At 32.8% G+C, this 62,657-nt stretch overlaps 2 protein-coding genes and 1 long non-coding RNA gene across 5 annotated transcripts; 2 read left to right on the top strand and 1 right to left on the bottom strand.

The window, feature by feature from the left end:
- Window positions 1-9,131: 9,131 nt before the first annotated feature.
- On the bottom strand, window positions 9,132-14,163 carry LOC148602760 (uncharacterized). 3 transcript variants are annotated; one of them, XM_088552854.1, is made up of 6 exons: window positions 14,061-14,163; window positions 12,938-13,411; window positions 12,198-12,341; window positions 11,675-11,773; window positions 11,166-11,240; window positions 9,132-9,625 (listed from the first exon to the last, which is right to left on the bottom strand). In XM_088552854.1, the coding sequence occupies exons 1-6, from the start codon at window positions 14,107-14,109 to the stop codon at window positions 9,432-9,434; spliced, it is 1,035 nt and encodes a 344-aa protein (XP_088408980.1). In that variant the 5' UTR covers window positions 14,110-14,163; the 3' UTR covers window positions 9,132-9,431. The 3 variants fall into 3 exon arrangements, 2 of the variants coding, with proteins under 2 accessions (XP_088408980.1, XP_088408981.1); XM_088552855.1 differs by lacking the exon at window positions 12,198-12,341; XR_015916614.1 differs by lacking the exons at window positions 11,166-11,240; window positions 11,675-11,773; window positions 12,198-12,341; window positions 12,938-13,411; window positions 14,061-14,163 and adding an exon at window positions 10,963-11,087 and having other exon boundaries at window positions 9,404-9,625.
- Window positions 14,164-16,878: 2,715 nt separating this feature from the next.
- Window positions 16,879-18,290, top strand: LOC148602761 (uncharacterized). Its single transcript, XR_015916772.1, has 2 exons — window positions 16,879-16,943; window positions 17,944-18,290. It is a non-coding gene; the product is annotated as an uncharacterized LOC148602761 (long non-coding RNA).
- An 8,052-nt stretch (window positions 18,291-26,342) lies between these two features.
- On the top strand, window positions 26,343-51,594 carry LOC148602762 (uncharacterized). The gene is made up of 5 exons (XM_088552449.1): window positions 26,343-26,669; window positions 41,911-41,978; window positions 43,524-43,621; window positions 46,065-46,190; window positions 48,709-51,594. Exons 1-5 carry the CDS (start codon window positions 26,622-26,624, stop codon window positions 49,059-49,061), a joined length of 693 nt encoding a protein of 230 aa, XP_088408575.1. The 5' UTR covers window positions 26,343-26,621; the 3' UTR covers window positions 49,062-51,594.
- The last annotated feature ends 11,063 nt before the right edge of the window (window positions 51,595-62,657 follow it).

Genomic DNA, 62,657 nt, shown 5'->3' on the forward strand with positions numbered 1-62,657 from the left:
GGTAAAACTATGTAGCACACATTAGTTTCTCTAATATACATGAAACCGGAGCGTATATCGCACCAACTTGGATACATTAAGTAACTTATCAAATTTGAATCAGCCGGCGGAAAAGCAGTATACAATGTACACTGTCCAGCATCGAATGAAACGGAGTTGCACATATCTGAAGAGGAACAATCCAAACAGCACTGCATTATCCTTGGGGATATTTTTGAATCCAACGTTACACTTGATATAAAAGAAGGACTCTGCACGTTTTGAGGTGAAACGAAACGAAATTTTTCTTGAACAAAACCTAAAGTCATAGTTGTAAAGCAAAGCGTTAAAAGAAAATGATAATTGTATGTCTCCATATTTGTTATTCAAATCGTTTAATTTGTTATGGTTCAAGATATTGTCAAGTCTTATTACTAAATATTAAATCTACTGGTATATAATCTGTATATATATATCGTATACAAACCTACTTTCTTTTAATTAGAAGTATTTTGTTCACAATCACGTGTTTGAAGTTGCCAAAACATTCCAATGTTATTTCAATTACATCGGTTTCATGACAATATAGATGGTACAGTGTATAAAGATTTATTCAACATTAAATTGTTTGGAATAGGACAAAAATAGTAAATGATCGATATTACTTTCAAGTACAGGTGCCAAAAGGTGCTCTATAAGATGGCCTGGAAACGCGTCAATTTCATACAAAGGCAAACAAGTTATTAGGATAGAACAAATATGGACAACGGAGCTTACAATAAAAACGGTAGTGGTTTGTTTATTAAGGGATGGAGTCGTCTGATAAATCAATTTTTTATTATCGCATTTACAATGAGGATGTAAAAAAACTAAAATAAGTTATCAAATGTTAAGCTATTAAATTTGAAATCAAAATTCAATAATGTTCTACGAACTAAATCAGATGTTGAGAAATTGAAGCTGTGTCCATTTCGAAAAAGGGGTAATGATTAATTGAAAATTGGCCATTTTTCAGGCAGTATGTAAAATGTGAAATTGGAATAAATCACAAACGTATTAATAGTTCCATTCGTTTAACTTTATTTACAAATTAAAACAATGTCTTGATAAAGCGTGCACTCCACTATGCGTAGTGTCTAAAATGAAGCTGAATGAAACATCATCTTTTTAAAGGAAGGCATACCGCGAACTTTACATTTAATATTCAGTAAAAACAGTAAAAACGTACGAAAAAGAAAACTACAACTTAAGTAGCACTCCAGTTAGGATTGTGCAGAAGGTGATTCAAGGATAAAAAGCCTACATATATTTTTTTATATATATATTTTGTTTGAATAGCCATAGTAAACAGAAATTAATAATCAGTTTTTCATATAACCTGTGTTCTTAGGAGATAATCAAAATACTGAAGTACTGAGTCAATGAAGCCTTCATATTTTGCTCTGTTTATTATTGCACAATCACATTTCTAATAATAAAAAAGGATTGTAATATTTTAAACTAGGGAAAGTAATATTTTTACCATTCTTTCTTTTTAGACGATTTTATTTCAAAGATTGTTTATTAGCAGCCATGGCTTCTTGAGTTGACAAGACGAATGGGGGAAAATGACTCAACATCTTCTTACTTAATTTTCACACACACAGATTTGACGATACACATGCAAAAATATACATGTTAATTCACTCTTCCGTGTTTTTGGTTCTAATTACTTTCAAAATGAATTATGACCATATAATCTGACCAAAGCATCAACATAGTAGTTCATCCAAAACCAAGGTTCTTTCTCCTCTACTAAATAAAATTACTAACAGAGTCATAAAATGGAGCAGTCCTGAAAAACGCAAAAAGGGTATTCAAGACTGTGATAGAAACAATCTGAATTTTCATGCCATTCAAACAACTTGTATCTTTCATTACTAATGGACCCCATATAATGGCTCAATTAGATAACTAGCAAGTCCCATCCCTATTAAATGTAATGCTGTCAAAATATTCTAAATAAACAGAAACTGAAAACTTTTGGTAAATAACATTTTTACTATCTATTTTAAACTTAGACAATAACAAGTACGTTACACAGTTTTCAACATGTGTTGTTAATTGTAAATATGTGTATATGTATTAAGATGACAAACAATGATATGAATACATCAATTGAAACTAGGCTTTTGTACTGCTAACAAGTAACACATTGTAAACAAGTCTTATCTTTAAAAAATATAGCCAACGCAGTAAAATTTGTTCTTTTTTCTTATAATTTTCTACATTTCATTCTGGAAATACATGTATCTGCGTCGGAAAAAGAATATATTTTACAAGTATTTGTTGGTACATACAATGTATGTATAGCATGCAATACCTATACTTTAGCTGTAGTTGCATAATTATAAATTGATTCAAAAAGTTCAAACCTTCTTAAGTTTGGAACATGATTATAATCATACATTTCACACCAAAAAAAGGTTAAATTATCAGGACTATGAGCTCATGATAGATCCATACCTATTTATCATAAACTAAGAAAGTACGAAGAACATTTTACAAATATTGTACATCAATGCTATAAAAAATTAAACAGGATTAATACAGAAGATTTGACATGATGCTCGTCTGTTGAGATGCATGCGGGGTTATGCAAAAGTACTGTACTATCGGGTTGACTGGCAGAGAGAAAAGGCTTCATTTTCCCTTCAATATTAAAACATATAAAACTTTGTCTCTCAAATACTATTTTCAACTATTTCAAGTGTACATCTAAATATTGTCAGGCAAATTAAAGAATATATTTAGATTTGTCATGATGCTCAACTGGAGAAATCCAAGATGGTGATATAACGCGAGGGTACTGGCGGGGCTACAGATACAGAAAAAAATATCCATTCTTTCCCTTAAGATAATCAAAACTTGTTCGCAAATAGTATCTGTAATGAAAGAATGTGTCTACATTAGGGAGTGCTTTCGTGCGGTAACCCACCTTATATAATCAAACTATTTCCCGTTTGGCGTCCCCTTCAGCTTCAGAAATTTTTCTTCTAAGGTCACGTGAGATATTCATACGCATGAGATGGCCGGTGATAACTTTTTTCTGGTTGGCACAAGCTTACATACAGTACTTCTAAGATTTAATGTCTCCATAAATATCTAAGTTAATAATTTCCTGTTACTTAGTCTCTTCAACTGGTAAATCAACCAACTGGTTTTTCAAAAGATTTGGGATGTTAAAATTGTCCAAAATTACGCCTGGCATGGAGTAAAACCAGCTGGTTAAGAAAATTACGCCTGCTTAGTATGCACGGATTACTGGTCATGAACAAGCAAAATTACGTGTCCTGCTACATTACGCCTGGTAGGGACACGTAAATTGCGTTTATGTCTCAAAACCAGCTGGTTTACGCCTTACAATTTCATACGGGGTTGACGGTCGTCTGCCTCCTTAAACGTTTGTGTAGTTCGACAGATGAAAAGTCTATAGTCGTTCGGAATCACGCTGTTTTAGCACGGGGTAGTTTTAATTTGTTATTATATTACCCTACATTTACATAATCTAATAATAAGATACGTAACGGGTGTTATATAAAATGATCGAACAGAAATGCATTAAGTGTAAAATGTATTTTTGAAGTACATTTTTGTACATGTAGGCATATGCGACACAATTAAGTAAAAAAAATACTCATAATTATTCCTCTAGGAGGAATAAACACCTTTACAATATAAATACATGTATATGTCTCATATTTTTTATTGTTTTTTTTTCAAGAAATAAAAAAAAGTTCTCCTATATCGCTACCTAAACAAAATTTGATTTACGTGTGGTGAACGTTAATGCCAAACAAGGGAATGTAGGCATAGAGGACATTCTTAAAAGAAGTTGTCTAGACCATAGAATTAAGTCGTTATAATACATTGTAGAAAATTGCTATTCGAAATCTGTAATCCAAGCTGTCATGGTCCACATGCCAGAATACTCCCAACGGAGGTTTTAATGGTTTTTTTTTTTTTTTTGTTTTTTTTTTTTTGGTTCAACCGTCAACCATTCTAGTTTTTTTTAACAAGGGCGCGGATGGTGCAAGGAAATCTGTATCAAGGATTAGTCGAGTCGTGCAGCCCTTTTTTGCAGTTTAAAAATGCGGCTCAGATTCTCCAGACTACGGTTACCCCAAAAAAACTATACAATAAACAATAAGAGGTAAAATATAGCCTGAATAAAAAAGCTTCCTTGAATCAAGATTTACAAATTTCTTTATCTTATATAGCAGATAAATACGACTGGATATTTTAGACATTCGTCTTCTATCTGCTTTGACTAGGATAATTGAGGATCTATCATAACACCTAGTAACTTCTCAAAATTGGAGTTTTGAATAATATTAGAGTTTATTGTAAATGATGGAGCATCACTTTGTGACAAGATTTTCTGTCTAGTTCCAAATTAACATACATTTTGTTTTAGCAGTTTATGAAAATCTTATTACTTTCGCACCATTTTTCTATTTCCACCAGGTCTTCTTGTATTTTAGGTTTTATCTTGATTATATCTTCCAGATAAATAAATTCTTGAGTCGTCTGCGTAAAGATCAGTATTACATATGAAGTGAAAGGTCATTTATATATAAAATAAACAAAAGAGGACCAAGAACTGGATGAAGTACATTATGTATTACAACTAATTACAAAATGTATATTGTATCACGCCCAAAGATTAAAAGATTTCTGGAATAGGTCATGGAATGACCAATCGTATTTATAGTTGAATTTACTCATACTTAGACACACAACCGGTTATGTTATTGAAGGAAATAGAAAAGACAGAAATTGTACCCGATAGGTAACGCATCAGTAGTAAAGTACAGAAGCCTGATAGTGACATAAAAATAAATTAATAATCGTATGCGCACAATTAAAAGAAGTTATTTCGCATGTGCTCATCGATCAGTGAAATTTTCTTTTGTATGTCCCTATCCGGACTCCGTGGTAAACTTTGTCAATACGGTAACAAAATTGAAATAAAGTATAAGGGTCTTTTAATATTAAGTGTTTAGCCGTATGTAGAAAGACATATGCAGTGTTAATGACTAAGCACATCGGAAAACTTAGTCCCGCAGCATTTTTGCGCCTATCTACAGTCAGGTTATTGTATTGTTTATACTTTCAGTTATTGCTGGGGTATGAAGAGGCAAATATTCACTGTACATGTGTATAATGTTGATCTTGGGTTAGGTACAGCCTTTTATGTGGTGTGAGGGTTTCCTCGTCGTTCAATGAAGATCCATATGCGCTTTGATTTGACATTAACTATCCCGGTGGGGTTGCAGTTTTTTTGGCATACCATATCCGTTCGCCCTTGTATTGAATCCTAGTGACGAAAGCAATAGTCTGTGTTCTTTTAGGCATATCATCCGGGGATGTGTACAAATTATAATAAGAAGGTGCAATTATTAATTGTAAAAGGTTAATATTACACAAAAGGGAAATATTTCTAGCCTAGCTTGGGGCAAGTGCAATATATAGGCCTCCAAATTTAATACATCGTCAATTTTTTTTCGGGTTCTATGTTGTTCGTGTCACTTTGTGGTTAAACTAGGTTCAATCTAACCTGGCAGCTCGGATTATATTTTCGTTCCACAAGTTTCTCACAAATATAACCCAAGGTCACCAGTGACGCCTGTCATTTAATTGGCTGAGCGAATATGACGTTATTTTTTTTACTTTATACATTGTACTCTCTAATATTCAAATTTAAAAGAAATACCATGGGCGTAGCTGATAAATTAACCACGTGCAAGCAGAATACACTCGGCAAGGGGTCTGGGGACCGCTCAAGGTCCCCAGTGGGTCCAGGGCAGCGCCCTGGTAGAGGGTCCATAGGGGTGAAGCCCCCCCAAAAAACACATCACTGACCATAATTTTTAGTTATTTGTATTGATAAATTGTATTTTTAAAATTTTTATTCATAAACATACTACAAAAACATTGATATAAATTTGTGAGCAAAGGCTCACTAGTGATTTCCATGATTTTTTTTGGGGGGGAGGGGTTAAAAAACAACCCTCTAAATCGTCAGGTCTTCAGAGTCTCTGGGGGATATGCCCCCATGGACCCCCTAGCAGGGCACTGCCCTGGACCCGCTGGGGACTTTGAGCGGTCCCTAGACCCCTTGCTAAATGTATTCTGCTTGCACATGGTTTATTTCTCAGCTACGCTCCTGATCACATAGCCAGAGAACAACATGAGTTTAACCAGAAAAGAATACACAGGAAAAATCAAGGCCTCTGCTCAAAATCACACAAACCATACTGTTTAATATGTAATTTTATAAATAAAAAAACTATTTTCTAACAGAAATTCTCCTTTTCTTCCTTTTTACACTGTAGGAATGGTCCGTGTGTTTGTTTCGAGAAAAATGTTTCTGTTCTTTTTCACTTTTCAGTAGCATGTTTTTCTCTTACGTAATAACTTCACTTAATTTTTCATACAAATGTACAGTTTGTACTAATTTTCACGTTTTTCACTTCTATAGTTCTTATATTCCATTGTTTGCTTATGCTGCTTTTGTAAAATGTCTAATTTCTGCACACTTCAGAACCTGGTAAGCTGTACTCCCAACTGGAATATCACAGTGTAACTCAAGGATGGATTCACCTGGACCAAGATTTACATTATGGATGGCTGAGTGTGCCCTTCCAGAATAGTTCTTTTTGTATGTTACATTTGAAGGTAAGAAACGCCTTATGCCACGATTCACACCCTCGACAAAGTTAGTGTTCATATTAAGCCTGGTCTTCTCAAGTGCTTTTGGTCCGAGGCGCTTATTTATTGCGATACCAATAAAATCCATATTTTCACGAGTGTGTATGATTTTGTACGTCTTTGGTAGTAGACTTCTCCTCTTGAGTCACTCACTCTTGCAACATACAATAGAATGTTTCTTGCATTTCCCATGTAGCACCAGATAACTGCATCAACTGTATGAGACATCTTTGATCTAACTCTTTTAAAATTTCCTCCAAATTGCATAGTACATACAGCAAATTCAGAATTGCACCTTTCAGTTAAGTCTATTGAAAAGTTATTCAGTAGTTTTTGGCGTTGCTTTTGTGTCCGTGCCGGCATGATTTTTAGGAGACTTTTGTCTTTTTTCCTACTTTTTCGCATATTTTCCGACAAATGCCTTGTATCAATGAAATGCTGAGGCTCAGTTTTTGATTTTCCCTCCTCATACCAATCAACTGCAGCTCTGTAAGCTGAACTGTTTGGGTCAGTAACTAAATAGTCTACTTCTATGTTGCCTTTTAAAAGGTCTTCAAGGCACTCCCTGGCCCAAGCATATTCATCACCAATGCTCTTTACCACTTCGAATATTAGTACTACATTCATCAGTACTTTCAGGGTGGAATTGGCCTGAGTCAGTATCAACATCTAGTGTAGAATGTTCTGAACATACCTTATTGTCAACCAAATTTACAATATTATGTTTTTTTGTTACGTTTTCAGCTGATGTATAGAAAACCTAATTAGCTAGTTGGAACGGTGTGCGTCCAACATCTGAGTAGGGTCTGCTGTGTACATGCCATCCATTTGAACACTAATACATTGTGGATTTTTCTTTCCTAGGAGGCAGTTTATTTCAACTAATAATTCTTCCCTTCTTTTCATGCCTTTTTTCACAATTTGTACAATGTTTATATATACTTTATTTGCCCTTCTTTGCAGGCTAGAGGCTGCTGGAGTTGAGATATTACCACTTAGAAAGATTTTTCCCAAGCTTGTAGGACCGATTTGAGTCTGACTCAGGCCAACCAGTACACCAGTTGTTAATTTTGAGGGTTTTCTACCCGATCTGCCAGTTTCAAGTTCCTCATACTGTGTATACCCGCACATCTTTGAAAAGTATTTACACGATGCGCAAATAAGTCGATATATTGATGAGGAACCTCTTTTTCTTCTTTGTCCAAATCATATAGTACTTTGCCCAAATCGTATAGTAAAATACCATCACAGTCTGGACTTTTCATCATATGCTCTCTAAATACACAGTTCCACATGTCTTCTGACTTGTAAAGGTACAACACTCTGTTGAAATCAGAATTCAACCTGAAAATTAGAAAAGAAACCAAATTTAATGTCCTACTAACACTATACGGGTGTAGTTACTTCTATATTCAAATACAATTTAGAGTTATCTCCCCCTTAATTTTAATGATTTTTTTTTTTAATGGAGCATCTACGTATATTTTGCTGATATCTAGTTGATTTGTTCATACTTCACAACTTAAATAAAGGTTAATTAATATATAAATTGCAAAAATTTCTGTTCTTCGAAATAAATTTGCAAGTTTTAAGAAAAAACATCCTAAATAGTTTGAAAATTGTACACATATGGTATATATATATATTTTTTAAATCTACATTAATAAACTGTTTAATTGTAAGTTAATTACATTATTTATTATTACATGTCCTTCCTTTTTTTCTTTTTTAGCTCCTAGCAACAGGAACAGATTTAGATCTTGGTCGCAGTAACTTGGCCGCACGACTGGACCGCTCTGCCTTCTCCTCAGGATCAGTGTATGGATCATTAACAACCAGTTAATGAGTTTTTCTTGTAAGTCTAATGTATTTAGGTGTTTCTAAGTCACTTTTCACTGTTGAAAGTTTAGTCCTTGCTTTGTTGTGAGGTAAATTCAGATTTAAATGTGTATTTATTTTCTTTTTTGAATCCTGACATTTTATAAATTTGAAATGTTGACTCTGTTAATTTAGCTTTGATATGTGTTGGTGTGCTCTGATGCAATTTTATTGTATACCCTTGTTTTACAGTACAAGTTGATGTGAAAAAATCAGTCTTAGCACTATTTATAGGATAAACAACAAGCAAATTTAAATTAGTTGCTGTCATTCTGGTACCTCTTATCATCAGCAAGTAAAAATTACATGATAAAGTTAGAAAATGCATCTTCATTTCAGAATTGGCTATGAAAAAAAAAACATAAATTTTCTATGTGCATATTGTTTATTGTGCGAAGTGTACCCTATGGAAAATGCATTACAAATAATTGCGCTTTTGTATCCTTTAGCGATCCTAGGGTTGCTTTTGATATTGACCAGGAAACAGATTATGTTCAATCGTACTTGCGGTATTGGGTGTATGTTTCTTTTCTTTCATTGTTGATACCTTAATTAGATTTTCATCAAAATGAGTATACGCTTAACACAAACAAATGAAGAATCATAAAACATGTTTGTTTGGGTTTTGTTTTTGTTGTTTTGTTTTTTTTCTTTGTTTCTTTGTTTTGTTCTGTACTGATTCATTTCGTTTTTGTTTGTTTGTTATTTAATATACATTGTACAAGTAAGGAAATACTGTATATCAAAACATCTCAACTGTTAACACTGAACATGAAGATCCTCTATAACAAAATTCAAATTTCTACCGAATTTATTTTTATCTAACAAACACAGATCGGGCATCGGTTGGCATCAAATTTGATTCCTTTATTACATGGCGCTATACATCGAACAGGTGAGCATGTGACTGGTGATGAAGTTGTCGTTGTGACGACAGACTGACTAGTTGGAGCTTTGGTAATTGGTGCATTTGTCGTCATTATTTTTGTGGAACTTGGTTGTTGTGTCTGCAATGCTAAAAGCATGATTTGAAATGTGAGTGAAATATAAACTAAAGTTGTGAGGCCGAAGACGCAGAACACTTCACCTGATTGCTATGTACACACATGCCACATATGATAACCATATGTTGTTAAATTCATATGTTTGAAAGTCATGTAATTATCATTTGATTGTGATAATTATACCGTATATAAACAAACTGGATTCTGATTGATTGATTGATAGCTAGTGTATTTTAAACATAGTTTTACAATTTCGGTCATTTTTACGGTTGCCTGGTTATAGGCATACATGTAATACATGACTGTGCTATTTTCCTCCTCAGCCATGATATGTGCTATGACTTAAAGGCATGTTTTCCCCTCGCATGCCCTATCCCACAATAAATTTAGTATTCTGGTATTTTCCGCAAATACATGCACATGTAACCCTCCCTGTCATGAAATATCTGTTCATAATTATATGTATATGATGACCATATGAAAACTGAATCATCTATAAATTAATCATATAACACTCGATTCATATAATAATCATACTTATGTTATACCTGTACTTCACATGATTCTCATAAATGTTTCTTTTGGCCTTGTAGATACATTTAATGGCATTGGAAATAAAAAAAAAATGGTGCAGTTGAAATTGACCTTTGATCCCGATATTGCATAAGTTGATTATGTTATCAGGGGAATGATGCTCACATAAACCAAATTTGATTCACTTCAGTATTGCAAACAATTGTAGAGGTATGCCATTTACCAAGGTACAAAACGCATATGAATGGGGTCAATGTAGAAAATGTGAAGAAATCAAAATAATTGTAGTGCAATGTTTGCAAAAAAAAAAATAGATCTTATCTTGATTATTTACATTGTTTCAGTGCTTACATAATATTTGATCACTGGTATTATACAAGTATTCAAATGGTTATTCGCAAACAGTGCAGTCATTCGCAAATATTTTTTTTTTTCACAAAACATTACATTTGTGTAAATTTGCAGTAAGTTTTGTGTTTTTCACAAACAGGTTCTAGTCATAACTTTTGCCATTTATTATTTCGTACATATATTTTCGTTCATTCGGTTAACATGAAATGTCTGCGTTCATGCATTAAACTTAAAAGAATTCAAACGCAATGGACTCATATTCCCCACTTTGACGTCGTTTTTTAATCTTTAGAAAAGGGAAGTAGCCATCCAACCCGACATACTGCTTTATTACTGTCCGATTGTAGCAATGGACAGCAGTAGACTTCAAATTCAAATATTTGACTTACTGTAGCTGTACATGGTAAGTACTTGGATACTTTTGAATAACTAATTTCAAACCATTTAGCTACAATGTACTTACCGAAGTGTAAATAGCGTAGGTTTCAAATAAAAATGATTACTGTTCTTCATTTCCCAAATGAGACCGCCAACCAGGTCGTCGGGTATTGGTGGGTTACGTCCCTTTGAAAAACTTGCTAAAATGGCTTGTATCCCGTAAATATGAAAAACGACTATCAGATTCCGTAAAGACAAAAACAATTTTGAACAAGTACAATATAGTACCTGTGCATACAGGACAACCATTCTGTATAGCCACGCCGCCCCTGGGACAATTAGTTGGAAAAGCTGGACAGACACCTAAAATGATCGTGAAGTAACATGTCTATTTAAAGGGAATTTGGAAAATATCTCAAATCTCTTTGGATGGGCCTTAGGGGGTACAGAAGATGAAATTTTCTATTTTTTTTATTATAATTATTTTGAGGAAATATACATGTATCTCCTGCTTTTTTCTTCGATGAAAAGCGTCAAAAATATTTTCTAAAAATCAATATTAAAAAAAATAAGGGCTCATTGCCTTTTATCATTTTCCTTATGGCCTTTCCTGTCTTTCTTTTTATTTCAGGAACATTGAGATCTTTCCATTTTATTCTCAAATGAAATCAAGTGATCGTAGAGAACGTAATTAAACGACTTGATTATTCGGGTAACTTTCGCTGAAGTTTAATTTGTGTTGATGTTTTCTATCATGGTGGTGCACATTTGTGTATTTTAAGGCCATAACAACTGACCTGACTGTTTTACTGTAGCAACGGTTGTTGGTCTGTTAGTTTGGGCTGTACTTAGTGATGAGATTTGTACCGCTCCATTACCAATATTGACGCTAGATTCTAATAAAAAAAATATAGGGATATTAGTCAGCATAATAATATGAAAGATGAAAAATGAATTCTCGACTAATTATTATTGAGCGCATTTGTCTTTGTATCCAATGTATGAAAATTGTTTGTAGGATCTTTTTGAATTGTCCTCCAAAGCTATAAATACATTGCAAGAATTACTGTTTAGTTATTGCGTGTTTCATGTTGGACCAATCCTCGTCAAATTTTTCCACACGGATATGTATTAAAAAAAAGTTCTCACTGCATATAAAAAAATGTTTGCTTATACAAAAGGGATGATTAAAGAGATAAAGGGTATTATCACTATATTCTACTTATACGGTGATGACGGGAAAATAATGCTCTATTTAAGTCTTCTAAAGTCGTGTTTACGCCAGTCAAGTACCGGTCCACATATAAGCTTAAAACGTACGACATCCCGACTTGCAGACGATACATCCTGTCACTGAGTCCAAACTTTGACAGGCCATTGGACACTTGTCTGGTTGGGAGTTAACACACGTTCCTGGTAACTGATTCTGTGCATTGATGGCCGAAAGACCACTTCCGCCTAGAACTGACGACAATAAAATAATGGAATCTTGTACATGTTTTAGTCCTTGTTACTTATTTAGGTGTTATATACTACGTGTATATATGTCAGGGAATGGTATTGGTCTACACTTGCCTGAATTGACCTTTAGACTATTATACTTCATCACCTGAAGAAATACCTTAGGTAGTTAACTGGACTTCTACGTATAACTAGGAAATTTTACATTTTTAAATCATTTTATTAGTATTTTGTGAAAGTTTGAATCACTGCGTCAGTTATCGAGTGCAGTAAACAACCGTAGGAGGTTCAACTGTAATCCCTGAAGTTAAATTAACTATTTAACTCGCCATAAAACCATGAATAAATCAACGATTCTGTTTTTTATTCTCTTCCACATGATGCTACTAAAAATGTAAATATTTCACAATTTTACTGTCAGACTAAATATCCGAAAATAAGAAATTTACTTTGGATTCTTATTTTTTTTATTTTGCGCACTTGAAAATAAAGTAGGGTTTGGAATAATGCTTTCAAGTCTATGACTGTGTGCTGTCAGTGGACAAAGTTTATTTCAGATACATGTTAAACTAGATAACTATCTAAAACAGCTATTGTACCTGGCTTTTCGTGTAACTGATGTTGAACAGTGCCCGCCTGGTTACCAAACTGACTGTTATATTGATCCAAATATGCCGTCATATCCCCAGGGACCTGTTTATGTGGGTTTTGCCCTGTCGATGTTCCTTTATTTGATGAACTTTGGGTCCCTGTCCCAGTTAAAGTCGCGGCAAAGTTTGCTGGGTTAATATTTCCTGTATTTGCGCCGGTACTAGACGTTCCAATATTTTGGGAGCCAGGACCAGTCAGAGTTGCAGCAAAATTTGCAGGGTTTATGTTTCCTACATTAGTACTATTTAGTGCTCCAGTACCGGTAAGTGTTGCTGCAAAGTTGGCGGGATTTGTATTGCTAGTAATTGTATTTTTTGCTGATCCACTATGTGTGTTAGTCCCAAGTTGCGTCTGCATGTTTGCAGGGTTTTTAAACTTGATTCCAAAAAGTTCTACATCTCTTGTAATTGGTAATGTGTACACTGGAAAATACAAAAAAATAGACCCTTTTGTGGAAAGTTGATTAGAATGCCCAATATACACTTCTGCGAGGTAGGGCCAGGGTGGAACAAAACAATTTCCTCGAGGAAGCCTGTATTGAGCATGCTCTGCGCATGTTCGAAGACTATTCAAAAGTAAGCACAAAAGGGTCTATAAAACAGTCACAGAGATCGTGTATGCGTGAAGCGATCATGTGCTGGCTTTTCTATTGTGTTTAAATCTCATCAACATATCAAGACTTTTATCAAGTTTTCGCTTTCTACACTGACATGCAGAATATTAAATATTACAGACAATTGTAGCTACAAATAATATTCTGAAATGTGTTGAAATCGTTTTTTTTTTCTTTTTTCTTTCTTTCTTTTTTTTTTTTTTTTTTGTTTACTTAAAAGTGGTTCGGTTAAAATAAATCTTTGATTTACCATGGTTAAAATACATTTCAATAAATATTAACGGACTTTAGCAAGTGTCTGTATTAGAATGGCTTTCGTATTATTCAGGTGTTGGTTTAGACAGGATTCACTGTATACATGTATTTGTACGTGATATTTCCAAAATGCACCATAAATTACAGTTAACAACACCAATAGAGGTTTTACAATTACTTTCAACTGAAAAATTTGTGCATACCTAAATTTATAAGAAGTGACGTAAGCAGCCCCTGTATTATCCAGTGCATAATGTACGGCTATCTAATGCTGCTCTTGGACAAGATAAGAAGACCATCGCAAAGTCAGGAATATAGGAAACAAAGGTCGGTCTAATTTGGTGACAAGATAATGTGGCATGATTATTCACGATCAGATCAGGTGACAACGAAATGCTAGAGTATGTATGATCTGCAAGTTCAGTATTAGGGGCGAACCATGCAGTAATTTTGAAAGGGATTCCAGAGGGGACCAAGAAAAGGAGTTTCCAATACTCTACTACATGTATATTATATGTTCATTTTTGCCGACATTTTGTAAGAAATGTAAATAAAATGTCCTACAAAATGATGAGGGTTCGATCCGGTCCCAAATTGCCTCCTGGATCCGCCACGTTATGAAGACACATATCCAACGTGCGACAACCATACCGGCTTTTTGACATGCGTTTATAATGCATATGATTGAACACAATTTGGTAATTGTGGAACAAGGGAGACAATTCATTTTAGATTTTTGAACACTACTTAGTTAAGTATTTTCTCTTGCGCCCTATCTAGAGCTTTCAGCAGCAATTTTACCCACTCTCCCATCCCTATTTCGACGTCAATAAAGGCTTATGTTACACTACATTTTGTATTTATACATCAAGTCAAATTTCCAGTGCTTTATTGGTATCTGCGGTATACTTCAGTGGCAGACCCAGAGAATCACCAAAACAAAAGGGTGGGGGGGGTCTACGTTGAACAAATCTTAAGTAGAGTGTCTTAATTTATTAAAGTCAGTAAGAAGTAGTGTACACCGAAGGTACGAACCTCGATTTCCGTTACTCCAAATATTGGAATTTTTTATACATGAACATGTACAGTTTTTACTTTTTTAAACAAACTCAAATAAACTATCCAAAAACATTGTTCGAGTTGTAGTCTCAAAGCCAAGGGTATATTTATAGCCCACGTCCAAAACCCAGAGGAACACGTAACCAAAGAAACTGAAGCGTCATGCACCAAATGTCCATCATCTCCTATTTGGTTTTAAACTTATAGACATCTTGCAATCGGTAAATTTGCAAATATTAGATACTCCCGAATTAAGTAGCGTCTGTCTGACATGCGCTCATGAAACTTTGACTTTAGAAATTGATAAACTACGTTTTCATATAGCATCAGGTTGTATTCCTGTATTCAGTAGTGTCTGTCTGACATGCAGTCATGTTACTTTAGAAATTGATAAACAATGTTTCCATTTACATATAGCATCAGGTTGTATTCCTGTATTCAGTAGCGTCTGTCTGACATGCACTCATGATACTTTAGAAATTGATAAACAATGTTTCCATATACATATAGCATCAGGTTGTATTCCTGTATTCAGCAGTGTCTGTCTGACATGCACTCATGTTACTTTAGAAATTGATAAACTATGTTTCCATATACATATAGCATCAGGTAGTATTCCTGTATTCAGTAGTGTCTGTCTGACATGCACTCATGTTACTTTAGAAATTGATAAACAATGTTTCCATATACATATAGCATCAGGTTGTATTCCTGTATTCAGTAGGTCTGTTTGACATGCACTCATGTTACTTTAGAAATTGATAAACAATGTTTCCATATACATATAGCATCAGGTTGTATTCCTGTATTCAGTAGCGTCTGTCTGACATGCACTCATGTTACTTTAGAAATTGATAAACAATGTTTCCATATACATATAGCATCAGGTTGTATTCCTGTATTCAGTAGTGTCTGTCTGACATGCACTCATGATACATTAGAAATTGATAAACAATGTTTCCATATACATATAGCGTCAGGTTGTATTCCTGTATTCAGTAGTGTCTGTCTGACATGCACTCATGTTACTTTAGAAATTGATAAACGATGTTTTCATAGCATCAGGTTGTATTCCTACATTCAGTAAGCGTCTATTTGATAATCATGATACATACTGAATATTAAATGTCAAAATCTGTATCACACAAGGTTTCAACCCGAGACTCCTATATCACCCCAAATGGACACCAGCCTGCGGGGTGATATAGGTCGAGGGTTGATACGACATGTGATACAGATTTTGACATTACATGTTAATTATACCATATATTTAACTATAATACTTTAAGTATGGTTCATGAAGGGGTATGATATAGGGTATAGGTCTAGGGATATGATACATGTATAGGGTATGCGATATAGGTCTTGAGGTGTAATATAGGGTATGCGATATAGCCCTATGATATACATTGTACATGTAGGTCTAGTGGTGTGATATAGTGTATGTAATATAGCCCTGTGATGTAGGCCTAGGAGTCTGTTATAGTGTATGCGATATAGGCCTAGAAGTGTGTGATATATAGTGCATGCGATATAGGCCTAGGAGTGTGATATAGGCCTAATGGTGTGAAATAGGGTAAACAATAGGGTTTAAACAAACACTTACAATGGATATACAAAAAAGGTATATTTTTAACTAAATATATAATAAACGTGTTTTAATTATTTAACATATAATGTCTGATCAATGAAATACATGTAATGAAAGACAAGGATTGTCTCTCTTTTTCCATATTTGTACATTATTTAAGTTATGATTTGTTTAAATGGTTTATCAGTTTAATATTAAAAAAATAAAGAACCTTTCGTTTCGTGTGTATTATGGTTTAAAGTTAGCTGCGATTTAGTTAGTTTAAAAAGATTACGATTCAAAAATGTCAGTAATTAACGGAGAGATTAGGCTTAAATCTCTCACAACATTAATACTTTTATTTTATTATTTTGTAATTTATTTTCTTGTGTGGCAGGCGTTAAAATGAAGATTTCATTGTTGTTAATAGTTGTGTGTGGAGTTTGCTTCCTTTCGAGTGAGTAAAGCACAAACTGTGGTTTTCAGTGCGTTAGAAAAGATTGTTTTCGTACCAATCATTTCAAAAAGGTTATTTCCACCGCATCTTACACGTTACTATCTGCATGTAAAATATCATCATTATGTAATTGATGGTATGAATGCAAGTTTGACATTTGTAACACGACACAAACATGTGGGTAGTTACGGCTCACGTCAAATGTTTTGTTTTGCATCGTAATTGTTTATTATGTAACCCAACATTTAAATTTTCGGACATGTGCAATGTATACAAATGTATATGTGAACAAGCAAGATACGGTCTGATGTTCCACAGAAAACAAAAAGAACACGTGTCTTATATAACACTTGAAAAAAACAACTCTTCCTAACTCTATGCGGTTCTTCTACTATTCGCAATATGCACAAAAAGAAGGTTCTTCTAAAAACAACTTTACAGTATTGAGTGTATGGGGGAGCTGCATTAGTGTTGCTATACTAATACCGGATTATACACTTTTTTCAATATGACGGGTGCCGCTGGTGGGGCAGATCATGCTTATACCCTTCCAGAGCACCTGATGTCACACGTTTTTTTTTTTATGTGTGGGAGTTCATTAACTAGTGCTTTAGTTTCTTGTGTTAAGTCTTGTTTATCTTGTTTACGTCCTTGATAAATCCATATACATTGTGTATGTAATTCATCTGTTTATTGTTTTCACGTCATGTAGTTTGATTTCAAATGATGGTGTATTTGAATTGTTCCCTTGTTGACACTTCCCCCTTTTTGAAACACCTGATCAAAATCTTTGTATCAACCCTTAACTGTATTTGTAAATGTTCTAAATACAGAACTGTTGTAAGGTTATCTAGACAGTTCGATAAGATGTCCATGTACGTTAATACACGATTTAATATGTACATGTACAAAAAATGTAACCTTGTAGGTCATACCAATCCACCTACGAAGTAGATACATGTACTTGATTAATATTTTTTTCTTTTTCTTTTGATTTTAGATGTTACATTTGGAACAACAGAATTCTCAGAATGTGTTGATCACGTATTCAGCAGCAGCTGTGAGGAACTTGAGAAAGTTTCTCAAGACCTTTATGGAACCTCAATATGTGACAATAAAGAACTTCCAGCGCCATGCTGTATGTGTCTAAATATCGGGAAATAATGGATCGGGATGATACCAAATAACATTGTTACCATTAAATCATTATTTGTCCTTGAAAGATGTGAAGTAATGTGTGAAAACTGCTTTTTCCGTGCATAATGACTTTTCAGCATGTACAAATATCCACATTATATTTTCTCATTTATATTTTACAATCAGGAGATGCCAGTAAAAAGTGTATATGTGTAATCTCGTTATGTTGTTTTTAGTGCTTGATTAGAAATAACTAGGGTGGATCCAGGATTTCAGGTTGCAAAAAGGGGATGGGGTATAATTAAATGGCGTGCAAAGCGAGATAAGAAAACTTGTTGGTAAAATTTTTGAAAACATCAAGATTTCAGATAAAAAATAATAATATGTTTTACTCAATTTTATGAAACTGATAATGTTTCTTTGAGTTTTTATAACTAAGACAATGTTAATGAAAGGGCAATTGAAAACTCTCTAAATCTGCATGATTTATTTTAATATTCGAATCATTTTCTATAGTGGAGACCTTTAAACGAGGGATTGGTTTAATGATTGCCTTGAAAACAATAACCACATTCCTTAAATATTCGTTTTCCTACTCCCTGTGTCCATTTTTGTGAACTTGTTTAACAACCGTATTTGCGATAACCACCGTTTTGGAAGAAACAGGTATACCTGGTGTACTATAACTGTATGAACATAATTGGTTGCCATTCCAGGTGTAAATCGTTTTCAGCTCCTTAACAACGAAAGAGTGATACATAAGCAAATATATTGTCGAATATTGAAATATAATATAACGAAAATGGAAATGGTAAAAATGTCAAAGAGACAACACCACCAGGATGAAAAATGTCAGCTCAAGGACACCCATGGGTCGCCAATGAATGACGAGGAAACCCTCAAACCACAGGACAGGCTGCAACTGGTCTAAAAACAACATTACACATAAGTACAGCGAAATGGTGAATGCATTTTTCGAATTTCTTTTTTAACTCTAACCCCCACGTCTTGTTACAGTGAATAAGGAAGTCATGAAATTTTCAGTCGCGGGTGCTACGAATTTAGATGGAACACGTTTTGTTGGAAAATGAAGTTAATTAAGTTAGTGTATAACTTTTTCATACATTTCTTTCATACAGTAAGACAAAGCCCTGATTTTTTTGGTCTTTCCTCTGCATGTAATATTTGAATTCCGTGACCAAAGGTTTGATGGGATTGCCATGTAACACCACGCGATTTATACTTCCAAGTAACCCATTTTACTTCGTCATATAAAATGTAATACGGCTAATCCTGTCTAAACAGAACAAGAACCAAAATCCCTGTTTGAACCGAACGAAAAACCGAAAACCCCTGTCTAAACTAAACCAAAAGTCCTGTCTAAACCTAACCGAAAAACCAAAAACCCTGTCTAAACCGAACCAAAAAAAACCGAAAACCACTGTCTTAACAAAACACGTTTTGAATATATTCGTGTCTAAGTAGCAGTTTTTACAAAAATCAGACATAGGTGATTCATGCATGTCAAAAACCCATCGAATTCAGTTTTATTTCTTGTTCAGAAACACTTTTTAGTCACATACATGTAACCAGTCTTAGTTTTTCATTTGGTTGTTGCGCTGTTGTTAGATCTAGCCCGGGAATCTGGTCTACTTTTACCATGGGTGGTTCTTGGTTTCGATTCTTGGTTTTAATCAAAACTCTTCTCGAAATTTTCTTCATCCAATTATTCAAATACAATGTATACCAAGTAACCAAAATTTTTGACCATGAAATGAAAAAGAAGAACACCTGTGTCATTTATCGGTCATTTAATTAACTTAAGATATATCAAATCACCGTTAAATGTGACCATAAACGAGAACCTGGGTAGGTATATGAAAGGTCATTCTTTTGAATACAGTCGTTATCTGTTGCGTCAAAGTCATTTTATTTGTCTGAAGTTGAAGAGTTAACTACATAACGATGAAGATGAAACTATTTCTCACAGGAATTCTAATTTTGTTTTCAGGTGAGTTATGAAATGCTGAAATTGTACTTATTTCCACTTGTATTTTGTTCTCACAAATTTTACGTTCAGATATTTTTCGCAAAAATAAGTACCCGCGAGTATGCATATCAATAGCGTTTAGTAAATAGTAATTTTCAACATAATGACGCGAAATGAAGTACTTGCGAAAAGTTGGAAAATCGTCAATCGCGAAAAAAAAACTACCTAGGAAATACATGTATGTACTTGTACATTGAAAGTATTCTCTGTTTAGTTTTTAAACATTTTTATTTGCTCAAAGAACAAACGAGGATATAACACGAGTTTTTTTCCAACTTGCGTGGTCTTCTCCCCTTCAATACAATTGTCACAATAATTTCAATATAAACACAATATATCATCTGTAATGAATAGTTTTGCAAATGTTATTATACATACAATGTACAATAACAAAGAAGGCACGAAATTGTTTGAATTTCCAATAAAAGGATGGTTCTAGTGGTCAGAATCACATCTCTTAATCCGTCACTGTAAAATGTAATTATACTTTAAAGTAATGATTGTCATCGGATTGTTGCTTTCTGTACATGTACATGTATGATACTTTTTTGCTACTTGTAGACCCGACCGTTGTTTATTCCCTTAATGGCGGTCACCTAATGTACAAAACAATTTTTACACTTTCAGTCAGTTTTTTAAAGATGAGTAAGGCTAGTAAAGGTTAAAAACAAATTTGGACATTCTCTTTCTGTCTTTCATATATCCAGTACATACATTAAAGTTAAAGTATAAACCCGACGTTATTTACATGTAGCAAAACTTTTTTTCCTTTTTGAGTGCCCGTTATAGACAACATTCGTTCTAGTAAAAAAACAGTCACAGACCACGTAACCTGTCTGTTAAGTTAGTTTGTCATTTAGTTGTTGCATTTTTGATAAATGAATTATGTAGATTATGTATGAAATCTGCACTTTGCAAGAGTTATCGTTCTTGATTTAGTTTGATTTCGGTTGATTTTAGTGGGAGATGAATGTATTGTTTCCTCAAAAATACAGAACTGAATATAGGAAGTATTTGAACGTAAAAAGACATGTACTACATTTTAGACCGAAAAAGCATCGTTTGTTTGGTGGGGGTATTCTACACCTACATGTACATGTGGTTACGATAACGCATTCATCGATCCACATACGATCCCTCATGGGAACATATGTGGATTGAGGATAACTATTCTATACCATGAATAACCTCTACCAATAGTAATGTCTGTTGTTTTTATGAGCGATACTTTAAAAACTAAGTGGAAAATCTGTTGAAAACACAAAAAGGGCAACTATCATCATTATTTTATTGATCTATACATGTACATGTAATTTCATTTTCAATTTTTGCTTGTTTTAATTAAATTTTTGTTTTTGTTTGTTTTTTTTTATGTTGTCTTTTTGTTATTGATCATTTGTTCGTTTGTTTGCTTAATTTTATTTTTTTTCAATTTTTTTTTATATATTTATATATTTATTTATTTTTTAATGTCTGCTCGTATGTTTTCAGTTGTAAACAGTGCTCCAAAGAACGCTCTTTGTTCAGATGAAGTTTTTGGAACATCCTGTGTAGAGTTTGACAGAAAAATGAGGGAGAAAACCGGATCATCTCTCTGTGATATGCCGAGATTTTCACCGCTCTGTTGTATGTGTGATAGAAACAAGAGACGGATTGAGAAATAGGAGAAGACTTCTTACTGAAAACACTTATCATGCACATGTAGTTCAAGATCTAGCTGTAAACGAAACTATAAAGTAACGTGTAACAGTTTACTACTAAATTTGATTTTCTGTCATTAAAAATTCTTATGTTTATTCAACTCATCGTATGAAAAAAAAGTCATTTACAGCAAATATCACTGAACCTTTGTGTATTTTGAGGAGACAGGGCTTGGTCGGAACAAACAAAAAAATTTTCCTCGCGGAAGTAAATATTTAGTGTACACAAAGACTAATCCGCATTTAAGAACTCTAACAAATCATTCGAATGTTTGTATTCAGCATTTTACATCAATCTCAAGTAAGCATCAAAGTAACTTGGACTGATTTCATTCTGTTTCAAATGAAAGCTTGATATGCTATGGTGAAATTGAATATGATACAAACATGATCACTGATTTCAAGAGTTATGTCCCTTACCCTACGTCTTCTTCCTTCAGAAAAGAAAATACCAACAGAATATTAGGTCGTACATGATTTGATGGCTACTCATTATGTTCTTGAAAATGAACTAAGTGTAATTTTATTTTACCTGTAATCACTGAAAATCCAGCTACAAAACATTAAATTATTCGAACAATAAAAAAAAATCAACTGCCATTTCAATTGTCTGCCTTTTGTTATTCTTTTAATATAATTTTATACTGATAACTTCACTTGTTGGGAATAAATTTATGTCCATCAGGAAAAATAGTACTAAACTTCATTATTCTACCTGAAGAAGACAATTATTCGTCCATTCGTAATTACTTTCGTCACCAATGTACAGTTTGTATATAACCGGCAATACTAAAGGAGTTGTAGTACATTTCTAGAAAAGTAGACTATGCATATAATTTGGAAACGTATACCAAGTATCCTTAGGCATTTTATTAGTGAGGGAGGGCCTGGGATCTTTTTTGAAAGAAAAAAATAATGTTAAAATTTTGAGGAAATAAATATTACTCGGCTATTAAAAAAATGAAAATAAAAAGAATCCTTAATTGAGTATTTCCCGATTACCTAACAAGGCAGATTTTCAAATAAAAATATTGATTTCGGTTGCTACAGATATCTAGATAAATAGAATTTTGCGCTTGCGCGAAAAAAAAAAAACGCATTGAAAACCATACCAGTTACTTATATTTTCGATGACAAAACTGATTTATGTACTTTGTATCTTATTACAATTGGTGTCATGTCGCCTTTTAAAGCAATCGATCCGTCACATTGTCAAACGAGATATAACATTGTGTACGCTTTCACGAATGCATGTATACTTAGTACATGTAACATATAGGAGTAGTTTATATGTTTTTATTGATGTAAGGGATTTTGTGTAGTAATCTTATTTCTTCAGTATAGGAAGACCGAAAGACCGGTTACATGCACCTAAAAGAAAGTATTTCAAGGAACATGTTGACCAAAGGACACGTTAGCCAAATGGATTCGTTGAACTTGACCAAGGAACATGTTGCACAAAGGATAAGTTAACCAAGGGACACGTTGACCAAGGGACACGCTAACTAAGAGACATGTTTACCAAGGGAAGGTTAAGTAAAAGACACATTTACCGGGGGATAAGTTAACTTAGGGACACGTTTACTGAGGGATATGTTGACTAAGGGACATGTTGGGAACACATTAAAAAAACATAGGACACGCTAACTTAAGAGACAAATTAACTAATCCTCATGAGTCAAATAAACCAATGGATTTTAACGACAAGACTCTTAAACCAATAAAAGGCACATTGATTAAGGAAAAGGTTAACTAAAGAACGCGTTATCCAAAAGACACGTCGAACAAGGGACGGGTTAACTAAGAGTGAAGTCAACCAAGGGACGTTAACGACGGGACATTTTAACCATGGGGCACGTTGGATGCTTTATTGGAAATGTGTTTTCATGGAGATGTGCATAACCTATGAATTTGTCAATAACCTCGTACATGCACACACACACACACACACACACACACACACACACACACACATACACACACACACACACACACATATTTATCAATGGTTCCTTAAGGAGGTTGGCCTAGAGTAAGGGACATAACTCATGAAATCAGTGATATGTTTGCATTATATTCAATTTCACCAAAGCCTCTCAAGCTTTTGTTTGAAGCAGAAGAAAAAGAATCCAAGTCAATTAGATGCTTACATAAGATTGATGTAAAATGCTGAATACCAACGTTTGAATGATTTGTGTCCCTAACCCTAGGTCTACCTCCTTAAATATCATCAAAAATACAGTATGGTTATAATTATTTATAAGAAAGTATACTCATAAATGTCATGTTGACCAAATATTGCAGCGATATGGTCTATTTTGTCCTCCTCTGATATTCAATTAAAACGCATCATGCATGCCGTCAACGACCTGCCGTCAAAAACCTTGCTTCAGTCTACTTTAATTGTTTGTCGGTGTATAAAGCCATGTTATGGAGATTAACATCTTCGAGCTTACATTTTCACTGAGTCGATACAGCTACAGATATTTAGTGAATGTTCTTGTCGTGTCAGTGTTATTTTCTATCATTATTTTCCCAATGAATAATTCTATTGAATTAACTCCCGAGAAAAGATTTTAAGTACAATCAAATGAAGAAATCGATTCCCTGACAATAGTTACAGGTTCCGTGTCTATATATCTAGGTAGAAACACCATGGCTAGATATAAAGAAAAGTAATTAATAATTCCGTTTCGTAACATGTAACAGCTTAAATTTTATAGTTTTAGTACCGCTCACTACAAGTATCCAAAAGTTTTATGTGGTAGAGGGCATAACGACCTCTTGACTATATGCATTACTAGTTACGTTAATTTATTGAATATATTTGCGATTACAAATCGGCAAACAAATTTCTTGTCTAGAGGATGATTCAATTGGAACTACTCAAACTTTCCCATTAAAATGCACTAGGCGGAAGAACCTGTGCAATCAGATTCTTAAACTATACTTAGACTGGTTGAATTTTTTTCCATTACTTTTTCCGAAGCTCCTCTCTTGTGAAGAAATTCTTGTAAAAGTTAGAGTTCCTTATTTCAAGTGATATCCAACTGAAATTGTATGCGCGACCTGGTGGATGGAACTAATTTGGACCGTGTAACACTGAAAGTCCGGCAAATAATTCAAAAAGAAATTCCTTATTCTATTTCCAAGGTATTTTTAGTATTACTGTAGCGGAAATGACCAAGTAGATTAGTTCCGACTGATATACATGTATATCCTAGATGCATGATAATACATGTATACCTTGAGGATGGTGAAATTTCGTAAAGCTCTATCAGACGATTTATTAGCATCCCATCATTGTGAAAGGGACGAGACCAAAATGTCAAGGTTATGTTTCAGATAATTGAAATTTGTATGAAGTATAATCAAGGTAAAGTGTTTGCAGTTGAGTGTACCGGAACTCCACATGAAGTAAAATAAGTCACTCGAAACGCGGTCAAAAGTAAAACATGTCTGAGTGTGTAATGCTACATGTACTATGTGGTATTTTACTGAATAAATTTTGCTCTAGCAGTGATATCATGAAGACTACTTCCTATCAAGCGGGCGATATTTCGAACATATCGGTATAAAGTGTCCTGCAGATGGTGATATATCGGGATTATCTACCTATTCATCCAATGGGCGGATGCAGACAACTAAAACAATTGCTGATTCTCGAATCGAAATTCAAGATTATTGTACAAGTGTTATATAGACGAATAATTCATAAAATTCAATTTGATAATGTAAATACTTGATTAAGAAAAATGCAATGGGGATTCAATTGGGGGTGGGAAATGATGAATTCTCAATGAAGAAGGAGGATGGAGAGAATGGGAATGTGGGGCTTGTATATGGTGTAAATGAAAAAGTTTTCCTTTCCTCTTTTGTCTCGGAGGGTATTTCTAGAAAAAAAAAAAAAAAAAACAGAGGACGCTTACCCTACCGGTGTACCTGATCCGAGTCCGAGTTGCTCATTTGCTTTTGTTTCTTTGTATGTATTATTTTAGTTACTTTATGTTCTTTATTGTGTATGTCTGTTTTCCATGTCTGGTCTTTGTCCCTGAATTACATTATTTCGATTACCGCCGCTAGAATCTTGGTTCCCTTGATTACATTTATACAAACCAAGATTTGTATATGTGTGTGTTTTAAGCTTGGTTGAGTCTTTGCAACTCGTTGTATAGTGAAACTTATCCAGATCAAAACCTTCTTTGGACATTACAATGTGTCCGATTGAAACACCTGTCCACTGAACAAAATATTTGAAATACAATTGAATTGATGTAATGTGACATCCAAAAGTGTCTGGTTAAGACATGTTTTCGGATTATTCAGGATTCGGTTTAGACAGATTAAATGTAGCGTAGAACACCTCGCCGCATAAGTTTTATTCGGATTAGTATTAAAGGGATTTAAATAAACTGTTAGCATCGAGCTACTACCTACCTTTTCAAATGAAAATCTCCGATTGATTTATTGATCAATAAAGTTTATTACAGTTAAATCGAGAACTTTAAACGGTAACAAACACGGTACAGAGATAGGCGACATGTTCCGTCCTAACTCAAACCAACCTGTGTTTTACCGTAACAATTTAAAGTTTTTCTTCTGTTGAAAATTTAAACCTAAGTAAATACACATATGTGTGAAATACAAGACGTAACGTTCATATGAGTTACACAAAATAAGGATATTGTTGGCATTTCTTGAATATCTTAAAGTGGTCAAAAGTTGGAATGGATACGCTTTCAATATGAACAGAAGAACAATGTTCCAGATAGGAAATAATCTATTTGTGAAATGGAATTAATTTATAATTTTCTAGTTTTTTATTTGTTATTTTTACAGGTATGTACTGAGTATTACATGTAGAAGTCGATACGCTGTTGGTTTAAAATCAGTGAGACGGTCAAAGTCCATCTTAAGTTCTTAGAGCAATGCTTTTTTTTGGGGGGGGGGGACTCAGCGTGGTTGAGGAAAGCAATTAAAAGAAACTAAATGGCCTAGTATAAGAAATATGAGATAGCAATGGAAAGCACAATGTTAAGAAATATTCAATAGCATAACTTTAATATCCATGAAATACCTAATTAAGCATACGGATATGAACTTATTTTTAATATGATACGGGTGTAACCTGTAATAGGACGAAATTGATGTTTTTTTTGTTTTTTTGTTTTTTTTTTGTTTTTTTTTTAAATGATAATGCCTTTTACAGTTTCACATCAACTTGGATTTATTTTATTTTTCTTAATAGTTTAACAAAACTTCAAGACGCAAGCTTTTAACATTTAATGTTGATGAAGATACGAAACTAAAAGGATCCTTGTTTTATATTACACTTGGTATTACATGTGCAAGTTTACTTTCTGTTAGACTGAAATCAGGCTGTCGGTGCTTCTAAAGTCAAAGGTTATAATTGCATTGCCTTCCATTGGGAGGACTTTGTCCACTATTACGATCATTTAGTGGTTATGCAAACATTTACATAGGAAGTTAAAGCGGTTTGACGTACATATATAAATATGCAGACATTGCCATTTCAACCTTGAACCTAAAATTTCCAATATGTTCTATTTATTACCGCGTTGTCAATGATGTCATCTAGGGTCGGTTTTGAATATAATAGACATTTTCGTTTTAATTTTTTTAGCACGCTCAGATAGTACAATCATGAATTAAGTGCATCATATTCCCATATGATTGAAGACTATCAGATTTTTACATCTTATATGGGAGTACCATTTACCTAGAAGAAGTACATACCGACCCAGCCTGTCATAAACAGTCTAATATATATAACGTCTTTGTTTACCCTAGCAAACAAAGGAAGCTTTCCCTACCGGTGCGCCTGGTCCATGCTCCCAGTTTTTAGTGTCTGTTTTCCATGTCTGGTCTTTGTCCCTGGATCACATTCCATTTGATTTCCGCTAGAATCTTGGTTCTCTTGATTTACTCTTAGTTTGTTCATATCCGACCGAAAAATAAAGCAATGTAAAAAATGAGTTTTCAGAGCGTACATGTATGTTAACAGCGTGGATCAACTGCAACATATACATATACGCATATCGTACATGTACATGTACGTGTAACTGGTTTTGTACTGTTGTCCCAGGAACTTCTCAATTAACATGGCTGTCTCCTTATTTCCAGGCAGTAAATAGTTTCAAACAACTCTGTTCTTAGTTGTTGATAGCTACAAAACTTTTGCAAATTATTGAAATAGATACCTGTATCAATTAAGATACAAACGGACGGACAAAGAACAACAATGATATAAATAGAATAACGGTGCCAAGATGAGTCCACAATCGTGACTTCTTGACAATAAAACAAACCATTAAGCAAAATCTGAAGAAGAGTTTTTAAAAGTAATTTTAAATGGATGTTTACTTTTCTCATTGGTGGTCTTTTTAGAAAAGATAACTTTAATTTAACTTCAATCAACCTTTTTGTCTTTTTACATCGGCGGATGTTTTTAAAAAAGCAGAGGACCCTACCGGTGCACCTGGCCCATGCTCCCAGTTTTTAGTGAAGTCCGAGTTGCTCATTTGCTTTTGTTACTTTGTATGTATGATTTTAGTTACTTTATGTTCTTTGTTGTGTATGTCTGTTTTCCATGTCTGGTCTTTGTCCCTGGATTACATTCTTTTGATTACCTTAGAAATAGAATGAAGTTAGTCCAAATTACCTTGATGCTTGCATGAGATTGATGTAAAATGCTAAATACAAACGTTCCAATGATTTTTAAGAGTTGTGTCCCTTACCCTAGGTCTACCTCTTTAATTAAAACAAATATAATGTATAACTCCTATAGAACATCTTCTAAATGTGGACAAACAGACGAACATCAGTATACGCATATCTAAAAAGATTGGCAAGAATGTCGTCCTGTTTAGGTGTTCTTGTTTAGTGAAAGTATATTTGAAATGCGCTGATAAACTTTGTAAAATATACAATAAATAATTCAGAAGCAGTCTATGAAATTTTGATGCAAAACGGAAAATGAAATAAGCAATATTGATGACTAGCGAAACCTCTGTTACATACACCATAGTTGAGATCAAACGATTTGATTATGTTGATGGTGAAAGTGATGGTCCTATAAAATTGTGGATTACTATTTTAAGTGTAAAATAAATATACCTTTCAAATGAAAGGTGTCTTATTGGTACATACTGAATATTACAAGTCAAATCTGTATCGTATGCTGTATCAACCCGAGACTCCTATATCAATCGAAGAGCCACAGGCTCGCGGGATGATATACATGTAGGGCTAGGGTTGATACAGCATGTGATACAGATTTTAATATGTCATGTTCATTATACATGTATCATGTTCTTTAACCATACTTCAAACATAGTATGTGAAGGGGTGTGATATAGGGTATGCGATATAGGTCTAGGGATTTGGTATAGAATATACACATATTTGTCTAGGGTGCAGGATATGCGATATAGGTCCAGAGCTGTAATATAGAGTATGCGATATAGGGTAGACGATATAGGGTTTAACCAAACACTTAAAATGTAGAAAACATTTTAAAAAATAGTTATATTTCAATTAAAAGATATGATATAATGTTCAAGTACAACAAAAGTATTAGTCCATCACAGGGGCGGATTCAGGCGGGGCGTGGCGGGCATGCGCCCCCCCACTGAAAGTTGCAAAGCATGGGTAAACAAGTGTTGATTTAGGCGGTGTTAGGTTGAAACTTTAATTTCTCGCTTATTTTACCACAAACGATATCTACATTGCACCCACTCTCGAAAAATTTTTCCAAATTTTAACCTTAAAAAATTTTCACTGTGTGCCACCCCCCTTTTCAACCTAAAATTCTGGATCCACTCCTGCATCACAGTTTGGATAAAAAAAATTTCAAGCTTAGCATGTCACTGTCAAAAAATGATTTATATTTAATAGCTTTATATTGCGAATGCACGATGATTCCAATAATATATGTTAATAAATATGTAATTTCATATTGGCCCAGTTATAGGTTTGAGGTCTGTTATATTGGTCGAGGCGGTCGTCCTGGCCCCGAAACATCGCCGAGCGGCAATACGGCTGTCGAGGCCAATATGATCGACAGAAACCTATAACAGGGCCAATATGAAATTACATATTTACTGACAATTTTATTAACCAACTCAACTAGATGATTTGTAGAACAGTTGTTTTCATGTTTTAGCAAGAACATGTAGGTTAATTTGCATTAATCAGTCTTAAGTATCCTTTTGTAAAATGGAAGATTTTTGAGTGTTTCTGCTGCTTTTAGTCCTGGTGATCAAAGTTGCTGAAATAACACAATTCTGAAAGCACATTTTAGATATGCAAATGTGCATTTGAAGATATATTATGTTTTTTTGTTTTAGACATTATATTTTGATCTGAAGCTCCTTAGAGCTTGTGATAGTATTTGAAAGACACGCCAAATCAAAATTAAGTTTTCTTACCTTATTCTAAGTTTCTTATTTGTTTAGTAAATTATATACATGTTAAGGTACATATGCATAAATAATCCAGCAGGATAATGAAGTGAGAATATCTAATTCGAAATGGCGGTTTCAAACGAATGGAAGTTCTGATGCCGTATTGGCCCTGGTTTGACCCATATTGGTCCTTTTTTTTTCGTATTGGCCCCGTATAGATGCCCGGTTTGAATTTATATCAATTGGACAGTTTTTGACATATTTTAACGTATTTTGGGTAGTTGGTTAATAATAAGTTATACATGTATCTTGTGATATGGGCCCTGAAACATCAGGATATTTAAGATTAAAAAGTGTACAAAGATTTCTCAAAGATCTACATTGCATATTGCTTGCTATTCGATGGTTTTAACTTTGTAGGGGGTGTTATAGAATTATAGATTATTGAATGGACATTTATGTTTTTAAACTTCAATGACAAATACTCTAATTGTGTACGCGTCAACTCGGTCCACATTTTTTTCTTTGACTCCTACGTGAAAATAAATCAATTGAAGTTAAAAAATAATGTAAATATCATACATAGGTGACTATAAATACATGAACATACTGGTTAAAAAATTAAGGAAGATTTTCGAAAACTTTGGCCTTTCTGGTATATATATTATATATATAGGTCTGAAAAATTCCCAACGATGTGAAAACTGTCAAATTTGCGATGCAAATTTTTGGTCGTTCCCTCCGCTGACATCTTTGGGAACACCGCCGGGTCATTCCTCCTCGTAGAATTAATCTAGGGCTGTTACTTAGTACACGATGGACAGTTCAATTAGATGTTATTATGTAGCATAGATGAACAAATCCATGACGCATGTCACAATAAATCAATATTATACAAACGTCTCAGAATGTGACGACTCTATTCGCGACACTGCTCCATCGGATCAAATTGATACAGGGAAGGAAGTAAGTTGATAAAATACCAAAAACGGACGAACAGGCACTCAATTCATATTTTTACCCGCTATTCATTTGAATTGGTTGACAAAAATAAGCAAATTATTGTATTGTAAACGTTTAACTGATAAAACAAATAAATTGATATTAATACTTGTATTACGTTTCTACCTTTCTGGTAGGGGAGGAGACATGGGATAAAAAAAATACTAGGAAGTATTGGGACGGGGAGTTAAGGTGAAGGAATTGGGGAGCCGGAACTAGTTGGACACGTACCGACAGAACATGCAGGTATTTAATTGTTTTGCGTTTCCAATTTCATTTTTAACAAGGAAGTGGGAGAGAAATGGGGTAATTGATACATGCAGGACTGAGAATTACATGTATATTCAACGCACTTTCAAAGTAAAGTAAATGTGCCCAGACTGTATTGATTTTATCAATAAATTATTGTAGTTTGTTTTAATTCTTTTTTGTTTCCCATTTGAATCCTGTGTGTGTGTTATCACTTTGTATTAACCAACTACCCAAAATACGTTAAAATAGGTCAAAAACTGACCAATTGATATGAATTCAAACCGGGCATCTATACGGGGCCACTATGGATCGAACCAGGACCAATACGGCTACATAACTTCCAGTCGTATAACACCGCCATTTTGAGTTAGAATTGAATTCATGAACTTTGATCATCAGGACAAAAAGCTGCAGAAACTCAAAAAAATCTTCCATTTTAAACAAAAAGGATATTTAAGACTAATTAATGCAAATAAACCTACATGTTTTTGGTAAAACGCGAAAACAACTGTTCTACAAATCATCTAGTTGAGTTGGTTAATAAAATTGTCAATAAATATGTAATTTCATACTGGCCCTGTGATAGGTTTTGTTCAATCGTATTGGCCTCGACAGCCGTATTGGCCCACGGCGATGCCTCGGGACCAATACAACCGCCTCGACTAATATGACGGACCTCAAACCTATACCAGGGCCAATATGAAATTACGTAATGGCGATGTCAAACGACCGGAAGTTTTGATGCTGTACTGGCCCTGGTTCGATTCATATTGGCCCCGTATAGATGCCCGATTTGAAATCATATCAATTGGTCAGTTTTTGACATATTTTAACGTGTTTTTGGTAGTTGGTTAATAAACAATTGATAATACCAAGTCCGGGCACACAAATTACATTAATGTGAAGTCTTACAGTGTCATTGTTTCAACGCTAATGTATTAGAGAAAAAGGCTGCAAAGACAGTACACTACGTCCCTGGCCGACTTACTTACAGTACTGGAAATCTAGTGAGAGTTATCTGTTTGACAAGCAAGGTTATCTTGGGGATAAATCTCAAACCATTTCAGACACGTGTATGTCAAAATTTTGAATTCAGTTATAATGTTGTCATTCTCACGATTTGAGATCAAATTGTCCTCTCTTCTCTCCTGGGGAGACGATATTGATAATATAGATTATTTGTCTAGTCAATTTACTCAAATTAATTCAAGAAAATCTATATATAATCATATAAAACGGACGTGAGACATTGAAGAGTCCTTGCATAGCCTTTTACGTCACAACCAATTTTACATTGTTTACATTTTAAATAAGAAATGTGACTTTATTTGAAATGAATTTTAATATATAATTGCCTGCCACATTTGAATGTGCATGTACTGTAATCGTTCTACGTCAAACTTTGTCATATTTAAATTCCTTTAATTTATTTTAAAAAGCTGCACTGAAGTAAAGGCCCAAAGTGCACATCCACCACAGAAGTGCAGTAAAAGCCCGTCGGTGCAGATCCAGCATTGAAGTAAAGGGCCCTCGATACAAATCTAGCACCGAAGTAAAGGGTCCTAGGTGCAAATCCCGATATTTTAATAAGAGAAGGGATTTTTGACATACATTAAGAATTCCTGAAGATTTGATGGGTCTGCATTGGCACAGGCATCATAAACATGAAAAACAAGTTTTGTACCGAATTTTAAATTAACTTTTTTGGGAAAAAAAACTTGAATTTTTAACTATGTTTGACTTGTCATTTTTCAACAAAAAATAATTGAAAAATTCTAAAATGGTAATGTCTGGCATTAAGTCCTTACAATGTAACAAAATGCAGATCGGTAACATTATATTACTATGTTTACTAATTCTGCATAATGTACCTCATGATTTCTGTACGACATATGCTTCAAATGTATACCAGGCGCGGATCCAAGGACTGGCGTACCGGGCGTACGCTCCCCTTAAATCGGTAAAAAAAATTACCACAAGTTTCACCCCATAATGTTTTTTGCCTTGCTATGCACTGCATTTAATTCGATTACCCCATCCCCCTTAAACTCAAATCCTGGATCCGCCTCTGTATACAGCTTATTTTGTTAACTAAAATTTAACATTCACCAATCTTCTTGCTTTGAAATTCTACTTTTACTTAGATTTTCCATGGAATGGTACATGTATCTTGTTCAAATTTAAAAAATACAAAAGTGAGCATTAAGCTAAATATGTACATGTAGTTTTAAGATTTCACATGTACATATTTATATCCTAATATATACTATAAAACTACACACATGAAGTGTATTTAGTATTATACTTGTTGTGAATCATATTTCATTTTGTGTCTATACATGTACATGTTGCATTGGTACATGTACATGTATATATGTACAGGTAGGTAAAGTCTGCATTATATAAATGTACCAGTATTCTGCCGATCATTTACGACTTAACTAAATCTTGAACTAAAGAAATGTATCTCACGTGTTACATACCTACACGAATAAAAGTGTAGCCGAATTACACGTACATGTAGCTTATCAAGAAATGAAATAATACATGTACATTTGTAACAAAATATACCTAATACTTGTATATATAATGTATGAATTAAAATCTTAATCCTTTTGTTTTGTTAAGAATGCATGCTTTAAATCGGGAGGAGCAACCGTGTAGTCGTATTATGTTATTGTGTTGTAAACGTATTTGATTTATGTCTATATTCCATAATCCTCTTTGTTATTTTATTATGGTTGTTCTATGTAAATAAATTTTGAATATAGAGGCCACGTACATGTATATAAACATATGCAAGTGGTTGTTCTTAATAATTAGATTTTCCTTCTAGTGTCAATAATGATCACGTGAACATTTCGACGCTAGATTTATTACAGGGATAATGTAAATTTTTGTCATTTAAAAATTATTGTCCTTTGAACGATTGTACACATTGGAGCAGGGGAAGATACGTATACGTCGACCTTGAAAAGAGGGATTCAAGATGGATTCCAGAAAATTAAGGGGTGTTCAAGGTAATTTTTCTCATTTGTGCCCATATTATGCAGGAAATAAACTTTTCCAACAATGTGGGGAGGCTAACCTTAGACTAGACCCCACCCCCTTTTCTGTGAATGACGCATAAAAAAAAATATTTATTTAAAATGGTTTTCAAAAAATATAATGCAATCTTTTAAAAGTATAGTAATGCTAGAGCCTGGTATTAATAAAAAAAGAAAAGGGTATCAGCACAATTTGTCCAATCACAGTGTCCGGAAGTATTTACTTAATTTAAGTAGGGTACACAAAAAGCCAACCTAAAATAATGAGAAATAGTACAGTTCTACCTATAGGGTATGCGATATATGTCTGAGAATGTGAAATAGGGTATGCGATATAAGTCTGAGAATGTGAAATAGGGTATGCGATATAAGTCTGAGAATGTGAAATAGGGTATGCGATATAGGTCTAGGCTGTGAAACAGGGTATGCGGTTTTTTGAAAAGGATATAGGGTTTAAACAAAAGGTATATTGTAATCTAAATATATTATATGATATAATATAAAAGCTTCGAAGCAGAGCACGTTTACTGTACTTACATGTTGATCATATCTTTCTGGTGATAAAAAAACATTTTCAGTCCAGAAATTCACCTCAAACTGTATAAAAGCCGCAACGTTTTAAATGATCTATTTATATGTACCAGTCAATTTATATATGCCTCTGTCCGTCTGTCTGTCTTTTTTATTATAAGTAGGAATTCGGATGTTCATACAAAATCATGAACTATTCTGTGCGTCTTTTTTTATTCTGGTGGTCAGTTTTCATGTTTGTCTTTGATTTTTATCAAAACTTACTCAAACTATCTTTTATACATGTAATGAGCAAATTTCAATTACGTATTTTGTCGGTTGAAAATATATTTTTCAATCAATTTGAATTATATTTCAAGGTGAAATTGTTGCTGAATGTATGGTCTTATATGACTTAGTTTCTCGGTGATTTGATCAATGGGGTTTAAGGCTAGATTTTAGTTTCCATATTACTGTCGTTGCTTCCCATGTGATTATACACTTAAAGCGGTATTTCCGAATCCCGACTCTCCTTGGAGCCATTTTAATGCTGAATGCAGCATGTTTAGAATTTAATTCACGTTGAAAATCCCTCAGTCTGTTCGAGATGGTTCAAGTTTCATTCCATTGCTTGATTATTCTGGTTTTTACATCACAAAAACGTGCACTTATTTGAATTGAAATTTAACCGAAGTGAAATTCTCTGATATAAAACGGCGTGATTCTTGCATCAAAATTACCAGAAATTGATATTGCTATAATCTGTCATAGCCGTAATAGATCTGAATTAACAATCTGCTTTAGCCAGACGTCATACGAAGTTGTTTCTTTACGTTCCGACGGCTGAATTGTTGATTACATTGATTTTTATCTTCGTTTTTTTGAAGAGATTATTATTTTATGAAAGCGTATTAAAGATTTGATAATACTGTGACAAGGTTTCGTCGCATTCAGTGTACACATGAGAAACATAGTTAGTTGTCCTTCACTCTGCATGTTTCAGGATTCAGACAGTGCACAAGAACACAAAATAAGTCATATCCTTTCAAAAGATTACTCAAATGACGTCTAATCTTGCACATTCCCATATTCCAATAAACATACTACAAAGTCGAGTTGCATTTGTAGTAGAAGACAATTTCTATATAGCCTTTGAAAGCACTCGGGTTTGCGCATTCCCACGTCCCAATAAGTAAACTACATGTATACAAGCGATGACCATTTCAGGGCGATTACATATATTTAAGTTATGTTTTTCTACAAGTCAGTGTATCTAGGCCGATTGCAATGTATTTAAATTATTATTACTATTAAATTATAATTATAATAAGTAGGAGCATGGTAACACATACAATGTGCATGTAAATGAACAAATTCATTTTGTTTCTTTTTTGTTTAATTGTTTGTTAATGAACAGATGCATGTAAGGTTTACTTGTTATAATGATAATCGAATGATACGTATGTACATTGTACCTATATTGTCAGTGATGAAAATTATATAACTTGTATATTAAAAAAAAATGCAAGGAAAACGAACGGAAACTTCAATGATGACGCACATTTATTTTAGTACAAAAATCATAAAAAAATCACTGAACTGTATCTGAGTAATTGTACAAAATAAAAATGTACTACACGTGGCAGACGGACAGCGATATACCATAGTACAGTCGTCCGAAGAATGACGTCTCAACTCGAACACATTTATCTGAAAATATCCCTTTGATGATAGGTATACATACACATGTAACCAAATCAATCCAATTATATCAATTCCCACCCTTTTGCCTGATATTTACTTATGCCATTCTTTATCCGAATCACGAAATGTACCGACTATGTTTTTAAATCTTCTACGACTTCAGTACAATTACCTGAGCAAATATTGACAACACACTACACTTTTGAAATATGTATATAAACGTAGATTTTAAGGATAAGGGAAGTCTGTGATTTAGCGACTTCTTTACAAAATATTGTATCTAGGAAGTTATGAACAGTATTTCCAAAGCTTCCTGTTTTCAGAATGGTCTTGCATTCCGCCAAACTGAACATTGTTTTATTAAAAAAAATATACACTTCAATAATATTGGCTTATATACATAGGCAAAAATGCAACAAATGATTTCATATGACAAAGAACTTAATTGTGGAATTTCGAACATATGTTTAGGGATATTGTTTCTTATTTTGCATAAAAACACACGAAAATATATGTTTTTTTCCTTAAAAATACACGAATATAAGACTTTATACATTATGATTGAAGTCCCATGACAAAATATAGTAAATACAATATTAAATTTTGATTTTATTAGTTTACTTTTTTTTCGTGGATTAGTTTATTTGTCCTTATAATAAACATACATTTTTGTATGTTTTTCATAGAGTTCCTTACATGAAGAAGGTTAATATATCGTACACCGGTCGCTTGCTTTCTGTGGTGCTAGGAAATGTACATGTGTACGACTGTGTTTATCTTTTCAATGTATGAAAGCGTCATTCAAATTATAGCATAAATGTATAGATACATGTAATTACTAGTTATAATCTCTTGAACAATTACAAATTTTATTAAACAGAGGATAGAAAATATACAGAACTATAGAACTGACTATAGAATCGAATCTGAAACTGTTCGTAACGGGTTCACCGTTTCTAAGACTAATGCAGGTTCATCGAATCTATGGTTGACTAAATGGGTGCCCGATATGTATTTGAGCTTCCTGACAGATGAAAAAGGAGAAAGAGCAAAATTTAGCAAATTTGCTTTGTTTATATTTGCTTTTCACAAGTGATTGAAAAATGACACACTTTTACCTCAGTAGACAAGCAACCGTTTTGGCACCGAATATTCATATTGCATATGGATTATTTATCGGGTAAATTTACTTACGCTACCCACATTTTTCCCCAGGAAATGACCGTAAATTAAACATCGGCACTAGAAAAACCATGAATTACCAAAATCATAAAATATGCGTTAGGGGTTAAACAAAGTGGGGTTTAACAGTTAGAATATGTAACAGTTTTAGAAATTTAAAGTACTCATATACCATATATCATTGAGAACTCAGACACTACCAATGGTAGAATTATTCAGGATGCAGAAAAACCCACCGAACAATGATTCAAATGTTGTCGATCCACATAAACCATATTTTTACTTTATTTTAGTAGCAGTCTTTCTAAATTCTATAAAAAATGTAACACCTTTAAAAAGCCTACACCTCTTTATTTTTGTTACTAAGTTGCTTTATAGGTCTATATGATGAAATGTATAATTATTCATTCCAACCTGTCTGCTCTTAGGAGATAATCCACATTGAAAATCACACAGTTTCGATTGTATTTTAGTATCATTTACTGAGTTATCTCCCTTAATTTTGAAAAATACAGTGCTTCCTATATGAATTTTATCCCCAAAGAACACGAGTCACATGTGAATTTCTGTTTCCTATAACAGTTTAAGGAAAATATCAAACAAAAAAATATGTAGGCTTTTCACCAATGAATCACATTTTGCATGATCCTTATCTGGAGTGCTACTTAAGTCTTTTCTGTGTACGCTTCTGTACTTTGGAGAAAACCACGCATTTATCTCCATTTTAATTCAACCAAATCAAGAAAAGCAACTCTGGCAAAGTGTCAATGTTTACAATTTTAATCTCAGAAGTGCAACAACAAAATGGCAAAGACTGGTCACGTGATCTGTAATTGTTTCTGAATCGAAAAGAAAGTGCATTTTGTAGAATTAGTGGCATGCATGAGTTACATCCTGTCTGACATTCATAAAGATTGCTTCTTTAATGTTTTAGAGCATACATGTTGGTGAGATATTTTGTAAGTTTATTAATGCCAATAATAATGCATGTATTCAAGGTAGATATATTTAAAAGTTCTTCCAATAAATTCATGGCGATAATAATTGCTATACAAAAATGTTTAAATAATTTTTTTCAAGAGACATGCATTATAATTTAACAATGTCAAAGTCGTAATTATATCCATATTTTGGCTTACTTTTCATGCACATCTAAAACAGATTGAATAAAGATAAAAGACACTCAGTATAAGTAATGGCGGATCTAATAATGCAGAAAATATGATTGATAACAATATCATTTATTGCCGAATACTGTGTTATATTACACAACATGTAGGTCTCATACATATTAGTGAAAACTTCAGTATGGTTATATATTATGCGAATATTTTTTTATCAATCTAGATCGAAGATCAGAATTGATATATCAGTCAGCAGAGACATTATATTTGTAAAGCCTGATAGCATCTGCAATTATCTTACACTGCCGCAGTAAAATAGTCCCATTGGCATATCCTATATAGGTTCAAATACAGTTAGTTAAATCTACTTTTTAAGTATTTCTACAATTTAGTTTTATGTTATTTACATAATAAACACACTTGATAAACAACTTTTACTGCGAACTTAATATGCTGATTAATTAGGATTGTACATTTGTACAAACGATCCAAGTAAAAATAGTTGACTTCTAATCACTTATCAGCACCTGTTTATTACTATGCAATCAGTGGTTCACTGTCGATACATTCAAGCTGTCTATTTATTTTTAGACGCATATAGATAGGAATGATAGCCTGCGGGGATATATATAGTCGGAATGCTAAAGCTATCTTCTGATATTTCATGCATAGCTAGTGTTGTCTTAACAATGATACATAATTGTTGAAATTGTATTCTAAGACTTTGGCGTTTATTTTAATGTACGTGTGTCTGGAACTAGATGCCCAAGAAACTAAACAATGTAATTGAAACATAGGGTGTCTATGCGATAACTTGTAGCACTTAAGCTATAAAGCTTATATCAACTGGGGAATGTAGCTAGTTAAGAGGGGCATGTATCTAAAAATTTATTTCAATGATTGTGGCAGCTTAAGTTTGAATGATTTGTCAGACAGTTTCGACCTGGAGGTCGATAGATTAATTGAAAAATTAACTTGAAAATATTTAGAAATTTGGAAAGACCAGCTAGTAGTTTGTACTTGTAGCTAAATTACGTGGTATGCCGGAGAGTTTTGTATTTATTTATCTAGGTGTTCCATGTAAACCGGCATCGAACCTGAATATTACGCAAACTGTCTCATTGCTACGATGCACTATGATATTGGTGTGTGTGTGTGTGTGTTTTTTTTTTTTGTAATGTCCTTCGATATACATTGATTCAGTACATGAGTACTTTGATTAATGTATTCTATACACGTAGCCCCATCTCATACTGTTGGTTTATAATATGAGTCCGTTATGACTTGTGCTAGATAATTTATATAGCGCTCACATCCAATGCTTTGCAGTTTTCAGCCTTTTGAAAACTCACAATGCCGAGTGGATGGAAACATGAAACCAATTGTAATATGAAATATTAATGAAATATAAACAATATAAAATGCACTTTGTATATTTACCGACATCCGCTGTGATCGAGTTTTGTCTAAAGTTATCTAGTATCTATTTGCTCATAATATAGGTGGTTTTTTAAACTTGCCAAATGTTAATCGTCTCTAACATGAACCTTCATTAAAACTTAATACTTTCATTATGTACACGACCCGAATAATTGATTTTTTTTCAAAAACAGTTTATTTGTTTTGTAACAGTGCTTCAATTGCTAAGTTACAACTACAATGATCGTTGTTTCAAAATATGTAATGCATGCAGAAGTTGCAAAAATATTCACTAATGGATTCTTTCATACTTTGGAGTCTAAACTCATAGTACAGCACTTAAAGTTCTACAAAAAATAATTTCCTTTTGATAAATCTAGACCAATTATTTACTGGTATCGAATTTAGATATTTTTGGAATAAAGGCCATTTTGTTTTGATTTAGACTTAGTTTAACGTGTCAATCCGAGACATTGACACAGCTTAATGTTCAATGTATAAGCCGACCTTTAATGGATAAGCGTTCTTTTTGTGTCTGTTTTTATTAAAAATCGAAAAAAAAGTAACATAGAAGTACATTTACAAATATACTATTGATCCAGGGTGTTCCACAACATGACGAGTGTAGCCATTGTGTTGAAAAAGATATTGTTAAGTGCGTCTCATCGAAAATTGTTGTTTACCTTATACAATGTACTGAGTATGTTTAAAAATCCTTTCACAAAAATGAATTACACTTTTGAGCAGACTCTGTAAAAAAGCTTACTGTGAAACCTGTGAAAACCGAAAATCTGACTAAACCGAACTAATTTTGGAGTCCAAATGGGTTTAGTTCACTTTAGAAAGGTTTCACGTTAATATATTCTTCAAATATCCTGTATAATGTATATAAAACATACATGTTACATGTATGTTCCAACACAAAATATTGTTACGATACAGAAAAAAAACATTTACTTTATTTTTTTATTTTGTCGCCGTCCGTCCGTCCGTTCGCCTATCTGTAAAACCGTCGATCTTACAGAAAAGTAAACACGTAATCATCATTGTTCTGTCAATACAACGTCACTTGACGTTAGACTATTAACTGTTATCACATTGCAGAGGCCTGGACCAATTTAACTCCAATCATGTGGTCATTATCTTCAATGATGAAAGAAAGTAAACTCCCAAAAGTTATTTAACCTGTTATTTGTTTGATCAAACAATCTTCAGAAATAGGACTTGGAATAACGTCCAATTTTTTTTAGATTCCGGATGCATGAGTATCATTGACGTAACGGCATATTGATGATAAAAAGCATCTGAATAGACCATCAAGTCAGGAAACAAAACGATTTTTTTAAATATTTTATCGTTTAGAACAACTCCGTAATGTGTACATCCCTTTAATTACATGTATTTTTATTTCCAGGAAGTACAATGTGATTGCGGATACGACAAATCATCTGAGTCTTGTTGGTATACCTTTTGGTACATATGGTGAGTACTACTACAATGACCAAATACTACTCGAGTTCGTTTCATCTCTTACAACCGCTGCAGACAGCCCTATCGAAATTCTCGGGCGTTATTCAAATCATACGTCGTTAGACAATTGGATAATGTCGCGTAAAATCATTCACTTTTTGTCAACTGTGCAAGATTTTTGCATTTTCTGAGAGGGCTGGCTGCAGCGTCTAGAGTGAATTTTGAACGTCAGACGCTGTTTTGGAGATTGGTGTTATATAAACCTTATCAAAAATTACTTGGCTAAATTAGACCCTCTTTAAAAAGACAGGAACGTGTACGGCATGCGACCTACAATTGAACTTCTTTAAGTCAATGTCGAAGGGATCAGGCAAATTTGTTCGATTTAACCTAGGTTCGAGTCATTCGATGTTGAATATCAACCGGAAATAGTTTGGTCATGATTGCCTCTGTATTGATATCATGTGCTGTGCTTGTACCTGTAGATTTACTTCCCTTTATAGGGTACAACGCGATGTCTTGTGTTTCATATCGGAAGTGTTTTTTTTTCTTGTGTGTTGTATATCATGTTTCAAATACTGAACGGCACTGATTGTGATAGGAAAATTTCATTTTCATATTTTCTACATTGAAAAAGTCCTGAAGTTCATACATGTAACATACTGCTTTGTTTCAACTCTTCACATCGAGGTTGGACAGTATTAATAAACTCGTTTTTTTTTCTCGATAAAGTCATTATTACTACTTTTTACAAATTGCAATGTTGGTGGAAACGAAACAAAATTGAGGGACGTCACAGGGGCGGATCAAGGATTTGAGTTTAGGGGTGGGGGGGGGGGGGGGTTGTTATTTGAATTAAATGCCGTGGTATGAAATTTGTGGTGAACAATTTTTTCTTACCGATTTAGGGGGGGGGGGGGGGTACACCCGGTACACCAGTACTTAGATCCGCGCCTGCGCCGTTGATTAACTCTAATACTGTCAGAAGTAGTCCACTCTGTTATGAATTAAATCGGCTCTTTGCTTTTAAACCGTTTATACGCAACACATACATGTAAGAATAAACATACTAGCCACTACTTACTACATCCTATATTAATATGAGGCTGTGAAACATACAGTATATGACTTACAATTGTTCTGTTAGGAATGCCGTATGCAATTCGGAAGCGATTGTTGGAACTTTAACCACAGCCATAGAGCGGAAGTTATATAAAGTCTTGCATATCTCCTTTGGATCATGCATTGCACGTAGCAGCATGCCGCTGCAACAAAAAATAATCGTACTTTGCCATTTTCATTAATTGTATTTGTATTTGCCTCATGTTACCCATAACTTGTGTCTGAGTGAAATAAAGAATCTTGAATCTTGAATCTTGAACACGAATAGCTCCGTTCGTCATAGACAAAGCCTACAGAATCATATCATTTGTTCCCTGTAAGTTGTTTTTTCTAGTGTAATTTGAATTTTATAGATATAAATTATCATAAACAAATCGATATACTTTACAGTAATAACATTACTTTATCAGCCTTTTTTGTTTGTTTTTTTTTCAGGGTGGCATTAGCCTTATTTGTAGCAGTATTGATTACTATTATGGTTTTTTACTATAAACACAAATCTCGACACAGGACTAGGGTACGACGATTATCAGGTACGTTTTGACATACACGATTTGGTATGGTTCGCTGCTCATAGTTAGCATTTTTTTTGGTCAGAATTTGGGATTCCTCTGGTTTTATCCATTTCATAGCATATTTTTTTTTTCACCCCCACTTTTTGTTCAAAATTTCATTAACTACACGTTATTTTGTTTAAAGTTTAAATGAAATCCTTATTTGTCTTCTTGTTTTCAAATACGTTCTTGTGTACATGTAGATAAACGAAGTCATACTAAGACGAAATCTGTGCAAAATCAAGAGAAATCCTTTTCCCGGGGCAGTTTTTCAAATGCTTCTACATTGTATATAAAAAAAAAACAAGCACACTGGCCCGTCACTTTTGTCTTCTTATATATTTTTCTAGCATGAACGATCTTTCAAAGATTTCACAGCCCTTTGAAGGCTATGTTATTTAAACACAAAGCAGCGAACAGACTTAAAACGAATTTGAAGTGGCACATACGCGAAATGTTCATTCTCCTTGAATACTTTATTTCTTTTACTTAATTTGTTTTTTTTAATATTTAGTCAATTGATGGATTGTATTGTTAAGTTTCATTTGAATTTAAATTAGAATTTTGAACGAATAATTTCAGATATAATGGGCTTTCATATCAATATCATTATTATTCTCCTTACCTGGTGGCTTCAAATACATAATTCATAATGCAAAATTTCATTGTAATCAATATATTAATCCATTGAACAGGAACTATGATCTTGAGTATCCACTAAGTCCATTAATAAATAATCATAGTTTATAGGCTGTTAATCGGTGTCAAAGTGAATTTTGATGATTCTCGTCTAAACCAACCCTATTGTGACTAAAAGAATTGTGTGGTTTAGGAAGATGTTTACACAGATTCAAAATGTTCAGAAAGTGTTGAAACTGATAAGATAGGACTTGGACAGAATTTTGTTTATTCAAAGGACAGTTAAGAAAGGTTAAATTGTACACTGTATAACAAATTATTCATCCAACGATAGCACAAGTCAAGCTCCGCGCAACGACAGACGTTCGTTTCCTCTCTTATTAACAGACCTTTCGAAATTATCGGACACTTTAAAAAAAAAAGGTCGTATGACAATCGGATAACGTCGCGTAAATTCTCGACTTTGCTAACCTGGCAGCCCGGGTAATATTTTCGTTCCCAAGTTTCTCTCAAATATAACCCCTGGTCACCAGTGACGTCTTATGTCGTTTGATTGGCTGAGCGGATATGACGTTATTTTATTTTATTTTTATACGTTCTGATATTCAAATTTAAAAAAGAAACATTAAAATATTTCTTTCAAATTACTTATATAATCTATCGATACAAATGCACAATAATAAAGTTAATTTAGATACTTTCTTCTTTGTTTTCATTTTATTTCATAAGCGGCAATTTACTCATATATTGTGCATATCCATCAGCGGTGACCTGAGTTTATATTTTTAGCGATTCTAGGGTCGCTTATGATATTGACCAGGGAACCAGATTACTACTTTGCAAGATTCTTGCATTTTCTGAGATGGTTGGCAGCAGGGTCTAGAGTGAATTTCGAACATCAGACGCTGTTTTGGAGCTTGAGCACAAATTGTTATCTTATAAGCTGTATTAACACACACACACTACCCTTCAATATAAATGAAGCCGATAAAAGTAGAGAAGTTTATTGTAAGTCTCATCGTATCATCGTACTACAAAGAACTTTAAAATAACCTAAACGGTTAAACCACGACCCTGACTTGAGGTAGTAAAAAATAGATTATTACTTTATACGACAATGTAATGAATGATCGTTGCTTTCCAATACATAAATATCAATTAACAACGTGAAACTTTACACTAATGTCATTTTAAGACCCCGGATGTACTTATTAGGTCAGAGCAGGTTAATGGCTTCTATTTTATTTGTCTCTTCATGACTACAGCAGTCTTACTCATTGGACCATTACGCCAGTTAGGTCGGCAAATATCGACATACTCTGAATTCTTAATATTGTAAAATTAATTAATTTCTGTTTAAAATTAAATTCCCTTTAACTGTTGAAACAGATTGGTTTTATTTAAATTTTATTTATATGTAGTTGCTAAACTTTTGGAATCAAACGTTTTTGTTCTCATTAACCGATGTGAAGATTCCAGTTTGATTTTAAGGAGGTAGACCTGGGGTAAGAGCACAACTCTTACAATCAGTGATATGTTTACATCATATTCAATTCACCAATTTGAAAGCCTATCAAGCTTTCATTTGAAACAGAATGAAATCAATCCAAGTTACTTTGATGCTTACAAAAGATTGATGTAAAATGCTGAATACAAACGTTCAAATCATTTTAAAGAGTTATGTCCCTTAACTCAGGTCTGCCTCCTTAAGTCGACTGCATGAATGCTTATTTGTGCATCTGAAAAAATATGACAAGAACATGCTTTCATATATTTTTTTCAGCTGCCCGACCCCAGAATCCCCCACCATATTCTGAGCCTAGTCAGTTACCTCCGTCCTATGAGGATGCTATAAAAGATAGTCTTCCCGTACCCCCAGGGTATGTCACAGATTATAGACTTATTAGCCGTAAGTATCAATAATTGTGTAATTGTCTGATATCTTACATGTAAACGTGTTAGCGGTTTTGGTAATGTGAATTTATCTCAACTGAAAAAAAAACATAAAAAAATAAACAAGTAGAGTAAATGGAAGGTATGCTTTACGGAACACACAAAAACGTGCCAAAATATTCATTCACTCCTAAATTTCCCATTAATTTCTATTTCATGTAAAATCATACTTAAAAAAAATTAACGCTCAACTGATTTTGAAAAAAAATTACCGTTAAAGAGAAAAACATGCAAAAATAAGACTTAAAAAAATATTAGTGTCATAAATTCATTTGAAAACTTGTGTAAACTTGTAACGTCATCGATCGTCTTGGTAATTTAAGTGGAAATATTACTCCAGTTTAAGTAAAAATTCTTTTTTTAATAAATGGTAAAATTTCAGATATTTCTCTTATTATTTTTGGAATGATAAAAAATAATCTAGAAATAACTGATTTTTGTTGTCAAAAAACATGATTTTCCATATAAACAAATGAACAATTACAAGTGACCAAATACGTTTAGCACGTTTCTGTAAAGAAGCAAAATTATTTCACATGGTTTTCACACTAATTTCACATGTTTTTATCACACAAATTGAGCACATAAACTGTGACAGAATTCATGTGGAATTCGGGTGAATTGAGCCTTCTCACGAAATTCACGTGAAATGTTCACATAAAATTCATATTAAGTGAATTGCACATGAAACTCATATTAGTTTATTGTGAATTTCACAGAAATTTCATGTGAACCTCGATTACATGAATTTCACCTGAAAATTGTTTGCCTGTGTGCGTCTGATTAAATTTGCAGAGACAATGTATGTCGAAGATTTCCAATTATAGATCTACAGTGTCGTACGTAATAAAAACAACCAGCAAATATCACAATAAAGAACTATCTAAAATTCAACAAACACAAACAAACAGACAACCCTATAATTTTAAGCATGGTGTAGATAATGGGCTGCAATACAGGAAGAAACGATCGGCTTTTATACAGATACATTAATAGATACGTATATAGATATGTTATGTAAACCAATCACATTACCCATTTCACAGCTCAAAATACAACATGAATTATCTATGAAACAATAGAATCATGTCAACGTAAATAATGTTTATTATCACATTGATTTCATTAATCGTTTTTATATAATTTGACATTTAAAATAAAAGTAACACTTAATATTATTCTGATAATATCCAGACATGCATGGTTAGTGAGAAAAAAGAACGCAATCAAAATCCAGTATTACAATAATGATTATTATTATTATTAGTAAACAAACATATAAAAAAAGCAACAATAAAAAACTATTCTTTCCTGCTTTGTTAGTAGGCAAAAAAAATAATAATAGCCTTTTCCTGCTTCCAATAAGAAAAAAGATAAGATGATAGCTATGTAGGTAGAAAACTTATTTTATTTAAGAAAAAAAAATTACATTTAGTTAATGGTTTGAAGTTAGTTTTATGTTAGTTTTATAATTGAACATCTTCATTGCTCATTATACAACTTTTATCAACATTATAACGTCTATTTGTTCATTATCTAATTATCTTCGTATAAATATACATTTGATATTAAAAACGCTGCTTCACCTTTTCCCATTTCGACATAAAGGGTATTTAAAGTGTCAGTCCCTGTAAGAATCAGGCAGTAGGTGAAACATGTCAATTTTTGTCAAAAATCTCATTTTCTTCTAAGATTCTATTGAAAAATTTAAGCACAAAGTCAGTGATGCAGAGATCAAATAATGGTCTTCTCAAATAGAGAAAGTATCCTTGAGTGATATTGCATTGTCAGATCAGTGGGGTTTTGACATGCATGTTTCTGATTTTTCCCATTTTGCCTGATTCTTACAAATACGTACACTTAAATTGTTTGGCATAGATACAGTAAAAACCACTGGGATTTATATTATCAGAGAAGATCAATATTTGTCTAATGATAGCTATTATAAGAACCCCCAAGGCACTGTATACCACTTTCCTCTTATCATAAAATCACTCCATGCATGGCTATTAATGTGATAATTATCTGTGTAGCAAATGGCAATGAATTATTTAAAAATACCAGTGTCATACAAACGTAGAGCAATAGTGATGATTTATGTAAAATTAAGGGGTTTTTTTTGTAATACACTACGTAATAGGCCTTCAAGGTTTTGGGGAGTTCACGTGAATTACCGAATAGTCGCTTTGAATTACTTTGAAATGAATTTTAAATTTTAGTGAAATTACATTTACAATTTAATTTGTTTTAAATTTATCAGTACAACTATGTCCAAAATGTAAGCAAATTAAACTTTCTGATACTGTTTTAGGTAATAGCGTCCTTTTTTAATGTATGTGTATGTTTGCTTTATCAACAATTTTGAGAGCTCCATTCTTGTGATGAGCTGCAAATAATAGACCAGCAAAGCGTAAAGTAAACTTCAATTACGATATAAATTTATTCAAGGTTCTTTTCAATCTTTTTCTTTTCAGAATACCACAACAATAGAGGACAAAGTGAAATAAGCACTATATCATTCCCGCCATCTTATATCGAAGGCCCCCCTCAACAGCCCCCAAGACAACAAAACCAGCCAAGTATTGCACAGGTCCACAACAACCAACAAACTAGGAACAACCAACAAGCTCGGAACAATCAACAGAACAATAGACAAAACACCCAACAAAGACAGCAGGTGCAAAGACAAACAAGTATATCTGGTAGAAACCAAGTTCATCCGTCACAATTGCAACAATCCCGTGATCACAGGATTACTATCAATAATGCACATAACAGTCAGCTAAACATAGAGGAAAACGCTCCAGGTCAGCCTATGACCACGTGATGTCAAAAAAAAAAATATTTAGTAAATGTGAAAAATATTGCTCACGAGACAATGTTGCCATTTTGATAACATACCTGTGAAAACTAAAATTATTGTTAAAGATGGCAAATTCAACATGTACATCACTTGAAACGTATGCTAAACTTACATGCAAAATATCCTTGGTAAAAAAGGTCTTAAATCTATCAGATGGCTGACTGAAGATATGACTAAAACTATGGCATTTAACCATGAGTCGTAATGGCTTGTGGTACACCTCAATGACTCTACTAGTTAGTTTGTACTAATAACAACGAGTTTAAACTTTTTACTCTGCTGAAGAATGCATTTCTGTGATAAATGTCAAAACTGTGAATCATTTTATTTACAATATTTGATACAGCGCTCAGCAAGTTATTAAACGAGCCAATAATATGAGTCATATGGTAGAATACACTGCATTTCATGACAGAAATGGATAGTTTACAACATTTGTTTTGTTTTAAACAAAACTTATAACTCGAAAAGTTTAGATAGTATGATTAATTATTAATGAGGAGTTAATCATAATGTAAATGTATAAACTTCAGCCGGTGCTAATTTTCATGGATTTTCTCAGGTGAATATATTCGCCGGTATCCATTTTCGCGGTTTACAAAATGATAATCGTGATAAATCAATACCGCAGGTACATGTTTCGTGCTTTTGTGTTCACCATTAAACTAGCGAAAATTTATACTTTTACAGTATTTGCACTCCTTGTGTAACAGCAAAGGTAGTTTTTGTTGACCGGAAATGAATTAAAGTCTATCTAAGGGGGAGTAACTGATGATGACGTATAATGAAATAAAATGGTTTTCAGTTTTACATAATTTTGTATAATTATGCATTTATAATTGTTTTTAATATGTAATGCCTATCTGTGATATCTCTGTTTACTCTGTTTTTTTAATGTTTTTTTAATACGAAATCATTCTTTATTGTGCATCAATTTGCTTGTTTAGTGGACTAATTTTGTCATGTATTATGTTGCTCCGTTTGTAAAAGTCATTGTTTTTGTTTTTGGGTTAACAGATGTGGCCGAGTTTTATGTTGTTTTGTTCACGTTTTTGTATTATTGTTTCTTTCCATTTTTTTTTTGGTTAAGTTTAAAAAAAGATATATATTGCTACTTCAATGAAGCAATCACTGTTTTTGGCTACTTGACTGGGCTAGTTTCTTGTTGACCGCTATCATCAGGTTTAATACCTTATTTACGCTGATTAGCGAAGGAAATTGTTATTTGTTTTCGTATCTCAAAAAGAAATGTTTTTTTTTAACTAATATTCATCATGAATATGTAGAAAATAATAATAAGCTGCCCTAGATACACATTAATTTGAATGGACTGACTATATTCAAATTACAATGTAGCACCAAAAAATTCCACCTCTTCGATTATTCTTCATCTAAAACTGTCTCATGAATAACCACAGCATAACGTATACTTAAGAGTTCAAGTTATACCAGTCAAGTAAAAGTCCATTGTAGATCTATTCATGTATTAAGCCTTTCAGAAAATATGCTGGAAACCATGAAGCAATAAGATGCTATATTTTCGAAAGATAAAGTTTTTTTCACTCTTGATTTTTCCTCATGTGGTGAAATATTAGTTGATTTAATACCATATTGGCAACAGAAAAAAAGCTGAACTATAATGTTACTTTTCAATTACAAAAATACTATGATTTTGTTTTACCATATTTGTGTTGTCCATTAAAGGGGTATAAATGTCATAGTGTATATAATATTGTACCTGAGCGTTTTTTTTTAATGTTTAAACCTTGAACAAATAATATTAGAATATTTATATAGTAAGCGTGTGATTCTAATATAAAGTGCATATTTGTGTGGTACTCAATAGGTTGGAAGGGTCTATATACGATTGTTACTGTATAATTATGATTAACTGTCTATCAAATTCTTAAAAAAATATGTATTACAGCTTCAATATAAACACAACTGAATGTGGTAGATTAAATTTAGGTTAAAGTTGCTGGATTTCCAAAAGGATGTAATATACTGCAAGTAATGCCATAATGAAATGGAAACCTAGAATGCATGGATTTGTTACTTGGGTTTTCCAAAGAATGCAAAGTGCTGCATGTTATACAATAATGAAATGGGAGCCCTTTATGGAATGAGTTCGATAAATATAAATGATGAATGCATTTAGAGTGAGTATGAAATACAAAGAATTCTGCCTTTTAAGATGTCCAGTCTGAATTAGAAGACAAAGGATGTTCAGAATCTATTTGTTAATACTAGTATTATGTTAACGTGTATACATTATCTGGTAACAGTACGTGGTTGCCATTTAATGAAAACCATATATACTGTTTACACGATTATTTTCATCGTTTAAGATGCTTTTACATTGTTAAATTCCGTCCATGTGCTTGAGTAAAACACAGATTGATGCATTTATTTGTTGACACTTCAGTCCTGTTGATTTGATTTGTTTATCATTATAATGTACATGATTATTTTTCTATTAAAACTGTTGAATACATTGCATCATGTTATGTGTAATCACCATTGCAGTGCAGTTAAAATTACACTGGAACCCGCATAAACCATTTGATAAACCAAGGTTTAAAATATATCAGAATTGGGCAAAGGGTTTTTGTTCCAATTTTTGTTCAGTTTAAGCATAAAAATAATTCCTATTGTCCTTCAGGTATGTTGTTCTATAATGGAAAGTACTTTAAACGAAGGGAAAACAGCTAAATGTAAAGGCTTTTTGTTTATCACACAAAATGTAAATGTTTATCTCAGACGAGAGAAAAGGTATGGATGTCATAGTACTAACTGGGTGGAAATAAGTGACCCTGTAAATATTTGGAACAATGGATGGGCATAAAAATATTTCCACAGGTACAAAAGAAGGTTTTGCAGCTTCTCCTTTTTCACAAATACTTCTTGTGGTGTTTTTAAGAGCTTGTCTATCAAATAAGGAAGTTTATTATAATTATAAAGTGGACGATGAATGCAGTGTGACCAATACATCGACACCTGTCTAAAACTAATCCTGAAAAATACGATAACCTATATAGAGTCTTTTTAAGAATCATGTAGTTTCTTCAATATGTGATACACCCAAAGAAAAGGCTACATATTTTCATTTTTGTTATTCATTTGCTTTATAGGTCTTTATAATGAAATGCATAATCATTCACTTCAATCTGCCTGCTTTTAGGGAATAATCAACGTTGAAAATCCAACATAACCTATTGTATTTTAGTGCCATTTACAGAGTTACCGCCCTTAATTTTGAATTCTACAGTACATTCTATACAAGTGTTTTTTTTACAAAATCTAAGGAATCAACAACTAGTCAATTGAGTATTAATATCGGTCTCATTCTTCTTTCATTCTTGTTGGAATGCATGAAACCGTGGTACGTGATTAAAGACTTTTACATACTTATCGATCTTAAAACAGAAACGGTTCAACAGACATTCAACTTGGTTATTTACTTTACTGATAAAAAATACCCCTGGCAAAGAAAATATTTTGCTTTAAGTGATCTTTCTACAGTATTCTGTATGTAATACTTTGGAAAATAAAATTATATGGACAACTTTTGACCCTTTTCTGTAGTAAAATGAATTACATTTTTGTAAGTATGAGCATATTGGTCTAATAAGAATGCATTAATAACTTTAACAACCATGTAAGATTACGGCATACAGTAAAACCGGAACCGGAAACATTTCTTTTTGAGTCCGTCTTTTCATATCAATTTGATACCTGAACTAAGAACACAAAGACTACACACTAAAACTAAATTGGTATAGACAGTCTTCGGTGTATTTTCATTAAAGACAAGTGTAATTTTTTTCTAAAGAATCGGGCAAAATTGGACAATTCAGAACCGTGCATGGCAAAATCCAACCAATCTGACAAAAGGATTTCACTCAAGGATGCTTTCTCTATTTGAAAAGACAATTATTTGATATCTGTATCATTTTGATATCTGCCTAATTCTTACATATACTGACACTTGAAAAGTTGACGAATGTTTTTAATGAATCCAAAAACTAAACAGTGTTCCAGAAGACCATTTAATTACCCTTGGAAACACATTGTGGGCAACTCTAAGCCGATCTGATTCTACACTGCTTTGAAGCCAGATTTTGTATAAGGGTTACTACAGAAAAGAGACAGCGCGTAACACAGTCCTTCAATGTCAGTTTTAGTAGTCAAGATGATACCCGAATAATCTAATCGACCTTAATGCAGTTACAATGAAAGAGAGAAATGACACACCGTCTTTTCCTACCTAGACCTTAATCTGTATTTAGACGATACAGGCTGTTTGAAATAGAAACGTTATGAAAACGTGATGAATTTTCATTCCAGTTTCCACGTTCAGGTAATGTACTTGGATTGACCAATTGTTATACATCGTTGGTTTCAATTTGTTCAACACATCTTATTTATCAAAATGGAACATAGAACTAGCTTTCTTCATTGTCAACCATTGCCTTTATGAATAACCTTAATTTAACCTTTACCCATACAACCTACCAATATCCATAATTGTTTTCCTGCCCTAGGGAGCACAAAGTTTATGCTTTATTGTCTTCAACTTTCCTAAACCAACAAAAAACCAACTTAATGTGCTCTGCAAGTAATTAAATATTTCTAATAAAAACTCAAACAATACAGTAATTGATACTGGATAATCATCTATATAAAATTGAAAGATGCATGTAGATGGGATAAATATAATGATCTTACAACGCACGGGTCACAATATTCTTTCATAAAATTGTATTTGTGTTTGCTGAATCTAAATAAACTAGACTGACGTTCATATGTTTATTCAATATATGACGTAATTGTTCTCAAATATCATATAAGAATACACGAATTTACTATTACATGTGATCGTTTTCGTTATTTACAAAATATAAATCATACAACCATTGTATATTAAAAAAAACAACAAAAACAACGGATCTATTGGACTATCCTCAATCTTCAAAGGGCCATCTGAACATTATCATCAGATACATTATTTTCTTGTGAAATAATAGACCAATGTATCGATATACTGTATCATAAGTGTCAACATCCCTTCAGTACCTTCGTATGGAGTATTCATACTATATAACTCAACATCACGCTAAGACATTTTTATACTTCTTACAATTAGGCTTCTGGGACAAGGTTATGCTGTTAGGCTTCTGGAACAAGGTTATGCTGTTAGGCTTCTGGAACAAGGTTATGCTGTTAGGCTTCTGGAACAAGGTTATGCTGTTAGGCTTCTGGAACAAGGTTATGCTGTTAGGCTTCTGGAACAAGGTTATGCTGTTAGGCTTCTGGAACAAGGTTATGCTGTTAGGCTTCTGGGACAAGGTTATGCTGTTAGGCTTCTGGGACAAGGTTATGCTGTTAGGCTTCTGGAACAAGGTTATGCTGTTAGGCTTCTGGAACAAGGTTATGCTGTTAGGCTTCTGGGACAAGGTTATGCTGTTAGGCTTCTGGAACAAGGTTATGCTGTTAGGCTTCTTGAACAAGGTTATGCTGTTAGGCTTCTGGAACAAGGTTATGCTGTTAGGCTTCTGGAACAAGGTTATGCTGTTAGGCTTCTGGAACAAGGTTACGCTGTTAGGCTTCTGGAACAAGGTTATGCTGTTAGGCTTCTGGAACAAGGTTATGCTGTTAGGCTTCTGGGACAAGGTTATGCTGTTACGCGATTTAAGCCATCACTACAAAGGTTTAATGGTTGTCATCACGACGTTTGAAACACGTGTACAGCATATCGTAATTTACAGTAAAAATGATTGGGTATTCTTGTTTTCACGAACTGGAACATTTATGAGCACCTCGAGAACCGATTTGTTCACTAATTCGTTACATTAATATTTTAAATTATTAAATCAAATTGTTAATTGTTAAATAAAATTGTCAATTTGTTAAATCAAATTGTTAATTTGTTATATCAAATTGTTAATTTGTTATATCAAATTGTTAATTTGTTATATCAAGTTGTTAATGTGTTTTATCAAATTGTTAATTTGTTAACTTAAATTGTTGATTTGTTATATCAAATTGATAATTTGACCATAGATTAGTTTTCTGTTCCTTTTAAGTCTACTCAGTACGTGACATTGTATTAGCAACTCATTGGGTGTTTCTAGAAAAGCAAAAGACGCTTACATTACCGGTTCACCTAGTCTGTGCTCCCAGATTTTAGTGGTGTCCGAGTTGCTTATTTGCTTGGCCTCTTTGTAATTGGTATTTGTTTCATTTCATGTTTTTGTTGTGAGTGTCAATTTTCCCTGTCTTCTCATTATCCTTGGAATATATTCATTTGATTTCCGCACATTTGTTTTGATTCTCTGATTACTCTTTTAGACAGTGATCAATAGGACTTACTAAAGTCATTGTTTTTATTCAATAAAAGCTATTCACATTCCAGGGAAGTATTTTAATGAACTTTGACATAAGTCAAAGGCACTAAATTTTAACCAAATTTGAATGTAGTGCACGAATATCAGTTTCATTTTTCACATAAGAAAGTGTTGGTTGCACGATTGTGTAATGCAAAGAAAAAGATATATTGTGTTTAATTTACAAAATGTAAAGAGAAGGTATTTTATTAAAGGACAAATTGTGAAACGAATCTGCTTTGCGATGCGGGATATGCGATACATGTTTAGCCATTAGATACGGATATGCGATACATTGTAGCTAATAAAAATAGACTGCATGAACCTTTATCAAATATACAAACAAGCTTTATATTTAGTTCCTTATATATGTTCAGATATTAGTCAGTAGCAAATACAACAGTTTTGATAATCTTATACACGTTGTGCCTAAAATGGTTGTCCCATATAAAACATATGACGTGACACCAATTTAGCCAATCGCTTTATCGCATGGTCAAACCTTTTTCGCACCCCTTCTCAGTTTTGCTATTTGCCGTTGCTGAATTGACGGACAATTCATTTGTATATTCTAATACTTTCATATTCCAATGTATGTTAAAGTGCATATGAAATGGCAAATTATGCATGAAATGCCATATCACCCTCGACCAATATCTTCGGATGATATCAATTTTGTCATTTAGTATTCTCTGTGTATTGCTTTATAAATGTCATGTTAAAATTCTTGGAAAAAAATAAGACCATTGACAGGCTCTGATTGTAACTAGGTTTTTATATAAAAGCTAATTTATTTATTAATTCATTTATTGTTACCTACGTTTGTTGTATTATTTTTATACTTTATCCAAATAATGTAGCGATAACACACACGTGTTCCTTATAAATTTTCTGATAGCATGTTGTACACATTTGTGTTTATATTTTAATGTATTTAAGGAGGTAGACCAAGATTAAGGGACATAACTCTTACAAATCATTTAACGTTTGTACTCAGCATTTCACATCAATATCATGTAAGCATCAAAGTAACTGATATTTCATTCTGTTTCAAATGAAAGCTTGATAGGCTATGGTGAAATTTCTTTTATCCTAGGTCTACCTCCCTGAAGCAATTTAATATGTTGTGAAACCGCGATATAAATTAATGATTTATACAAATTCACTATATATTGTATTTTGTCAATTGAGTAGGAAAATAATGATAGCCCGTCCTGATAAACATGGTTGTAATTGTATTTTAAGTCCAATTAATTATTTAAGGAATGACACTATTTTGGATTCTATACTCACACCTGCACAACACTCTGTCGATGAAATTAACTTTATAACGTTAGGAATGAAAGTACTTTATCAATATCAAAGGATTCTTAAATAAAGAGAATATAAAATCGTCCAAACGCTTTAAAAATCGAATTCTTAAGTTTATATGTTTATATAGTAATATCTTAATCATGCTAATATTCATCGTTAGTAGAATTTAGTGTATGATTATAATCTTTGTCTAAAACTGACTGGATATTCAGTATGTCAATGTCTAGAACAACTGCTTTATCATTGGTTTAATAGTAATATGTATGACGGGCATTTTACGGTAATTATAATGCTTTGTGATAGGTATTTCAGGGTTTGGTAAACAACAATTTAGATATTAGTAGCGTGGCTTGACAATATCTGTTTTCATGGGTACCAATTTTCGTGGTTTAGGGTAAAAAGATCAGTTCGTGAATTCTTGAATTTGTGGTTTGACAACTCTGTCATACAAACCAACAGAATATATTGTTCGTTGGGAGCCAAATTTCGTGGTTAACCAAACCCACGAAATCCACGAAAAGTGGTGCCCCACGAAAAATAGTATTTTCACAGTAGTTGGTCAACTCTGCTTCATTTCCTTCTTTTAAAATATGTAGTATTTGTAAATTGTGGTATCTGATAAAAAACACCACGTTTATCTCGTGGTTTGATTAGCTGAAAAGGTAAAGGATGCCTAAATTATTCATTTTTTTATCCTAACAAATAACTATTTACCTCGGGAAAAATACCTCGATTGTAATGAATTCTACTTATTGAATATTTCCCGTCTAGAAATAGCAATTAATTAGATTGTGGTGGTTATTTGCTAAAGTGATATGAATTACACAGTAGTAAGTATTATCAGAATTAAAATATTACGTAATTACAATATGATTGAGCGGTCGACATTATAGTTTACATTTTTATATTAAGTTGTGAAGCTAGTTAACGAATTAAAAGTCGGTGAAGTGATATTAAGGCTGAAACAAAGAAATAAGATAAGTTACACCCTTTGGCGCAGATAAAATCCTAATTTTATTAAAGACACTCAACAGTAAAATAGAGAAGATATTGTATATTCTTTTGTTTTATTCATATATTAAGACACATCAAACTATGGCATGTATCTACTGTTTAGCAACAGAGATATGCATATGAAAATTTATTGTATATTCAAACAGAGGTCAAAACGAAAGTGATAAACAGAAGACTTGTTATTCTCTTAAAAAGGTCACATTGAATGGTTCAGTAATAGCTTTTGTCAGAATCGTGCAATTATGTACCCTAAAAAGGCTACTGATTTTATTTTTGTTATTATGTTGTTATATATGAGTCTATATGATGAAATGTATAATTATTCATTCCAATCTGTCTGTTCGTAGAAGATAATTCACATTGAAAAGTCAACAGTTCCTATTGTGTTTCAGTATCATTTACAGAGTTATCTCCCTTAATTTTGAATTATACAGCATATTTTATATAATATTTCCATCTCCTACGAGCACGGTTTCGATGAAAAGCCACAAGTTAATTTCTGTTTACTATAACTTTTTAAACGAAATAGCAAAAATGAAAATATATAAGCTTTCCAACCTTGTATCACATTTTGCATGATTCTTAGTTGGAGTACTAGTAAAGTATATATGTAGACGTTTTTCTTTCCAAAGGAATTTGTAAAAGTTTTAATAATTTTCAATTTGTCTTTATAAACTGATAAATTACTCTTAATTCGTTGCAAATGGAGAACAAAATATGATTAAGTTGACAGCTTATAGTTATTTTAAAATGACATCTGACATCTGAGTTGTTTTGGTGTTTTCAATAATCATGACGCAAATTTCGAAGATTGTGTAAGTGTTCATTTTAAAGCCTTGAAATGAAAGAACAAATTTATTGTATAAAAACACAGCGATGAGGAAATCAATTTATATACATATAAATAAAGAAAATAACAAGATATCAATGACAAATATAAGTTAATTTATATGTCCTTCTTCAGAACAAATATGTTTCTATAGACACAATACCCCGAAATTTGGCAAAACGTATTAGATATACGAATCACGAAAAGAACCTTTAGCTATAATTTGTTGGCGTTTTTTATGAGCTGTGCAATCTCCTTTTCAATATAAAAATATTATATATATATTTTTTTCATTCTGATCGTTGTATGTGATATGTTGGGAATGTAAACATATCCTCTGTTTGGAGTTCAATAAAAATAAGAGTCTTTGTTTCTGGAAAAAGGACAACAAACAAACCGAGCATGGTACATGGTATCACAAGTAAAAACTCTGTCCAATGCTCTCCAGTGATAAATGGTTTGCTTAATTACCAAACCTTTTAGAAGCACAATGTACAAGGTACAATTAGCCATCCTGGGTGAAACTCGACCATTTAGTAAGTGGATATTAAATATTTACCACTGAACATTTAATACAATATCAATATATAGTTAATATCGGAAATGTTAAACATGCATAATTTGATTTTTTGATGCAGACTAGTGTGGCTGAATAGAATATTCTGTTTCTTTACGAAGGCCGGATAAGGTGAAGGTAGTGAGGCCTGCAAACCTGACGTTAAATATTTGGTTGATATTTTAAATAAACTGGAAATCACTAAAGTACAATTCCCTTTTGGTCAGTTGGCGTTTACTCCCCCTTTTCTGAATTTCTTTATCAACCACTGGGTCGAGTTATTTTTTGCTCTATGACTTTAAATTTTGTTTGACTATGACGGTGACTTGATTTCTTATTTACAAAATTTTGTTTTCCAAATCCCTAATTTCTATCGGATTTCTTTTTTTTTATATTTTATTCGCATTATGAAGGTACAAGACATTCTCTTTCAATAAGAAATGCTCGTGAAATGTTTTCGTTGGAAACTCGATCAATTATTGCATTCAAACGATAGTTTTATGGTTTAAACATGTTATATATGATGATGAGAACATTTAACATTTTATACACTAGTGATAAATTTTGTATTGATATGCCGAACTGATAAAATTCAGTTTGGATCTTATATTTACCGTAAAGCCTTCAAAATTGTCATTATATTTAAACAAGCGTTTATTTAACTTAAAAAAACATAATTATATGTAAATGTAATATTAAAATGTTATTTCTGAATTATATGCTAACATATATGACAGTTTATATCTACCGAAACAATGTTAAGATACTGGATTGAGAGTGGTGCCAGTTCTTTCACTAAATTGTTCGCCTCACAAATTAGACTTCAAAAGTCAGAAGTCAGTTATCCATCAATTTTTACTATTGTTATTGACTTGAATTTCATCCAACTAAAAAAATAAATATATAGGTAGGTGCTGCTTGGACATATTTAGATTTTGAAAATATTATGTTTTAAACATTTTTACATATAAGGGCCACTGGTAATTACACCCCGAAAAGACATTTACTCCTATCCTCATCTTACTTCTTACCTAGCAGTGAAAACAATGTTGCATTTGATAAATTGTCTAAGTTATTTTATTCCTTTGGACAAAATGTTCTACACGGTGCAAATTTTTTTAGAGGGAGATGGTTGCAACATCTGTGCTTTACAAGCTGAGAAAACATTAATAATGAAACTATAAGTAGCTTAAATTTTTGCAGTTGAGAAGTGGTTGATATAAAAATGATCACACATTACTCAAGTTACTTTAAAGAAAGAATATGTTTTCTACACACAAAATGTACAATTTACTACTAAATTAAAGTCACTTATTTCGATAAATATAGCACTCTAGTGACTCAGTGCATATCTAAATGTTTTGTGTTTGTGAATACTCTGTTGATGAAGAATGAAGTCTATATGTATCAAAGAATAACAACAGAATAATGATAATAAAACTATCAATTAAAAAAAAATAAAAAAATAAACAATACCGTACAGTGGAACATTTTCGCGAGGTACTAATTTTCGCTACATTCGCGAAGTGCAGAGATACGCAAAATTAATTTTGATTAAAGTCCAAATATTTTACATTCACTTTTTACTCCATTAAATTTGAAGATGTGAAATATAATTCAGCTATTTATAAAGTAAATGCAAACTTTGACACCTGCGAAAATTACCCGCTATATATGGTAGTTCCACCATTGGCAAAAAGGTACTTTTTGAGATTTCATTTCAAATGTTTAAGTGTCTTTAAACACGGCCAAAATTATACAGTTACACAGGTAAGAAGTATTACCATTAAAAACAATTAAATTGGTCGCTTTTAGTCACAACGATATTGAATGGATGATTGCAATTTGTTTACCTAGTTTCATTAAAAATGTTTTATAAGAGGAAGTATGCTATATTGTTTTAAAAACTAACTGTGGCATAAAATTGATAAATTTGCGTACAACCGTTATATCACATTTAAGGAAAGTTTTTGTTGCAATTTTTCTACTCACAGGAATGTTATATGATACCGTAGGGGACACCGGTGTTTCAGGAAAGGGCATATTAACAGCAAAAGAAGTCTATAAGATTCTAACAACTTTAAATTGAAATATTACAACATTAATCATAACTTACCTAAAGCCACTGTCGCTTTTAACAATAATTTATAAAATGTTACACTAATTGCTATACTTTACGTTGTGAGATTATATTATTCATATATCTTGTTTCATCTTGCAGAGTAACGTATATTGTAAATCGCTAAATATTTGACAAATAAAACAAATTGCAATTATATTCATCATCTCTCATAACCCACAAAATGATCAGCACAAATTTTCACTTGAATTGCTACACAATATAACGTTTATTAAAGTCTTTATTTATATATAAATAAGATAAACCATTTTTGAACATCTCCAATTCCCTTACATTTCACGAAAGTGCATTCCCCCTACATTGCAAAGTGAGATTATATGACTATTTATAAAACATATTACCCTCAAGGTAATGGTTACTGATTATTATTACAAGAAATAAACGATTTTCATATACTTATGACACAACACATGACTAAGCAATCTTTTATAACATCTCGTTAATACAAATGAATAACGGCAAACAGGGCTTTTTGAATTTACATTATTTTCACTAAATGAATTTTATAGGTGGTAAATACACTGAATTACCACCAAAAAAAACAAAAAACAAAAAACAATTTAAATAGGTAAAAAATAAATGTGAATTGTCGGTTCCTCATTGGAATTGCCGTTGATGTTTACCAGTAAAATGAAGACTTTTTATACAAGAATTTGAATCAATACACTCTTTTGAGCATTTTTGTTTACCAAAAAGTTCGTCAACATTTTCTCTTTAAAGTCTAAGTAATATTAAGTAGCGAAAAAACACGACATAGATACAAAGAAATGTAACTCAATCTCTGTTGTAGATTATATTGTAACACATATGTGTAGCATATTCCCACTACGCGTGTAGAACTGTTATATTGCACCTACACTATGTAATACGTTCGAAACCGTTCAGAAAAAACTGAATACATAATAGGAACCGAGTATCAGCGAACTCCTATACACAGCCAAATGTGCCACATATGATAATCATACGGTTATCATGTGAAAATCATATGAAATTTATCATGTGGTAGTCACATGATTATCATATGATTCTCATATGAAAATATGGGCTTGAAAACATATGATAATCATATGTTTGTGAAAAACATGTGATTATCATATGATAACCATGTGATTATCATATGTTAACTGAAACATATGATTATCATATGGTGCTCGATTCATATGATAATCACATGATGCAAACCACAAGGTTCTCATGTGTTGCACATTTGCCTGTGTACATGTGCTAACACCTGAATGGTTAAAAATTGTTCTGTCATAAGTGACACATTTATAAATGACAAATGCAAGTATAACGCAATTGTTTAAACTTCTAACGCAGA

This window comes from Perna viridis, chromosome 11 (assembly GCF_037379345.1).
Source record: "Perna viridis isolate PV_CMFRI_1.1 ecotype Kerala chromosome 11, ASM3737934v1, whole genome shotgun sequence".
Lineage (NCBI taxonomy): Eukaryota > Metazoa > Mollusca > Bivalvia > Mytilida > Mytilidae > Perna > Perna viridis.

What these genes read in the sequence shown, in the direction of transcription:
- LOC148602762 (XM_088552449.1), top strand. Translation starts at nt 26,622, where the DNA reads ATGGAATTAATTTATAATTTTCTAGTTTTTTATTTGTTATTTTTACAG. An exon ending in TAGGGTACGACGATTATCAG is followed by an intron (nt 43,622 to 46,064) that starts GTACGTTTTGAC and finishes TATTTTTTTCAG; the next exon opens with CTGCCCGACCCCAGAATCCC. An exon ending in AGATTATAGACTTATTAGCC is followed by an intron (nt 46,191 to 48,708) that starts GTAAGTATCAAT and finishes TTTTCTTTTCAG; the next exon opens with AATACCACAACAATAGAGGA.
- LOC148602760 (XM_088552854.1), bottom strand. Translation starts at nt 14,109, where the DNA reads ATGCACTGGATAATACAGGGGCTGCTTACGTCACTTCTTATAAATTTA. An exon ending in TCAGTTACACGAAAAGCCAG is followed by an intron (nt 12,342 to 12,937) that starts GTACAATAGCTG and finishes TATTGTCGTCAG; the next exon opens with TTCTAGGCGGAAGTGGTCTT. An exon ending in TGGTTGTCCTGTATGCACAG is followed by an intron (nt 9,626 to 11,165) that starts GTACTATATTGT and finishes TCATGCTTTTAG; the next exon opens with CATTGCAGACACAACAACCA.